At 39.6% G+C, this 71,365-nt stretch overlaps 6 protein-coding genes across 8 annotated transcripts; 3 read left to right on the top strand and 3 right to left on the bottom strand.

Moving 5' to 3' along the window:
- The first annotated feature begins 5,101 nt into the window (after positions 1 to 5,101).
- On the top strand, positions 5,102 to 12,855 carry LOC149379134 (ARF guanine-nucleotide exchange factor GNOM-like). The gene is made up of 4 exons (XM_089602479.1): positions 5,102 to 5,269; positions 5,822 to 6,112; positions 7,390 to 8,179; positions 8,742 to 12,855. Exons 3-4 carry the CDS (start codon positions 7,460 to 7,462, stop codon positions 12,357 to 12,359), a joined length of 4,338 nt encoding a protein of 1,445 aa, XP_089458605.1. The 5' UTR covers positions 5,102 to 5,269; positions 5,822 to 6,112; positions 7,390 to 7,459; the 3' UTR covers positions 12,360 to 12,855.
- A 10,905-nt stretch (positions 12,856 to 23,760) lies between these two features.
- LOC149379135 (AT-hook motif nuclear-localized protein 15-like) lies at positions 23,761 to 25,991 on the top strand. 2 transcript variants are annotated; one of them, XR_016294303.1, is made up of 2 exons: positions 23,761 to 25,471; positions 25,738 to 25,991. XR_016294303.1 is itself a non-coding variant. In XM_089604533.1 (2 exons), the coding sequence occupies exon 2, from the start codon at positions 24,567 to 24,569 to the stop codon at positions 25,383 to 25,385; it is 819 nt and encodes a 272-aa protein (XP_089460659.1). In that variant the 5' UTR covers positions 23,761 to 24,123; positions 24,211 to 24,566; the 3' UTR covers positions 25,386 to 25,599. The 2 variants fall into 2 exon arrangements, 1 of the variants encoding a protein (XP_089460659.1); XM_089604533.1 differs by lacking the exon at positions 25,738 to 25,991 and having other exon boundaries at positions 23,761 to 24,123; positions 24,211 to 25,599.
- Positions 25,992 to 48,210: 22,219 nt separating this feature from the next.
- On the bottom strand, positions 48,211 to 49,910 carry LOC149379136 (UDP-Glycosyltransferase superfamily protein). The gene has a single exon (XM_089603811.1). The coding sequence runs from the start codon at positions 49,756 to 49,758 to the stop codon at positions 48,349 to 48,351; it is 1,410 nt and encodes a 469-aa protein (XP_089459937.1). The 5' UTR covers positions 49,759 to 49,910; the 3' UTR covers positions 48,211 to 48,348.
- A 2,135-nt stretch (positions 49,911 to 52,045) lies between these two features.
- On the bottom strand, positions 52,046 to 53,171 carry LOC149379137 (LOB domain-containing protein 16-like). Its single transcript, XM_089603812.1, has 2 exons — positions 52,781 to 53,171; positions 52,046 to 52,640 (listed from the first exon to the last, which is right to left on the bottom strand). The coding sequence occupies exons 1-2, from the start codon at positions 53,057 to 53,059 to the stop codon at positions 52,200 to 52,202; spliced, it is 720 nt and encodes a 239-aa protein (XP_089459938.1). The 5' UTR covers positions 53,060 to 53,171; the 3' UTR covers positions 52,046 to 52,199.
- A 10,527-nt stretch (positions 53,172 to 63,698) lies between these two features.
- LOC149379138 (ribulose bisphosphate carboxylase/oxygenase activase, chloroplastic) lies at positions 63,699 to 66,813 on the top strand. The gene is made up of 7 exons (XM_089603583.1): positions 63,699 to 63,905; positions 64,434 to 64,747; positions 64,841 to 64,946; positions 65,020 to 65,105; positions 65,412 to 65,884; positions 66,063 to 66,386; positions 66,517 to 66,813. The coding sequence occupies exons 1-6, from the start codon at positions 63,861 to 63,863 to the stop codon at positions 66,347 to 66,349; spliced, it is 1,311 nt and encodes a 436-aa protein (XP_089459709.1). The 5' UTR covers positions 63,699 to 63,860; the 3' UTR covers positions 66,350 to 66,386; positions 66,517 to 66,813.
- A 410-nt stretch (positions 66,814 to 67,223) lies between these two features.
- On the bottom strand, positions 67,224 to 70,688 carry LOC149379139 (uncharacterized). Of its 2 annotated transcripts, XM_089603580.1 has the most exons (5): positions 70,558 to 70,688; positions 68,492 to 70,394; positions 68,209 to 68,413; positions 67,974 to 68,131; positions 67,224 to 67,878 (listed from the first exon to the last, which is right to left on the bottom strand). In XM_089603580.1, exons 2-5 carry the CDS (start codon positions 70,278 to 70,280, stop codon positions 67,799 to 67,801), a joined length of 2,232 nt encoding a protein of 743 aa, XP_089459706.1. In that variant the 5' UTR covers positions 70,281 to 70,394; positions 70,558 to 70,688; the 3' UTR covers positions 67,224 to 67,798. The 2 variants fall into 2 exon arrangements, with proteins under 2 accessions (XP_089459706.1, XP_089459707.1); XM_089603581.1 differs by having other exon boundaries at positions 68,492 to 70,688.
- Between the last annotated feature and the right edge of the window lie 677 nt (positions 70,689 to 71,365).

Below are 71,365 nucleotides of genomic sequence, written 5' to 3' on the forward strand. Positions count from 1 at the left end.
TACATCAGAATGTACTAGTTCCTATTGCAGAGGCTTCGAGTGGAACGTCCCTCACAAGTCTCTTAATCCTATCTAGACTGATATAACCAAGTCTTAAGTGCCAGAGGTATGTTGATTTTGTTAGATCGGAGGATTCAGAAAGTTTGATCCTCTTTGGCTCCCTAATTAGATCGTTATCTATTTCGGTGTCTAAAAGAAAAGGTTGAGTGGGATAAATGTAAAAAAGACCATTCTTCATACATGCATCAGTGACAAAAGAATTTGAAAAAGAAATACGAATTCCATTCTTTATAAACTTTAAATAATAATCTTGCTCTAAAAGTTGAGCAACAAATATTAAGTTTTTCCCAAAGGAAGGAACATAATAAGCATTATTCAAATTTAAAGTGCGATCTTCAAAAGATAGCGTCACGGATCCCACAGCCTTCGCAGACACCACGCTCCCATCACCCCACTTGAAGCAAAAGTCGCCATCCTCTAAGTTTTTGCTTTTCCTAAAACCAGTTAAGGAGTAGCAAATATGGTTAGTAGCAGCGGAGTCAATAATCAATGATGATACATTATCAGCCACTAAACAAGCTTCAGTAATGAGTACAATACCTTTTACTTTTGTTTTGAGGTAGGCAGGACAGTTCCTACGCCAGTGACCAGGCTCATTGCAGTGGTGGCACTTGTCGTTAGATTTGTCCACCTTCGGAGCCTTTGGCGCCTTCTTCTTCATTTGAACCTTAGGTTGGTTCTTCTTCTCGGCCTTGCGAGGTCTCTTCTTAGATCCAGAGGTGGAGGCAGTAGCATGTGCCTCTCCTTGAGCCTTCTTTTTCATAGTGAGTCCCTCAGCGGTTTGAAGTTCCTTCATAAGCTCGGTAACAGTGTACACTAGCTTGTTCATGGAGTAATTCAGCTTGAAGGTATCAAAAGACTTGGAGAGAGTTTCCAAGATCATGTCTATTTTAGTCTCCCCATCAATCTCAGATCCAAGGATCTCCATTTCGTTTAGATAGCTAATGATCAGCATCATATGATCTCTAACGGGAGTCCCAGCCTTCATGCGACAGTTCATAAACTGTCGGACCGCTTGTTACCTAGCTTGACGTCCTTGCCCTCCAAACATCTCATGGAGATTGTAGAGCATATCGGTGGCAGTCTCGTAGTCACGACATTGTTGTTGCAACACATTGTTCATAGATGCCAAAATATAGCACCTTGCAATCTCATCGGATCGGAGCCAGGCCGCTAGGGCGTCTTTTTCCTCTTGTGTCGAATCTTCATTCGTTTGAGGACAGGGGGTGGTGAGAACCCATTTCACTACTACAAATTAACATATTGGGTGCGGAAGGGTATTAGGTGCGACATGTCGCACCTAATAGTCGCACCTAAGCCCATATTAGGTGCGACATGTCGCACCGGATACTCATCCGGATGAATACAAACTTCGCTAATGTTTAGTGTTATTCGGTGAATCCCGCCGAATTTTTTTTTTGGATCTGGGATTTCATATTGGGTGCGACATTGTCGCACCCAATATGATTATTAGGGTTTTAAACCCGACTTTTCTCCTTTTTTCACACATTCACTCACTCTCTCTCTCTCTCTCTCACCGTCTCACAAGGTCTCTCTCTCTCTCAGCCAGCCCCTGCCGCCGTCCTTCCCCGCTCCGCCGCTGCCGGCCCATCCTGGTACGTCCCCATCTCTCTCTCTCTCTGTCTCACCGGCCGTCTCTCACCATCTCACTCTGTCTCTCTCTCTCTCAGCCAGTCCCCGCCGCCGTCCCTCTCCGCTCCGCCACTGCCGGCCCTCCCTGGTACGTCCCCTTCTACTTCTCTCTCTCTCTCTCTGTCTCACCGGCCATCTCTCACTCTGTCTCTCTCTCCCAGCCTGCCCCGCCGCCGCCTGGACCAGCCCCCTGCCCGCCCGCCCCACCGCCGCCTGGACCAGCCCCCTGCCCGCCCGCCCCACCGCCGCCTGGACCAGCCCCCCGGCCCGCCGCCTGGATCGATCAGCATCCCCCCAAGATACCTAGAAGAACTATAGAGTCTCCAACTCTCAATGCCCCATAACCAGACATCATAGATTCTCCTAACAATCGTACTGAGGTCAATAGTCCTTTGACCATTAGATTGCGAATATATCGTTTTAAGCAAACTACGAAGAGTTTGTTCATGCAAATCTAAATTTGTCTCTTCGTAAGTTGTTAAGTTTGTTTATGGACTAAAGACTAATGTTTTATCATGAAGCTTCAAAAGGACGAGGAAGAATGAATGAATCCATCAAGATCATGAGTAGTGGTTCTGGTTGTGGAAAACACTTGCGAGGTCCAGAGGTAAAAGTTGTTTTGATCGAGCTTTAGGCTTAGGGGATTGAGATGTGTAGAGAAAGATTGGTACATTTGGAGTTGCGAAGAGTTAGTAGAGGATTCAAATGATTGTTGAGACGAGAACGCCATTGAAAAGAATTAGGTCAAGAAAATAACCGAGCTCTGATACCATGAGAGAGTTCAGAGAATCAGAGAGAGAGAGAGAGCGAATTTGAGAAGAAGAGTTTGTTATGAGCAACTGAATCTTGTTAGTTCTCATTGACTTGGTGATTGAATATATGTACACTATTTACTCTAGTCTTAGCCCTTAGATTCTAACTAATCGTAATCTAATGGCTATAATTAGGGGACGTTATAGAGCCGTCCACGACATGTGTACACTAGTCTATCACATGAATATGACGAAGGTAATGATGACAAAGATAATGATGAATTCATAAAAAATGATAAACCGTAGCAAAAGTACTACTAATCTAACATCAACTTAATAGGAACTAAAAGAAATTGTTTTTGTTAATATATATAAGCAGGGACGAAGCCAAGAATCTAGATTAGGGTGGCTAATTTGCAAAAACAAATTCAGGGATGGCTAATTTGTAAATTTTGAGGATAAAAAAATGTAAAAATAAAATGAAAATGGACAAACATTGCAATTTTTTTTGCTATACCCCACCCTGAACTGGTAAATTTTTCATTTTGAATAAAACTTAGAGTTTTATAGCAACTTCTAAACAAATACGTTCTGGAACGCTTTAACAAATAAAACTAATCCCCGAACTTTTTTTGTACCATTAAAGTAATATCTTGCTTCGCTATTTATACCTTCCTAATTCAATTGATTTTATAATTTACAAAGTTAGGAAGAAAAAAAAGATAAGAAGTTCAATAGAGAAGAAAAAAAAAAGACAAAGATTTATATATAATAAAAAAAGTTCTAATTGTTATTATTATATTTCCCCTTTTTTTAAGAGAGAGAAAACTATTTTCATCAACTTAGAATATACTTGATAAAGATCTATTTTTTGAATTTGCATCTCAAAAAATAAGAAAAAAAGTTTTTGTTTAATTTTCCTCCTTTCTATTTTGTAATATGAGTTTTTTTTTTTATAATTAATTTGAGTTATATTGTAAGTAGATATTTATAATTTTTTTAATAATTATTTTATTAATGTGTTATGTAATTTGTTTTAATTTAATTATAATTGTAAAAAGCCTCTTTTTGACTTCCGTCCAAGAACCCCGAATTCCTTGAATCGGCTCTGACTGGTTTCGGCCTGTATACAAGTATTGTAGATGATTTCGGTTTAAGTTATACACAATATTTTATCTTCATCAAAAAAATTCACTATCATATTAGTTAATAGTTATTTGAACGTTTGATACGAATGATTTTATTTCATTAAACTACTAGAAAAAGTATAAGAATTTTATTTCCCAAAAAATCTATTGTGCTACAATTTTTGAGATATTAATTTATGTTTATTCAAAAAACAAATAAATTATGCAAAGATATTTCAAATATTTTTTTATAAAGAATCATAGATCAATTTATGCTAGAATATATATAAATATATATATATATATATATATATATATATATATAATATAATGTTATATTTTAAATTTATGTAAGGTAATAATCTATAAAATTTAAAAACAATTTTGTGCTTTCAAATTACCACAAACTGCACTTCGCTTTCAAATATTGGTTTGTGCTTATTTATGCTTCATAAAATTTGATAAGTTTAACCATAAATAAATGTGTCGACCCCAAAATTTATAGAAAGCTAATCAAATAATTTACATAGACTGTGCATTATTTTATGAATAATGAATTATTTCATATGATTGTTTATTGGGCGTTCTAGAAATATGGTCAAAAGCAAACTTCTTTTTTGGTTTTAGTCAATGTTTACCAAACTTTAGGAATATAGCCAAACGGATTGATAAGCAAAAAAAAAGTCTGATTGATATGAACTCGAAATTGAGTGATTCTAAATCCTACAGATTCGTGACGCCGAGATCTTCAAAAATAGATCCATTGTGTTTTGTGAAAAATCATGTTTAATGCCATAGATGTAGAAAAATCACGTTACTGCCTTAGACATGGAAATAACTACAAATTTTCGGAAATCATTTGGAAATAAATGAAAACGTAAACATGATCCATTAAACATGATTTTTCATCAAACACAATTAGTCTATTTTTGAAGATCTCGGTGCCACGAATTTATAGGATTTGGAATCACTCAATTTCGAGTTCGTATGAGATAAATATAGATTTTTGAAGTTTTGATGCAAAAAAAATGTTTGAAAAAAAAAAAGAGGCAAAATGATGAATTAAAAAACAAGAAAGAGAAAGTGATGAATTTAGAAGAAAAAAAACGTTATATATATTTATGAATAGATATGAAATTTTAACTCATTACATCTAGTGTCACTTAATATAATTGACTATTTTTTTAAAACCATCCGAACCCGAGTTAAATTTCAAACCTTTATTTTAAATTGAGCTAGTTAGCTACAAAGTTCTTGTTTATTTTTGCAGCAAAGCGCGCCAGTATATATATATATATATATATATATATATATATATATATATATATATATATATATATATCCAACTTTTGTTTTTACATGTCAAACTAAATTAAAAATGCTCTAAAATACGCAAATGTGTACGATGATGATTATTGATTGGCCACACGACTAAATATTTTGTTTATTTTATTTTGCTCTGTAAAATTATTTTTAATTCACTTTACTAAGAATTGTCATTGACATTTGAGACATTTTTGTTTTCGGTAATTTCCACAAATTTTATTCTTCTTCTTCTTCTTCTTCTTCTTCTTCTTCTTCGTCTCTCTCTCTCTCTCTCTCTCTCTCTCTCTCCTCTGAGATCGCTGATCTCTCGCGTTTCAACGCATCTCTGCCATTTGCATTTTCCAATCCAAGGTTCGTACTTTGACTCCCAGATTTCCGTTTCTCGTTTTCTTTCTGTATCTCCCGCTATCGTAATTCAGTGTATCCGAAATCAGCCAATATCTAGCTCAATAACACACTCTTTAATTAGTCCAAAAAAAGTTTGTTTCTGAGTTATATCAATTTCGATTCACTTTCTCTTCTTCTCTTTTGCCTTTGAAGCCTTTTTCAAATATTTTATTTTATGTTTTAGATATAGCTGTACGTTTTGTTTCTGTTACATTTCGTTTTGAACCGAAAGATCTGAGCTGTGAGGGGTCTGTAATTGTTAGCTCTCCTATTCTCTGATGAGATCTTGTTTTCATCGATGCTTCGATTAATTGTAATTGAATTGTTGGCTCGGGTCTTATGCTTAGACCATATTCTTATGCATTGAGTTTTGCATTTCTTATTCGCAATAAATTTCAGTTCTGTTGTTGATTTATCAGAAATGAGAACATAGAACGATGCCCAAGAGAAAATAAATTGTACCTTTCGTGTCTAATTCAACCATATAATCCCTGATTTGCACAAATGTATATGCAGATGATCTCGTGAGATTTGTAGTCTGAAGAAAATCTGAAAGATACATGGAATGGTCGTCGATTATCCGAATTGGGTTTAGCATGTTCAGATGTGCCTAAATTACGGTTTTTAAATGATATGAATGAAATTTCGTATCATGACTCTTAAAATACACGGAGGAACAGAGTGGAGGGGAAGCTCGTGGCATTCGGATACAGAGACCTTCAGAGCGCCAGCAAGAATTTCTCCGACAAGCTCGGCGGTGGAGGCTTCGGCTCCGTCTTCAAAGGGACGCTTCCAGATTCCTCTCAGGTATATCTTCGCACACACTATAAATCTCCTATTCGTACTTACAGCTATCATGGTTTAAAAAATTGAGATCGCCAACTTTGTTTCCTTTCTTTAGTTTAGTTGTTGAAAATACTGAAATGCAACTATTTCTGATAATTTTAACTTTATGTCGACATTATCATCATGGTACATTTTTTTGTTGAAAGAATCATTATGGTACATTTTTTTTGTTGAAAGAATCATTATGGTACATTTGTGTAAAATATAATCAAACAGCATTTTAAATTTTGGTTGGAATGATAAATTACTAGTATAAATCGTAAAAAAAAGATTATGAGTGTCAAAAACATTGTTGATAAGAACTTTGATTAATTTTTGTCTAAAATTTGAAATTTTGACAATTTTGTTAATTAGTTAGTTTGAAATGATTATGTTGTATAATTTTTCCTATCTTAATTAACTTTAGATATAGCTGTACGTTTTGTTTCTGTTACATTTCGTTTTGAATCGAAATATCTGAGCTGTGAGTAATCTGTAATTGTTGGCTCTCCTATTCTCCGAGATCTTGTTTTCATCGATGCTTCGATTAATTGTAATTGAATTGTTGGCTCGGGTCTTATGCTTAGACCATATTTTTATGCATTGAGGTTTACATTTCTTATGCTTTTCTATTGGAAATAAATTTCAGTTCTGTTGTTGATTTATCAGAAATGAGAACATAGAATGATGCCCAAGAGAAAATAAATTGTAACTTTCATGTCTAATTCAACCATATAATCCCTTATTTGCACAAATGTATCTGCAGATGATATCATGAGATTTGTAGTCTGAAAAAAATCTGAAAGATACATGGAATGGTCGTCGATTATCCGAGTCGGGTTAAGCATGTTCAGATGTGCCTAAATTACAGTTTTTAAATGATATGAATGAAATTTTCTATCATGACTCTTAAAATAAATTCTATCATGAATAACAATTATTATTATATTTTTTTTTACCAGAAATAGCATTTTTTTATGGGCTTGTTTGTATGACGGTAAGAAAGTGATTGGCATTAAGATCAGGTTGAATTGCTGTTCTCCTGCTTCTGGGGTTTCATAATTTTTCTTAGCTGCTTTATAAAAGTTCAACCTCGAATGTAATTTACAAATCATGGAAAATCATTTGTCAATTTTGTGCCTTTACTTTATAAACTATACTATGCTAATGGAAAGATATGAACAAAGCTTTGATGTCATGAGATTATTTGGTGTGTGAGAATTCTCTGAACTTACGCTTTACTTTCGGAATTGTTAAAGGTGGACCATAGGAGTCGGTATTAACTACAGATAGAACTTGAAGTTCAAGTTCTATCTAAAAATCTTTAAGATGGGGCGTGCAAAGCTAAAGGCCATGGAAGGGGAACGTGAGGACTGTGATGCGTACCCAAACAAAGCAACTATTGTATGCATGGTCAATTCAGAAATAGGAACGGTTTTAGCGGTCATGCGAAGAAACGTAAGATGGGGTGGGCGTTATATGTCTGGCGATGATCAGCTCGAACACTCTCTGATTCAGTCGTTCAAAGCTTTGCGTAAAGAGATTTTTACATGGCAGCACCGCTGGCACACCATAAACCCATCCTTGTACCTTCAACCGTTTCTGGATGTCATCCAATCAGACGAAACTAGTGCTCCAATCACCGGTGTTGCTTTGTCGTCGGTTTATAAGGTATTGACACTCGATGTGATTGATCAAAATACGGCGAATGTCAATGAGGCAATGCACTTGTTGGTCGATGCTGTCACTAGCTGCCGCTTTGAGGTGACCGATCCTGCTTCAGAGGAGGTGGTTCTGATGAAGATACTTCAAGTTCTCTTGGCATGCATGAAGAGTAAAGCATCTCCGATGCTGAGTAATCAGCATGTGTGCACTATAGTGAATACATGTTTCCGTATAGTCCACCAAGCGGGAACAAAAGGCGAATTACTGCAACGCATGGCTCGTCACACCATGCATGAGCTTCTTAGGTGTATCTTCTTGCACCTCCCTGATGTTGGCAACTCAGAGGAAGCACCGGTTAATGGAACCAATACTATCGACCGAGAGGTAGGAATGCTTGTTCCTTTCCTGCATTCTTATTAAGTATTTTCTTTCTGGGCTTTTTAGCTGTTGGGATATAAATTATGACGGGCAAAATTAATTCATTGAAATATAAAACTGAGAAAAAAAATGGCACGGTTTTAGCAAAAATTAATGCAGGTGTAGTCAAATTATGGCTTGAATATACTTAATGATAGTTACTTCCTCGAGTTTGGAGTTGCCACTGAAAAGTTGTTGAGAATCAGGTCATACAAGAGTCACCATTCATGAAGACTTTTAGTTTCGGTATATTCAGTATTATATATTGGCTCTTAGGTAAAATAGTGATCCCAATTTCTCTGAAATGTGGCTCTCTGTTCGTTTCCGCCTTTCAGTAAAAATAAAGTTATTTTTTTTAAGTATAAAAAATACATAATATTTTACTTACAAACATGATATTTTTGGTGAGACTTTAGAATAGAGAAAAATAACTCATTTTCTATAGCCGATTGTCTCATTGTGATATTTATATATATGTGGGGTTTCTCTGTCCTTTGTTGTAACTTTTTGGTCATTATTTCCTGTACAGAGCTCTGTGCTGAACAGTGAGCATGCAGTGGAAACCAAACAATCGGAAAATGGCAATTCGGCTGCTGAAAATGGCGGGCTATCATTCTCAACGAATCTTGCTGCTACCGTTTCCGTAGGTTCAGCAATATCAGGAGTGGACGATGGCGTAATTGGGACTGTAAAGGATGGCGTTCTTCACGAGAACCATGACTCGCAGCTGATGAGTGAGCCGTATGGAATCCCTTGCATGGTGGAAATATTTCACTTCCTGTGCTCTTTGCTAAATGTTGCTGAGCAACCAGGACTGGATTCCAGATCGAATACCATAGCATTTGACGAAGACGTGCCTCTTTTCGCCTTGGGTTTGATCAATTCTGCTATAGAGTTGGCTGGTCCCTCGATCCGTGAGCACCCTAGACTGCTGGCTATAATTCGGGATGAGTTGTTTCGCAATCTGATGCAATTTGGCCTGTCCATGAGCCCGCTTATCCTTTCCATGGTGTGTAGCATTGTGCTTTGCCTGTACCATCACATGCGCTCGGAACTCAAACTCCAGATCGAGGCTTTCTTTTCTTGCGTGCTTTTGAGGCTTGCGCAGAGCAGACACGGAGCGTCTTATCAACAGCAAGAGGTTGCTATGGAGGCTCTCGTTGATTTCTGCCGGCAGACAACTTTTGTGGTGGAGATGTTTGCTAACTACGATTGTGACATAACTTGCAGCAATGTCTTTGAAGAGCTTGCTAATCTGTTCTCCAGGAGCGCTTTCCCGGTTAATAGCCCATTATCGTCAACCCACGTACTTGCTTTGGATGGCCTTATCGCAGTTATCCAGGGAATGGCTGAGAGGTTAGGCAATGTGTCTGCTGGTCCGGAGCAGAATCAAGCAAGTCTGGAAGAGTACAGTCCGTTCTGGCTGGTTAAGTGTGACGATTATAGCAATCCGGATCACTGGGTTCCGTTTGTTCGCTGGAGGAAGTTCATCAAGAAGAAGTTAATGATCGGGGCTGATCACTTTAATCAAGATCCGAAGAAGGGGTTAGAATTCCTACAAGGAACACATCTCTTACCCGAAGAACTTGATCCTAAAAGTGTAGCTTGCTTTTTAAGGTACACTTGTGGGTTGGATAAGAACATTATTGGTGAATTGCTGGGGAACCATGATCCATTTTATATTCAGGTGCTTCATGAATTCGCTCAAACTTTTGACTTCCAAGATATGAATCTGGATAATGCCTTGCGGCTGTTTCTGGAGACATTTCGACTTCCTGGAGAGTCGCAAAAGATACAGAGAGTGCTTGAGGCATTTTCGGAGAGATACTATGAGCAATCGCCACAGATTCTGGCGAACAAGGACGCTGCTCTTTTATTGTCTTATTCAATGATACTGCTCAATACAGATCTGCATAATGCACAAGTAAAGAAAAAGATGACAGAAGAGGACTTCATAAGGAATAATCGGCTCATAAATGGTGGCAGCGACCTCCCAAGAGAATTCTTGACAGAGCTCTACTATTCGATAGGCAAAAACGAGATTCGCATGATTCCAGATCAAGGGGCTGGTTTGCCTCAAATGAACTCGAGTCGGTGGCTTGACCTGATACACAAATCAAACAACACTGAACCGTTTATTATGCCAGATTCCAGATCTTACCTTGATCATGATATGTTTGCCATTATTGCTGGCCCAACAATTGCTGCTATTTCTGTGGTACTCGATCACGCGGAACAGGAGGATATTTATGAAACGTGCATTGATGGGTTCTTGGCAGTGGCAAAGATAGCTGCGTGCCATCATCTTGACGATGTGCTTGACGATCTTGTCGTTTCGCTCTGCAAGTTCACAACACTCCTGAACCCCACGACTTTTGATGAACCGGTGCTAGCCTTCTCCGACGACGCAAAAGCTAGAATGGCAACAGTGGCAGTTTTTACTATCGCCAATACGTACGGTGATTACATACGCTCGGGTTGGAGAAATATTCTGGACTGCGTCTTGAGGCTGAACAAGCTCAGCCTTCTTCCAGCCAATGTGGCAGGTGACTCGGCCGAGGAGTCTCAACTCTCTGCTGACAATGGAAATGGAAAAGCGGTCACAAAGGCTCTTTCTTCGAGTCAAACGACTGCCCCCAAGAGATCCTATGGACTGATGGGCCGATTTAGTCAGTTCCTGTCCCTAGACACAGAGGAGCCAATATCACAACCTACGGAAGAGGAGCTCGCGGCCCGTCAAGTTTGCCTCAAGACGGTTCAGGAGTGTCGCATCGACAACATATTCAAAGAGAGTAAGTTTCTGCAAGCTGAGTCTCTACTGCAGCTATCGCGAGCCCTCATCTCAGCCTCGGAGCTCGCCCAGAAAGAGGGAAGCCCACTCGAGGACGAAGACACCGCAGTTTTCTGCCTCGGGTTGCTGATCGAAACAACCCTGAACAACCGGGACAGGATTGTGCTCGTGTGGCAGGGTGTGTATGAGCACATATACGCGGTCGTTCAGTCGACTTTCATGCCGTGTGCCTTGGTCGAGAAGGCCATTTTCGGGCTTCTCCGCATCTGCCAGAGGCTTCTCCCTTACAAGGAGAATCTCGTGGACGAGCTTCTGAGGTCTCTCCAGCTCGTGTTGAAGCTCGACGCACGGGTCGCAGACGCCTACTGCGAGCAGATCACGCAGGAAGTCGGGCGGCTCGTGAAAGCCAACGCGACTCACATCAGATCACAGGTCGGGTGGCGGAGCATCACGTCCCTGCTCTCCACCACCGCTCGCCACCCCGAAGCCGCGGAAGCAGGCTTCGACACTTTGCTCTTCATAATGTCTGACGGGGCCCACTTATTGCCCGCCAACTACGCACTCTGCGTGGACGCGGCAAGGCAGTTCGCCGAGTCTCGGGTCGGACTGGTCGAGCGCTCCGTCCTTTCGTTGGATCTCATGGCTGGCTCTGCTGACTGTCTTTCGAGGTGGGCCTGCGAGGCTAAGGAAGCTGCGAGAGAGGAAGAGGAAGCCGCCAGGATGTGTCAGGATATCGGGGAGATGTGGTTACGGCTTGTTCAGGGGCTGAGAAAAGTCTGCTTGGATCAGAGAGAGGAGGTTAGAGTCCACGCTTTGTTGTCTCTGCAGAAGTGCTTAAGAGGTGTCGAAGGGATCGATATTCCTCACGGGCTCTGGGTCCAGTGCTTTGACTTGGTGATCTTTACCTTGCTCGATGACTTGCTCGAGATCGTGCAAGGAAAATCCCTAAAGGACTATCGAAACATGGAAGGAACGCTCGTGATTGCCCTTAAGATCTTGCCGAAGGTGTTTCTGCAGTTGCTTCCGGGCTTGTCTCAGTCGACGGAGTTCAGCAAGTTATGGACTGGTGTGCTCAGCAGGACAGAGAACTATTTCAAGGTTAAATTAAGAGGCAAGAAAAGCAAGACTCTCGAAGAACTAATACCCGAGATGCTAAAGAACACGTTGCTTGTCATGAAGACCAGTGGAGTTCTTGGGCCGAGAGGCTCCACTGGCGGAGAAAGTCTATGGGAGCTGACCTGGTTACACGTGAACAAAATTTCCCCCTCATTACAATCCGAAGTGTTTCCCGATCAGAGTTCAGAGCAGTCAAATAGCGGAGAAGCTCTCCCAGAAGGATCTTCCGGAGGAACTTAGAATGTCGAAGAGTGTATCAGAGATTGAAGCTGGCCATGTTGATTGAGCCTCTCAATGTCCGAGTATTTCCCTAAATGGTCCCAATGATATTGGAAATTTTTCTTCATACAAAACCGGAATAGGCTGGTAAGAATTTTTAGAAGGGTTGCTTTTATAGGATCGGATGGGCCCTTTTGTCTTCCTTTATTTTTCTTTATCACCATGAAAACTTAAAGTTATTTTTTTTTTCCCAACACTTCATTTCTCTAGCCTAATGGTAGAGAGTACTTTATTAGGCTGAGAATTTTGACCAATTTTTTCATAGTCTATATTTGATCTGATACAAATATGTAAGAAATCCTCTCTTTTATAGTCTCATGTTGTCTTGCTCATTATCCTCTCTTACATAATCAAGCTTCTCTTTTTTTACTGCAATATAAGATATTTTGTGTCAATAAATTACTGTACTAGTTTGACAGGCTGCCACGATACATTTAGTCTGGCCCTGATACGCACATTCTTTTCTGCAAATTAGTTATGCTTTGTTGTTTTGATTATTCAAATAGAATAATTAAATTAGTCACCGAATCCACATATACCCTGACAATGCTTTTCAGTGATCTCCATATAGAGGCATCAAAGGGAGAAGGTATCAATTTCGCTTTTCCATAAAATGGGGTCTCGTCATGGATATGATTGGATTAGGACGACTTTTTTTTTTTTTAGTAGTTTTATTGCAGTTTTTATTTTCGGGCATTTTCAAACTCCAATAATCAAAGTATCAAACCCAATAATCAAACTACTGTTATTTTCAACTCGGAAAAACTGGATAGGATTTGGGTTTGATTATTGGAGTTAGATTTTGTTCAATCAATAGTCTAATTAAATGTCATAAACGGTAGTCCAAATTTTTAATACCAGACACACTTATTGCTCCTGTTTACCCTGTTACGACCTCGTTGTATAGATCATTTCCACATATCGAGGAGAGAGTAATGAACCTCTTCTGAATTTGGTATGTGGTCTTTGAAAAACATCATTTACTATGGGAAGAGTGAGATATATAAATATAAATATATTTTTATCTCAGAAGTACAAATGGCAGAGCATCAAATAACTGGTCCAAGATACTCATTTTAAATGAGGCTCGTAAGCCAATCTTTGGATGCAATGGCGTCGTTGAGTTGGTTGTTTGTTGTGCATTATGGCAATGTCTTGGATTTATTCGAATCAACTTCGGGACCAGAATTGTTTGTCGCAGGGACTGAAAATAAGTATTATTAATTGTGTATCATTCACTTGGAATCAAGGATGGAGGCATAGCTCATGACTATAGCTCTGTAACTAAAAAAGTTATAGGTATACTTTATATTGAAGACAGAGGCGGCTCAAGAAAATTGGGGCCCTTGGGCGTGAGAAAAAAAAGGGCATTTTATAATTAATTTTTATTAATTTAAAAATATAATATATTATAAATTTATCACTAAATAAAACATTAAATATGAAATTAGAAGACAACTCAATATAACTAATAAAAAAGTCGTAATACAAAATAGAAAACAAAAAAATTACACAAAATCCAGCAACTCAGTGGCTCTTCGACCCTTATCGGAGAAAGGTCGCTTAGTCATTTTTCCTTTTATACAGGATTCACAAGTAGGTAGTGAACCTATTGCAGCAGAGGCTTGGAGTGGACCGTCCCTCACAAGTCTCTTAATCCTATCTAGACTGATATGACCAAGTCTTAAGTGCCATATGATTTTGTTAGATCGGAGGATTCAAAAAGTTTGATCATCTTTGGCTCCCTAATTAGATCATTATCTATTTCGGTGTCTAAAAGGGAAGGTTGAGTGGGATAAATGTAAAAAAGAGCATTCTTCATACATGCATTAGTGACAAAAGAATTATCAGGAAACGAAATACGAATTCCATTCTTTATGAACTTTAAACAATAATCTTGCTCAAGAAGACGAGCAACGGATATTAAGTTCTTCCCAAAGGTAGGAACAAAATAAACATTATTCAAGTTTAAAGTGCGGTCTTCTAAAGACAGCGTCACGGATCCCACAGCCTTCGCAGACACCAGGCTCCCATCACCCCATTTGAAACAGAAGTCGCCTTCCTCTTAGCTTTTGGTTTTCTTGAAACTATTCAAGGAACAACAAATATGGTTAGTAGCAGCAGAGTCAAGAATCCACATTGATACATTATCAGTTACTAAGCATGCTTCGGTAACTAGTACAATACTATGTTTCTTTGCTTTGAGATAGGCAGGACAGTTCTTTTTATCGGCCTTGTGAGGTCTCTTCTTAGTTCCAGAGGCGGAGGCTTTTTGCTCAGTAGCATGTGCCTCTCCTTGATTCCTCTTTCTCTTAGTGAGACCTTCAGCGGTGTGGAGCTCCTTCATAAGCTCGGTAACAATGTACTCTAGCTTGTTCATGGAGTAGTTCCACTTGAAGGTATTAAAAGATTCGGGGAGAGTTTCCAAGATCATATCTATTTTGATCTCCTCGTTAATTTTAGATCCTAGGATTTCCATCTCATTCAGGTAACTAACGATCAAAATCGTATGGTCCCTGACAGGAGTCCTAGCCTTCATGCGGTAGTTCATAAATTGTCGGACTGCTTGCCTTTGTTTGACGCCTTTGCCCTCCAAACATCTCATGGAGATTGTTGAGCATGTCGGCATCATTCTCGATGTCACGATGTTGTTGTTGCAACACATTGTTCATTGATGCTAAGATATAGCACCTCATAATCTCATCGGAGCAGAGCCAGGCCGCCAAGGCGTCTTTGTCCTCTTGATTCGAATCATCATTCGTCAGAGGAGGACACGGGGTGGTGAGTACCCATTTGTGCTTGTTAACGGTAACTATTATGTCGAGGTTATGTTTCGAATCTACGTAGTTTTTGTTTTTGAGTTTGTTCGAGGAAAGGATGATTGAGGGATGTTTGCGAGACATGTTGCTTAATAAAGTTGAAACAAGTTTATGTTTTAGTCTTTGGTTTAGGATTTAAGTTTTTAAACATTTGATAAAATCCAAAGGTGTTATAAACCAGACGATAATTTACTCCTTCGAGGGAAGGCCGCAAAAAATCACCATTTATAAGTAAATGACACATCATTAATGCTTAGCCAAGATGTCAATACACCAATTTTGACCAGCCACCTTTTAAATTGGTTTGATCACTCACATCCTTTCGCAAAGCATCGATAGAGAATTACTAGGGATTGAGTCTAAGTGTGTAACCAACCACTTAGTCCAAAAGATTGACTTTGAAAAACAATCCGCCGAGGGGAGGTCTTGTCTCATTGTCTCACTCTTGGACTTAGCTCATTGAGCAATGATCAGTGCAAAGCGCCCTTGAGTACTCTCATTTAAGAGAGGGCCACGAGGGTGACTCTTAGTCTGGTGACAATTGCACTTTTCATTAGTGTTCGGGATCGTGGGTTACAAACAACAAGTATAACCCTCCCACTTAGTTTTTGGAGTTGGTACATCGACTCTTATAAGTTCGGAAACGGTTTTCCTAGTTATAGAGCGATATAGCGGACAACTAGAAAAGAATCCTAAATATTCATGTTCAGAGCAGTGTTATTGCATAAAGGCACAAGGTACATACTCGGATCTTTTCCTATTTTCTATTCGGGAAAGTGCATGAGGGAAGTGTGAACTTCAACTCACTCGAACAGTTGAAAGTTTGAGATTACACATCTTTTTATTTTTCGGCTTGTCTACAAGGAGACCTCCCACTCAAATTTTCAAGAGCATATAGATTTTGAACATATGTGATATAGATATAGTTTTGAAAACATTTTGAAAACTTATTTGATTTGGATGACAAAATATTTTCAAGTTTGAAAATTAAAATGGTTTTTCAAAATTCAAACTAGTTTTGTAAAAATTCAATTTCAAGTTAAACTTTCAAAATTCAAAACATTTTAATCTTACACATCACGTTTATAATCTTATGAAAAACATTTTTGCTCAAGAAAATTTTCTCATTAGAGTTCTATAACTCATGGTAGTGGGGCTGAAAATCCGGAATTCTAAAAAACAGGACTTTCGGAACAGCCGCGCACCTCGGAGTAAAATCGCCATAACTGGCGGTTCTGATGTCCTTTTGACCCAAAACCGGTGGCATTGGAAAGAGGACAGACAAAAATTTAATTTGATTCAAGAATCATTAAATTTTGATTTCGGAGCAGAGAGTTATGCCACTTTTACTGCGGGTTTTACTCCAGCTCAAAGAAAAAGAAATAATTAAAGTTCGGTCTTTTTAGGTGCGAAAAAAAATCGAGTGTAACGGAACGTTTTAGGAGGTTGTTAAAGCTTTTATTTGTGTTTTATTAGAAAGGTAATAATATGGTATAAAAGAAATAACAACAAGCATAAAACGATTCAAGTAAATAAAATAAACTAGTAAGACAAGAAAACTAGTCACAAAATTTACTCGAAATTTTCTCAAACTTGAAACACGATTTTTAATATAAAAAATTAAAAACTTTTAGAACTGATTCTAATGTGTTTTAATAACATCCCAAACTCATAGAAAATCAACATGATTTTTAATTTAAAGGCAAGAGCAATAAATTAAAAAAAATCTAAGAAAACAATTCTAACTTGTCACAAAATTAGTAAACTTTCGAAAACGATTTTCAAGCTCATAATTTTAAATACATGTACATGCATATCTTTGACCATAGCTCTGATACCATTTGTTGGAATTGATCTAGAGTTTAAGAAAAAGTTTAACGCTTCGTTAAGCGGCGGAATTTTAAAAATTTTCTTTTTCGAGTAAAACAGTTTTTACTAACCTAGACAAAGAGCAAGCACATGTAAATAAAAACTAATATAAGCTTTAAAGATTGCAACGTTGAGAAGCTTTTGGAAAAGGTTGCAACGTTCGTCTCCCTCGCAGCACGTCTCTCTTCCTTTCCTCGTTAACTCGAGCAACCACGAAAGTTTCTATCACTAAATCACTCAAGATAAAAGGAATCAGTGTGTGGGCACTTTTAAACACTACGACTTAAGAACGAGTCTTGAAGTCGCAGAGCTAAACACTAGGTCAAATGTGGACCTAGGTGCCAAAACAAAAACCGAAAATTAACTAGAGAGAGAGAGAGAGAGAGAGGATCGGCCAAGTCTAGAGAGATAAGCTCTCAATCTCTAAAATTTTGGATGAATGAAATGTGTGGAATGATGCTCCTATTTATAGGAGAGGTTTCACCTTCAATAAGGTAGTTTCCTCTTCTATAGAATATCACATATTCATGAGCCAATTTCCCCTTTTCTTTCATGAGGCACACGGCCAAGAGGATCCAAGCAAGTCCTTGGATTTGTTTCCTCTTTTATTTGCTTCTCCCTTGACCCATGTGGCCGAAATTCCCTATGCATGTGTGGGAAATTTGTTTCCTCTTTTTCTTTTGGCAAGTATCATGATACATTTATGCACAAAATATTTTCTCTTTCTTTGGGTATGTTGGGCGCCCAAGGTCATCTAGAAAAGGCTTCTAGAAGCTTTTCCATTTGTTCATGACAACATGAAAAAACCCATTAAGAATTTTCAATAAAATTCTTATGAAATGAAATTAATCCACAAGGCCCAATAAATCTAATTTTGACCGAGTGTTACTTGTCATCAAATGACCATGTCAAAAAATTTATTGACATTCATTTCATCCGATGTCTCAAAAGACAAAAATACCTTTTTGACAATTTTCGTAAAACTTGTCTCGTTTTTGTTTTGACTTAGCTTCTAGTTTAACTATTCCTACTCGATGTGATTCATGACAGTGACCTCATGGATCCAAATGAACAAAGCTTGAGCTAAATACTTGGACTCAAAAGTTCACAAACCTTTTCCAAGTTTAGCTTAATGTCAACTTACTCCACTAAAGAGTTGACACTGAAAATCTCTCGACTCAAATGAATTTATTTTCTACTAAAAAATTCAACCTAATTGTAATGAGTGGATCCACAGAATATTATCAGTGTTTACCCTTCATGAATATCATCAGCTAGTCGGGATTTACAAAATTACCATTTTACCCTTCTAGCTGTTATTTCCTCAACTCCTTTGTCGCTTGTGAATAAGTTAGAAACAATGTATTGACGAGGAGCTAACAAGTCACATTGTTTCATCCAAAAGAGTCAAGACTCAATTTGGACACTGGCCAGTTCATTTATTCACATTCCAAGGAACAAAGCATGAGGTGATATACATTGCATTTCAGCAATCTTGTACATGAATTCCATATCTATGAGAACTTCATAAAGTTACTCATGACATTCTCACAACTTAGTACTTCACCAATAGGCCCTGTTCGGAATCACATAGTGAGTCCGAACTCTGACTTTCTCAAATGAGAATACGTAAGCTGTGAAATGACATGTCTCATTTCAGGATTAAGGTAAGCACGATGCAATTCATACGTAGTGACTTCGAGACATAAGAGGTTAAATGGTTTGTTCTTATTTTGTCTGTAGAAGTGCACTGGTCAATTCAGTACCTTCGGAAGATACTTAGAAGAACTATAGAGTCTCCAACTCTCAATGCCCCATAACCAGACATCATAGATTCTCCTAACAATCATACTGAGGTCAATAGTCCTTTGACCCTTAGATTGCGAATATATCGTTTTAAGCAAACTACGAAGAGTTTGTTCATGCAAATCTACATTTGTCTCTTCGTAAGTTGTTAAGTTTGTTTATGGACTAAAGACTAATGTTTTATCATAAAGCTTCAAACAGACAAGGAGAAACGAATGAACGTTTCAACTTTTTATTAATGAATAAGCAATTACAAGCAAGAGTCTTCGTGAGACTTTATTACATCAATATGTACAAAATAAAGACTACAACTTTTCTTGTGGGCACCATTGACAACAAATCTTTCTTCTTCCTTTCAGAGAAGGTCAGATTCTCTTTCTAACCATCCTCCATAGTCGGTCTTCCCTCTTCTTGAACACACATGGTTATAATTACATTAATTAACCATTTATCCTTATGTGTGTTATAAGAAATCTTAAAAGGGTCATATTGCTGGGGCAGAATGCACAAAATGAAGTGCACTAATAGGCCTCCGACATATCAACTTCCAAAGTCTTTTATTGAGCTGCAATATCCCCCATGCGCATGATATGATCACGCACATCTCCTATCCCAATAAGTTTCATAGATGAGAATTGCATGTAAGGGTACTTGCCAAAGTCTTGTCTAAAGTGAAAAATTGTTCGTCTATTGCTTTCATGAAGAGACAAACATTATCATATTTCTCAATAGAACCTCTAATTTCAGCAACTACTTTGGTCTTAATGAACATAACGCAGATGCGATTAGACAGCTCTCACTTTACATAAAGATCAACTTGATCTGGGGTACTCACCTCAGTGGTTGCAGGTGGTTCTACCTTCTTGATGGCATAGTCAATATCCATCAATCTCAATTGATGGAAAATTCTCTATTTTCCGACCTTAAAGTTGTCGCCTTTGAATTCCGAGACATCGTATTTTTCATCAGAGTAATTAACGAATTGACTAGTTGTAATTTACAGAAAATAAATGGGGTTATTGAATATTGTTTTGAATGTCCCTATTTTGCCAAAATTTTACACTTGGCAACACATTATGCACACAATTTGTGTAGACACCGAATCATAATAATTATATCATATTTTACCAATGTAAAAATACGTTTCTACTAAATGATGATGTCCAACGGTGAGCTTTTTGTCCACGATCTTCGCTTAATAAAGTATACCCACGGATATACATAAATATCAATATAACGACAAGGATCAGGTCAAAAGCCACCAAATATTAGAAGATTAAAATTTTCAACCATGTCCATACGGACTAACGAATTACGGGAGCTCAAATTTCCACAACGCCAATAATGTAAAATTAGTTGGTGAAAGTTGGCTGCCTAGGTCGTGATCACATTTTAGACTTATTAGGCGACTTCTCTAGTATAATTATTTTCAAATAAAGAAGTAAAATTACTATTTGTGATTTTGCGATGATCCTCTTAGAAAGGTGGTATAGCGAAAAACAATAGAAGAATATTGGTTTTCTATCACATACATTATATATTATATATATTTTATCATATAAATTATATATATTTTCAATTTTATAATATGAATCATGTCATTAAATATATTCAACATTTCAAGTTTTAAACACAAATTAAAAGTAGTAACTTTCAAACTTCAATAAGAAAGATTGTTTTTTCGATTCGTGAGAGGCCTATTACAGAATCGCTCACTTAACAAAAGATCTTGACAATTATTTTTTTAAATATTGATTTATTTTCTTTATATTGAAGGCTTAGTTTCTAAAATATAGCTGATATTAACTGGAGTTTTTTTTTTCACGGGGTTAGTCGGGATAACAAAATTGATATTATTCTCAAAAGTTAAATTAAAAAGGAAAAAAATGATTAAAGTTATGATTGACCACAATTAGTCGTAAGCTACTTTTTAGTAAAGTCATAGCTATATATTTATGTTTGTTATATAGAAAGAATAATGTACCCATCTTACTAAAGATTTTGAAAACTTTGGCCATTTTAAAATGAAGTTTTTTTGTGTGTGCGCGCGCGCGAAATAGCCAATTCAAATTAAGTGTTTAATAAAATAGCAAAACTTTAATAAGTTAGTGCATTCTATTCACTTATAGTGTAAAAATACTAATATACCATTAATGTTTGGGAGAACCCGTTTTTTCAAGATTTTAAAATAATTAATCCAATTGTCCAAAATTTTAATCCACTATTTTTTTTTAATTCACTTTTTATATATATCAAATAGTTTTAAAACTAATTCCATCGTCAAAACTAGAAAACAAATTTTCAAAACATTTAATCATGCCTTCAATTTTATTAATATAGTTTCAAAACACACAAACATGTTACATGATTTCAGTCAATGTACATGATTTCACACATTTTAATCGTGCCTTCGAAATATTTAATTCCCCATCTAAACATGCAACAAAATATTTGAAGTCTATCATCTGCAACGAGAAGCAACGAAGTGTCAAAATGTTTGATCATACTTTCAAAATATTAAATCCACTATTCTATGAATAATAATAATAATAATAATAATAATAATAATAATAATAATAATAATAATAATAATAATAATAATAATAATAATAATAATAATAATAATAATAAGACATTGATGGTGGTGGTGATGACGATCAACAACGATATATATGATGCGACGGTCTCTAGATCGCCGACCTTTGATCTCCGACGGCGATCTAGAGACCACCAAACCCACTCATCGCCAAAGCCTAGGCCACTCACAAAGATTTTAGTAATAAAAATTAGGGTTTTCGCGTCGGAGAAGATGAATTGGAAAACTAGTTAAAAACTCAAGCTTGGCTTCGCGGGAGAGCAGCGACGGCGAATTCACCGTCACGGAGGTGGTGCTCTCTTTGATGACAACAGTGACAGAGTGCTACGATTTAGCTCGTTGATGTGTCGGTTTTTCTTACTGCGGAAAGCTTATGATTTAGAGCGATTTGGACGTGATTGCAGCCAGATTCAACGACCATTCCAGAAATCTCACCGAGATCTTGGACGCTGAAGTTCTCACGTTTCTTTTTGTGTTTGGGTGTGAAAACGGAAAGTCGGTGAAAAGTAAATTTGGAGTTTTTTAATTTTTGAGCTACTTTCCTTCAACTTTGCAAAGTTTAGCTATTTTACCAAACTTAAACTTAAAAATGGCTATCTAATCGCATCACTATTTTAGAATCGGTTAAAGGAGTTACTTTATGAAATCATTCAAAACTGCACAAAAAGGTTAACAGTGGATTATGAGATTCATGACTAATTGGCGTTTGTGATGAATATCTCATGTCACATCCATATTACACCTGATTTCATGGGCTTAATATTATTGCTCATTTTAATTTGAACAGACTAGTATAATTTATATCTTGGAAGTACATGATATTTATATAGCCAATATTACGATCATATATTTATAATACAATAGCTAAGCTGATTGTGATTGAATTATATAAACCTTCAATTACTACACAAATAATATTAAACACATAGTTTTATGTTGGCGATTAGAATATCCAAAGAGAAACACGACCTGAACTATTAAGTAGATGTGCCAGTTAGTAAAATCGTCTATAAGCAAAAAACGACACTAACATTTGCTACTAAATTAATTCCCACCGCCATGGCTGACGCCCACACTCGGTATCCACCGAGGCTCGCACCTAAGCCCAATGTACGTTGAGGCTAGTGCCTAGTGGCACATCTCTCACATATGAACTTGTGTAATACTTGGTAATTTTCAGTTTAGATTAATTACATTTCACAAGACACTTGAGACAAAATTCACACACACGAAATTATAAATGAGATGATTCTATCATGTTATTGTTAGCCATATATATATATATATATATATATATACTTGAAATACTTCTTTTGAATAACCTTGGGATGGGATTAAAGTTTTTTATTTTCTTGGTTGAGGTATTCATCATTAATTCGAAATAAGACTTTCACCGTGATCATCATTCATTTTTAGTTTAACTTCGTATTTTTCTGTTTATGTTTTTTTTTTTTTTTTGCTGCTCGAAGAAAAATAGCATATTAAGTTTGAGTGTATTTGATAAATACGATTTATTGTGTATTTCTAAGTTTAACACGAAACGAATTCTGAAGAGTGTTAATTTTTTTAGCTTTCTTTGATTTGATGGGTTTTTAGTAAGATTAAAGCGGTTGAGCCGAAGGAGAATTCTCGTCCGTAATGCTTGTTATATTTAATGATTCTATGTCGTTTGAATTGCGTAATGCTTTCTTTGATAACCTTGACGTTTGTGTAGTCGTTTAAATTCTCGTCCGTAATGCTTGTTATATTTAATGATTTAATAATGAGACAAATTCGTTAGAGACTCGAGTAAAATTAGTGATTCAATAATTAAAATTACCACTTTCACAATTATCTTAAATTCAATTCGAAATTCTAATCAGAGCACTTCACTAATTCGACTACTACTTAAATTATATTAGTTAAACAATACCCACACTTTGTCCGGTAAAAATTATATTGTTATGCAAAGTGTGTGGTAGAAGTGTAAGTGTATGGTGATGGATGTCTTTACCGAACGCCCGGAGTTTGCGGCTCCACTTCCGCTATACCGCTTTCGTCTGAGGTCTCCGGCTCACAATCTTTAGCTACCAACTCCGTTAAATCACAGTTTTCGATTGGATCCGAGCGCGGGCAAGCGATTATAGGGCGGAGGGTAGCGTAGTAATTCACCTAATTTTCCAAGTTTCAATAGTATCGAGCGTAGAGAATGAGAGCTCCTTTCTACAACTTGTACGCTCGGAACTTGTAAAAGCAATAAAAACCATTTAGCCAAATGGGAGACAATATGGAACGGCACTCGCTACGAAAACCACTTTATCTCTCTCTCTCTCTCTCTCATTTTCATTTTCAATATTTCTAACAGAGACTCTCTCAGTTTCAGACAGTCTCACAGAGCTGAGTAAATACATTTATCTCATGCCATATGATGCGCCAGGAAAGTACTGGGTCCCCTTAAGGTACGCCTAAGGAACAAAGAAGAAGAAAGTTCAACAACTTCAAAGAAGAAAGGAAGAAAGAAAGGAGAAATGAAGTACATTTGTTGAAACCCTTGACGTTATTTAGGGTTCCAGAAAAGGCTGTACGTCTCAGCTTTGGCCGTACAAGCTGACCAAACAGCCGTTATATTGCGCAGTCACAGTCGTGTACATATTTGGTATAATAAATTTTCGTAGAAATGGGTAGGTTTAGATTTTGGATTTGAAAACTGGGTTTATTTTTCCTTTTTTTTTTCTTTCTTCAGGCAGAGATCTGAAGACTGAGTAAGTGAGTAGGGCTGAGTAGGGTTTTTCATGCAAAACAAGTGAAACCCATTTCCCACAATCTGAAAGGGAAAGGGAAGATAAGGTTTTGGATTGTATTTTCTTCGTGCAAGGGATATCCTATTTCTCTCATTCAAAACAAGGGAAGAAAAAAAAAAGAAAAAGAAAAAAAAGAAACAAAACCTTCCCCGTCTCTGTCTCTCTCTCTCTACTCTTATTAATTACCCTCTCTCTACATACGTAACATACACACACACCCCTCTTTTGTCCTCTTCCACACCCAGAATTTCAAAAGTGAAAAAGAGAAGATCCAATCTCTCTCTCTCTCTCTCTCTCTATGGCGAACCGTTGGTGGGCCGGGAATGTCGCGGCGAGAGGCGGATCGGCGGACTCGATGTCGTCCCCGCCGTCGCTGCAGCTGAGGAACCTCTCGGAGGAAGACGCCAACAACAGCGGAAGCAGCCCCACCGACGCCGACGCCGACAGCGCGGGCGCCCCGGCGGCGGCGAGGTCCGGGAGCACCGGCCGGCGGCCGAGGGGCCGCCCCCCGGGGTCCAAGAACCGCGAGAAGCCCCCGGTGGTCATCGCCAAGGAGAGCCCCAACGCCCTTCGCAGCCACGTCCTCGAGATCGCCTCCGGGAGCGACGTCGTCGACTGCATCGCCGCCTTCGCGCGCCGCCGCGGCCGCGGCGTGGCCGTCCTCAGCGGCAGCGGCGTCGTCGCCGACGTCACGGTCCGGCAGCCCGCCAACGTCTCCTCCTCCGGCGGAGCGGTGGTCCTTCGGGGGCGGTTCGAGATCCTGTCCCTCTCCGGGGCGTTTCTCCCGGCCCCGTCCCCGCCCGCCGCCAACGGGATCACGGTGTACCTCGCCGGCGGGCAGGGGCAGGTCGTGGGCGGGCTGGTGGCCGGTGCGCTGGTGGCGTCGGGGCCGGTGATCGTGATCGCCGCCACGTTCGCCAACGCCACCTTCGAGAGGCTTCCTCTCAATGACAGCCCCGAAGAGCGCGGAGACGCCGCCGCCCCCGAAGAGCGCCGAGAGGAGGCCGACGACGCCCAAGGAGGATCAGCCGTCCCCATGTTCAACATTCCTCCGCAGCTCCACCATCACAACGACATGTTCTGGACTCCGCCGCCGCGTCCTCCGCCAAGCTTCTGAGAGGAACCAAGAAGACAAATATCAACGTCAGGGATCTCTAATGTCTCATCTTAATAATATATATATCAGTTTATGATTAAGTTTAGGTAGGATGATATTCCAGCAGAGACTTTTTTTTTTAATATGATGTTATCAGTAATGATGTTCAAGCCTAATTTATTTGTTTTTGTGAAAAACGTACTTCTAATAAATTTTGCTTCTTTGTTCTCGTTTAGCTAGGTTGATTCATAATTTATACACGTTTTCACAATTGAACTATTTTTTTATGTTTCAGTTATATATTAATGGTATTATTTTCACATGCGCTGATAGTGAGCTCGTTGTAGAGGATTTCATTTGTTTGGTTTTGCAGGGGAAAGATGACACATATACATTGGAGGAAAAAATTGGAGAGGTTTCAAAGTCATTTGACTGGTTTTTTTTAATGGTAAGTATGATATAAAATATTATAATTTTTAGATGTGCGTATCTGATATCTTTTATTTTTTATTTTTTCTATTATTGTTTCTACTTTGACATTAAATCCTCAGTTTTATGAAGAACATGATCATTATTGGGATATGTTAGTTATATTCAATATTATTGATATATAATTAAAGTTTGGCATGTAATACGACAATACAGTGCAAATTCAGATGCTTTGAACTTACCAAGGATTTAGAGTTTTGTTGTTGCAGCTATTGCTTTATTTTTGGCCTAGTCATGAAATGACAATTTTCTAAGCAGCTGCTATAACATCCCATCTGAAACTATTATTAACATCCGATAAGACTTATAAATGTATATTTTTCTTGCAACTTTGTATGCTATTTCTTTCTAAGTAGCCGATTTCTTTGAGTTAGTTCGTTAGCCCAAATATGACTTATTCTACTTCTACTTTTTTCTTTTTTGAAATTCAAACGTCGTTTAACCGAAACTGACAGAAAAGTTGATAAACTTTAGGGCCTGATTTATATGTAGATCGTCCTAATCAATTACATATCGTAACTCATGAAAATAAGATGGGATGATTATACATATATCATCCACATTTTTGTTACTTAGCAGATTGATCTTTAATAGGAAAGTAAATACATATTTTCAGGTTTAGGATATATATATATATATATATATATATATATATATATATATATAAACTAATAAAGCATAACCAGTCAGATTCTGTACCAACTCTAAATCCTTCAAAGCAGCTGAATTTGCACAAAATAGTCATTACATGCCAAAATGTGTGGAACTATGTATAATTTCGGCATGTAATGACTATTTTGTGCAAATTCAGCTGCTTTGAAGGATTTAGAGTTAGTACAGAATCTGACTGGTTATGCTTTATTAGTTTTTATTTTATTTTATTTTGCCTGACAGTGGAATGACAATATTTTTTTGGAATAAACTATAGCTGCTACTTGATATTTCATCTGAAACTTTTAATATATCATTTAAGTCCTATGAATGTGTATAGTTTCTTGAAACTTTGTCCAAATATGGCTTGTCCTTTATTTTATTTTTTTCTCTTCCAATTAAAATTCGAATATTGTTTTTCCAAAATTGACAGAAAAAGTAATAAAAGTTAAGGTTCTAAAATGGACTGGCTTAGTTAATCATATATCGTTTATTCGTTACTGATGACTATGAGAATTGGTAGTTCCTCTATTTGAAAGTTAAGATGGGATGTGGTTATATATATAGTCTATGAATAGTAAATTATCATTCTGACTTATTATATTATATAGATATATAAATATGCTATCAATATCGTGGTAGGTTGATCTTTAGAAGAAAAGTATAGACTTTAGATTAGGTTTAGGATATGCTATATATGACGTGGTCGTATTCATATTGAACGCACTTTTACTTGAAAAACTGAATTACCTTTGTCGATTTGTTAGTATAAAATGATGAAGACTAGTGAGTGAATTATCCAGCCAAAAAAAAAAAACACTCTCTCTCTCTACATATAACTTAAGGGAAGGAAATAAAAAACTATATATGTAGTTCGAAATCTTTTTTTTTTCTATAACAAGTCACAAATTTATGTTCAAGTCTTGACCATATATATTTTTGCGAGTAACTTACCCTTTAGAACGTATAAACCTCACTCCACACCATAAAACTCCTTTTTTCTCATTCTTACCACTAAATTATAGTGTGCAAATAATTACACGACAGTTAAACACAAATTTGAAAGAAATATTTTACATTTTATATATTTTGCTAGTTAACACTTTAAGCTATATCCTCATATCACGCAGAGATTACAATTTACATCATGTATTTCAAACATGTTGCTAATTAGAGATGAGAAGGAATTTATTTATTTATTTTATATAGGTGTTGTATTTATACTATATGATAAAAAAATAGAAAAGGTTAACTCTTGAGATACATTAGTATGTAATGACATTGTGTTTTATTATCATGGAATATACTTTTCTTTCGAATACTTCTTGTGCATTGTGCCAAGCTTTACGCCTCAATATATAAGCTTTATATGAAATATTTACAGACCATAAAAGGTCAAATATACCAATATGTATATATATGTGTATGCATTTGAATTTTGACCTTTTATGGCCTGTCTGTGTTTATTGCCGATAACTATAAATTCGTGTTGACGATGAGAATGATGACATACCGCGTTCACATGTTTCTAATACAAGATTCTGATCTCCGTTTTGGTATGATATCTGGTTACGCAAAAGAGTGAGCTCATATTGACTTTAGTTTGGCGTTTTCGCAGTATGGGGATTTCATTTTTCTATTGCTTCCTCTCATGCCATTATTATAATTCTTATTATTGAACTGTGCTTTTCACCCAATGATGTGGCCTATGGTGAAATTTCGGTCATCATCATTCAGAGTATCTAAATTCTAATCTAGGTGATTTTATTTGATCTGTCAGCTACACAATATGCTTTCTTTTTAGTTTTCCTGGATATTTTTGTTTTTAGGTTTATTTAGTTCGGCTCCAGTTCACAATTTATTATATCTCATCGTGTCTATAATAAATTTATGATGTCCTTTAAAGATTTTGATCAAATCATATACGCATTATTGAAAATGTCATACGTGTACGTATTTTGGTGCAGTGATATATTGGCAAAGTAAAATGAGATTTTGCGTGTTGTCTTGTTTGTGTGTATCATAAAGACACGGTGTCGTTTTCAATAAGTGGATAATTTATGTCGCTCAACGTGTACAAGGGAATTTGATTCCATATTTGGAGAGAAACAAAATTGTCATAGAAACACCTATATATAGAAAGTAACAAAAGAATATATAGCTGATAAAAAAAACGCAACGAACAAACCTTGAATCATTGACAATTACGTATTAAAGAATGCTCTAGTCGTACTCGTAGCTGACGATTTGGAACGAGCTCAACAAAATTCAAATCAAGAGATTATTCTCAATTTGTTTAGTCTTGAGAACTTAAACAATACATATGTCGCTCAACGTGTACATGGGAATTTGATTCCATATTTGGAGACAGAAAAAAAATTGAAATAATTTCACCTATATATAGTCATATAGTCAAATATATTATATATATATATATATATATATATATATATATATCTATCTATTAACTATATCAAAATTCGCCAAATATTATATATAATGGCTAAGAAAAAGCAACGAACAAACCTTGATTCATTGACAATGCTCTAGTTTTAGCTGACAATTTGGAACGAGCTCAACCAAATTCAAGTCAAGAGATTATTCTCAATTTGATCAGTCTTTGAGAAAATAACATATAAATATATATAAAGTCCGTCAAAGGCTGCCATTGCATCTTAAGCTATACATATTAATCCACAAGTAGATAAGAAATTTTAAAAATAAGAATTAAGAATTAAGCACATACAAGTCATTTAGTCCAATTAAGTCATTTAAATTATCACATAAGAAAATTTTAACAACATAACATATGTTGCCTTTCTTTCCATAAACGAAAACAACTTGCCTCATAAGGAACACGGCCAAATGAATATCCTTGTGAAGTTCTCATCAACTAATCACAATTTCACATTCATTAATCATATTTAAGTAGTTCAAGACTAATAGAAAATTTTTGTGTAAACTTAAGGATTAAATTTTCCTTTACCCTTATTAATTCTCATAGCCATATTCTAAAATATAATCTATGGTATATATTTCATATACCATAAACCTCAAAATCATATTTTGACTATTTGGTAATTTTAGTGAAAAACTAACTTTTACACTTAGTGACTTTTCTAGTTACATTTCTTAAAAGGAACTATATTGAACATTTGAATTTTATTCCAATTTTGCTAGTTCAACATATCCTAATTTTTTGCAAGATGAAGAGTGCTTATGAACCCATATGAACAAAGATTGAACTATGTTAAGAAAATTTTTCCAATGTTAATTCATAATGTCAATCAACCCTACTAAATAATCGACATTGAAAATCCTCACGGTTCTTATGTTCTACTTTCCTACTTTGTTCACTACTACTTTAATACATCGATCCATTGAATATTTTTCAAGTTTAACCCGTCATGAGCATCGGGAATTATAAAATTATCATTTTACCTTTCTAGTTATTATTTATTTATGCCTTTGTTGTTTATGGATAAGGATTAGCATTCTCAATCACTACTACAAATTTAGTTTTCTGATGCGCATGACTATCAGGTGCGACTAGTCGCACCTAAAAGTCGCATCTAAATGACTTTCGGGTGCGACTAGTCGCATCAGATTGTCAACCAGAAGTCCAAAAATTTTCGCTAAAATTGTTTTTTCTTTTGAGTATCAGGTGCGACTTTTCGCACCAGATAGTTAAAAAAACTTTCAGGTGCGATAAAGTTGCACCTGATTGTTTAAAATTTTAAGCGGGCTAATTCTCCCCCTCATTTTTTCATTCAGTTTTAAAATGGGAAAGAATTTAAAAAAAAAGAAAGGACACATGAAAGAGAAATAGAAGAAAGAAAAGAAAAGGAAAGAAAGAGAAAAAAGGAAGAAGAAGAAGAAGAGGGTTGAACCGAGAGAGAGAGAGAGAGAGAGAGGGAAAGAACATGAGAGAGAGGAAGAAGCTGAGAGAGCGAGAGAGAGAAGGAGAGCGCGCCACTAGCCGAGAGGAGAGAAATGCCGGCCAGCAGCTCCTCCACCAAGCCACGCGCGCGCCACCAGCCGAGAGGAGAGAAACGCCACGTGTCTCAGGAGCTCTGGCGAGCATCTCCGACGAGGGAAAGAGAGAGTAGACGGTCTGGGTAGCTCAACTCTTCAAGCAAGGTAGGAATTTTTCTTGGCTGAATTGAAGAACTCGAAAATTAGGGTTCATATTCCAATTTTGGAGGTTTCGAGCTCTATGGTGATTTCTAAGGAATTGAGTGTTGTTGTTTGAGCTTGATAATTAATATTGATAACTTGAACTCGAATTTCTTGTCTTGGTTTGAATTTGGCCGAAAATGGGTTAAGGGTATGAACTTGTTTTGGGGTTCTGATTTTGAGCGTGAATTGATGTCTGTTTGGTTGTTTGAGAATGATTGATGAACGTTTGTTTGAGGCTATGATGATTTTGAGGTTTTGGAATTGTTTGGTTTGAGTTTTGTTGTGGCCGTGTGTGACTTTGCCGTGGTTTTGGTTTGGGTTGGTTGTGTGTTTTTGGCCGTGGGTTGGTTGTGTGTTTTTGGCCGAGTATTAGTTTTTTTTTTAAAAGATAAAGAGCATCAGATGCGACTTTTCGCACCTGATAATCAAGACTTTCAGGTGCGAATTTTCGCACCTGATAATCAAGACACTTTCAGGTGCGACTTTTCGCACCTAAGAGCATTAGGTGCGGACTTTCTGGTGCGACTTTGTCGCATCTAAAGTCGCACCTGAAAGTACTTTCTGGTGCGACTTGTGCACTTTCAGGTGCGAAAAAAGTCGCACCTGATGCTATGTTTTGTACTAGTGAATGAGATGCCGTTAATATTTCACAATGCTTGATTTAATGAATTCTCTCAATTAAATACTAGGCCTAGTTAATTTATTCACACTATCAAAGAACAAATCTTTATAGGGTGATATACATTGCCTTCCATCAATCTTGTTCATGAATTACATGTCTATAAGAACTCATAACTCTAAAATGACTAAATTATTTCACCAAATGCCTAATCGATCATTCCAAAAAAGGAGCTTTAATCATCGACTAATCAAATGAAGATTACTGATATGTGCATTAATCACGCGGAAAACTCCTATTTTCCCAACTAAATCCGAGCTTGTTCTCGAGTATTTGTATTTTTTTGTGTGTTTTTTTAGAGACTTATAGGTTTTAGAGGCCAATGAAGTATAAAGGAGGTTAATAGAGCATCACGTGAAGTAACGGAGAAATTTTGAGAAGATTTGAAGACTTTTCGCCAAGTTAGAGCAAAGAAGAAATACTGCGTACTCTTCTGAACAATTCTGAGAGTTTGAAGTACAGATTTTGGATTATCCAATTCCATGGTTAGATAGAGGTCTCTCTTAGCTTTCCAACGCATATTTATTTGCAAGAATCGGACATCGGAGCTAGGAGTTATGGCCGTTACAAAACCGGTGCGCGCAGGAAGAAAACGCGCGGCGCGACCCAAGGGGGTCGCGCCGCGAGGTTCCGAAAATCGCCGAAATCGATCTCCGAGCATGAAGCACGGAACGCGAGGTCCTCCGGGATGTCAACCTCGCGGCGCGACCCTCGAACTGCGCGCCGCAAGGTCCGCCGAGACAAAAAAATAGGAAACGCGGATTTGGAGTCGATCTGAGCTGTTGGATCACTTTTAAGTACTCAATTTGCTCCGAACATTAAGAGAAACCCAAAGATTTTGACCTAGGCCTATAAATACACCTCTCAATCTTGTTTAGGGATTTTAGCACTTTTTTATTGTTTTCACTTAGTGTTTGGGAGAGATAGAGAAAAAGAGGAGAGTCGTTCTTCATCAATTCGCGCCAATTACAGTTTTATTCTTCTCCTTTACTCTTGAACTCCCGTATTTTAATTTACAATTGAGTTTTTAATTATAGTTTCTTCTTCTTCCTATTCTTTTATTCTCTTTTTGTTTTCTCACTACGCCATGAACTAATTCCATTAAGGACTATGGTGTAGCGGGTTTAGGATTCGGTTATGGATATGATTTAATATAATGAAGTTCAATTTCCATTCTCTACTACTTTGCTTAATTCAAATCCGTTTTAATGCTTGATTGAGATTAGCTACCTTGTTCATGATTTTATACTTCAACTTGATGCTTGAGAAAGATTAGGTTGTTAGCGTTTTGGTTTGAATTACTATGTTGCATGCCTAGGCTAGAGATAGTTAGGTTGCCATAGAATCACGTGAATACTCTTGATATTAATGCATATTTTTGTTAGGGATTGAGATCAAGAGAAGATTTTCCTAATTTTGACATAGGTTGTTAGATGCTCGAGAGAGATTTAGCAATATTGTTCTGTGAGTATGATTAGCAAAGTGTAGTGAGTTGATCATTGATTGTGCGTCAAATTCGTGTATCCAAACCGTTGAATAAACCCGTGAAGCCTTGGTCCTTAGCCTCTCTTTCTGCTTACAACTTTTATTTGAGTATTTTGTTAATTATTTGCGTTAGAACTTGTCAATAATTTATGACATCTTTCAATCTCATCTTTAGTTCAATTCGTGCTAGTTGATTTGTTTGTTAATTAAGCTTGTTCCTCGTGGGATCGACACTCGTACTTAATTCACTATATTACTTGAGCGACACGTGCACTTGCGCGCGTAAAACTCACAACAATTACTCTAAAACAACCTCATACGAGATGTTCTGCAAATATCTATATAACTCTTCACATATTGTGAGTTGTCTCAGGACAAAGACTATTTAATCATAACACAAAATTATATAAACAAAAACGAATGTTTTATTTTATTCATTTAAATTCAAGACTTATTACACTTGAGTATATACATAATTTACATCTTCTTGTGTGCACTAAACCCAACCAGTAGAGAACTTATTAGAAGTTGCATGATCTGATCCAATAAACTTTTGCTTCTCCTCCCAAGACACTAGTGCAAACACTTTGTTGATGGCGGGTATTGGATCCATGACAAGAACTTGGCCTCATGTGTTGGTGAAAGACTCACTGAGCCTAATTAGAAATGCCATCACATATTTAATTTGGTAAGAAGAATTCAAATCTTTCTATCCAACGCAAGAGAATTTGCTATTGGTACAGTTAGACGTAAGGTTGTTGAGTTCTTCCCACATAACCTTTAGTTTGGTGAAATAAACACCTAGAGATATGTGTTCATGCGGAATATTGACATGTGGTTTGGAAATTTAAAGATTCTAGGACTATTACTTTGTTGAGACATGTTATAAAGATTAGTTTAAATTTCATTAGTAGAGTCTGAAAAAGATGTACACTTGAAGAAATTCTCCTTTTAACTGATTCAGGAATCACAATATCACAATGTTATTTTGAATCCAGGATCGTAGAGTTGAACATGAGTGGTCGAAAATTTGGAATAGATCCATCCAACCTTAACTTGTTATTAACAAATAAGGAAATCGACATTACACTGTTCCATGACGTGTATCTATCGCTAGTCAATTACTAATACACGAGCAAAAAACATGGAATGTCAGAGTGATTAAGAAAGTAGGGACTCGTATGATCTTTCATTCTTGATCGATGCAAAATTACATCTAAAGTCGAGTGATTTTCCATTACGAATAAGTAAACAAATGCATAATCGACGAAGTTGCAAAATCTGAGTGATCCAATATCCAATCCAAGTTTGAAGAAGAACAAAGATGACATAATCATAGTTTCTTTGATGCCATATTGAAGATCGAGCTATGAGAATTGGATCGACAGAAAAGAAGATAAATAAGCGGGATAATGGAGAATTTGAACTTTTCTTATTAAATTTAACAAATTGGTACAACTGATATATGTTGAAATCTAGATCATCAGTCCGCTTCCCCCTTTCACCTCGCCACCTCGTTACCTTGTCACCTCGGGAGCTCCTACCTCGCCAAAGCTTCACCTCGTCACTCCGTCACTTCCCCTTCCTCCTGGCAGGCGTCTCAGGAACCCACACTTCGTGGAACTCTCTCATCTTGGAAGTTACAATTTCTCTTTCCTATATTCTTTGTATATTTCCTAGATATTCTTTAGAGTTCCAATGCACAAATATAATTGTTCGATGCGTAATATTTATTATTCTCTATTTCCTAGAAGTAGTTATTACACATATTTATTACACTGATCATGTATCTAGTCTAGTCTAATGTATCTACCATATGTATAAATAGGTGATACAATTTCATATCAAAAGATAAGAAGAATATCATTCAAAAAGTCTCAGAACACTCTCTCTCTCTCTCTTCCGACTTTTTTCTCTCAAATTCTTCATGGTATCAGAGCTCTGAAATTCAATCATCATGAACTCCTTTGAAAACTCATCCGCCCTCAACACCACTTCGACCACCTCGCAGACCTCGCCCCCTCAGTCTCAGTCTGAATCCTTCTCTCAACATATCACGAGCCACAAACTCAATGGCCACAACTTCCTACAATGGTCTCAATCCGTGCTCATGTTCATATCGGGACGAGGTAAGGATGACTACCTCACAGGCGTGGCTACACCTCCGAAGATCAAAGATCCGGCGTTTAAGAGTTGGAAAGTAGAAAACAACATGGTAATGTCCTGGTCATAAACTCTATGTATCCCGGAATAAGGAAAACCTTCCTCCTTTACCCAACGGAATCGGAAATCTGACAAGCAGCTAGAGAAATCTTCTCCAACTCCAAAGATGTGTCCGAGCTATTTGAGATTGAGAACACTCTCCACGACCTACGTCAAGGACAGCTGTCTGTTACTCAGTTCTTCAGCTCGCTCACGCATCTATGGCAGAAGATCGACCTCTACGAACATCACCAGTGGACCTGCCCCGAAGACTCGAAACTCTACCGCAGGAAAGTAGAGACCAAATGTGTGTTTAAACTATTATCCGGACTCAACAAAGAGCTCGATGAGGTCAGAGGTCGGATACTAAGTACAAAACCACTACCATCCCTCCATGAAGCCTTCTCCGCGGTCAGACACGAGGAAAGTATGAGGAAACTCATGCTTGGATTTATCCAATCGAGCTCAATTCCGAGCTCATCCTCAGACTCGTCTGCCCTCACCACGCATGGAGACGAAGCATTTGCAGCTCACGTCTCAACAGAGAGACCTCACAAACCTCGCCTCTACTGCGATCATTGCAAACGACCTGGACACCTTCGAGAAACCTACTGGAAGCTTCATGGGAAACCACCAAGCTCGAAGTCAACTCGAGACACTAAGGATCTGAACCCAGCCAGAAACTTAGTATCCACCTCGTCCGCTGCCTCGACCTCGACCTCGGACTCTTCTCCCTTCAGCAACGACCAGCTCGCTATTCTCCAGAGGCTTATCCAACAAGTTCAACTCGGTGGAGAAAGCTCGGGCATTGGCCCTCTAGGTAACTTCCCTAGAGCCCTCCATGTAAGCTCAGAGAATCCATCATCATGGATTGTCGACTCCGGTGCCTCTGATCACATGATTGGTAATCGAAATCTATTCACAAATTACTCCGTTTGTAATGAAAGCAAAGCAGTCACCATCCCTAACAGAGCCAAAACTCAAGTCACTGATATTGGCACCGTGGTATTGACGAAGTCCATGAGACTAGAATCGGTGTTCTTTGTTCCTCAAATACAGTGCAATCTCCTCTATGTGCATAAGATCAACAAAGACTCTAAGTGCATAACTATTTTTGATGAAAGTTCATGTGTGTTTCAAGAACAGGTCACAATGAGACAGATTGGTAATGCCAAGATGAGTACCGGACTCTATGTCATCAAGCCAAATCAGCCCGCCATGTGTCAAGTAGCCCAATATTCACCCCAGTATAAAGAGATCATGCTCAATCACCTTAGACTAGGACATCCTAATTTCATGTATATCAAAAGACTGTTTCCTTATTTGTTTATCAATAAAAATATCAATTTCATTCAGTGTGACATGTGTGAGTTCGCTAAACATACTCGAAGTTCATATCACCCCACCTCGTACAAACCATTTCGCCCATTTCCCAATATCATTGGAGTTCGATGGTTTCTTCTCTTTGTTGACGACCACACTAGAGTCAGTTGGATATACATGATGAAACAAAAATCCGAAACATCCAGCCTATTCAAAACCGTTCACAAAATCGTCCAAACACAGTTCGACACCTCCATTCAAATTGTCCACACTGACAATGCTCGAGATTACTTTAACTCCGAGCTCGGCGATTTCTTCAAAACACATGGCATAATTAACTCCAGCTTGTGCGTTCACACCCCGCAACAAAATGGGGTAGCCGAGCGGAAAAATCGATACATTCTCGAGGTCGCCCGAGCTATCATGTTTTCCTCAAACGTTCCATCTCATTTTTGGGGAGAAGCAGTCCTCACAACCACCTACCTCATAAACAGAATGTCATCTCGTGTCCTTGGCTACAAAATCCCAGCCCGAGTCCTTCAAGAGACATATTCTCATTCTCGTCTCATCTCCACATTACCTGCGAAAGTATTCGGCTGTTCAATCTTCACCCATTCTTATAACCAAGGTAAACTAGAACCAAAATCACTTAAGTGCATCTTCCTTGGCTATTCAGCAACTCAGAAAGGCTACAAATGCTATGAACCCCGGTCACGAAAATTCATAGTCTCCATGGATGTGTCTTTTCATGAGTTAAGTCCTTACTTTGCCAATTCAGCTCGTCAGGGGGAGAATAATGACAATGACTTCCCAAATTGGCTCATCATAAACCTAGAATTCACCTCACCTCATAGTCCACCTAGTTCGCCACTTCTTACAAACACAGTTCTACCAAGTCCGATCTTGCCTCCCTCACCTGTCCAAAACACGATCACCTCGCACAGTCCGCCTCTAACTCCCAGCTCGCGCAATCCGCCTCTGACTCCCAGCTCGCAAAGCTCTGAACCTTCTCCATGCGAACTAAACATCACCCAGAGTCCGGTACAAGCTCGCGAACAGGATATCTCTCCGAACCTGAACCGCAACACTACTGAACAAGGTAACACCTCATCTCCGGACTTACCTATTGCATTGAGAAAATCTGCTCGGTCGTGTGGTCAAAACATGATGGAGGATTATGTGTACTATGAGAACCTATCTACGAGCTACCAAGCTTACGTGGCGAAGTTAGACGAAGGAAAAGTGCCACAATCCATCGACGAAGCTCTTCAGATTCCAGCGTGGCGAGATGCTAGTCATGTCGAGATCCAAGCCCTCGAACAGAATGATACGTGGGACATCATCGAGCTGCCACCAGGCAAGCGAACTGTTGGATGTAGATGGCTCTTCACCATCAAACACAATCCAGATGGCACAGTGGAGAGATTCAAAGCTCGTCTTGTCGCAAAAGGATACACTCATGCATATGGCATCAACTATCAAGAGACCTTCGCTCCATTCGCGAAGTTCAACACCATTAGGATCATTCTTTCACTAGCAGCCAACTTAGATTGGCCCCTAATTCAGCTTGATGTGAAGAATGCCTTCTGGAATAGCGAACTGGAATAGGAAGTCTACATGCAACTCCCACCAGGATTCCCAATGGTCAAGGTGCCAACAAAGTCTGCAAACTCAAAAAATCTCTATAAGGACTAAAACAGTCCCCTTGAGCGTGGTTCGAAAAATTCACCAACGTGCTCAAGCGTTGCGACTACAAGCAGTGTCAAGCAGATCCGACACTCTTCTCAAAGATCTCCGCACAAGGCAAGCACACCATCTTTAGTGTGTACGTGGACGACATAGTCATCACTGGAGACGATATAGAAGAGATCAAGAGACTGAAGCAAATTTTGTCATCCGAGTTCCAAGTTAAAGACCTCGACAACCTACGATACTTCCTCGGCATAGAGGTAGTTCGGTCTGAAAAGGGCATCTATGTATCCCAGCGCAAGTACACTTTGGATCTCCTCAAAGAAACTGGCATGCTCGGCTACAAACCAGTCGACACTCCGATGGATGCCAATGTGAAACTTCTAGCTCGCACCACCGAGACCGCCACCGACAAAGAAAGATTTCAGCAGCTCGTAGGAAAACTCATCTACCTCACTTACACGAGACCAGATATTGGATTCGCAGTAAGTATGGTAAGTCGATTCACGAGTAATCCTTCAAAAACTCACATGGACGCAGTTATGAGGATTCTCCAATATCTCAAAGCTACCCCGGGGACTGGTCTTTCCTTTAAGAAAAGATGAAGTCGTGGTATCGAAGTGTTCACAGATGAAAACTGGGCCGGATATGTTCCAGACCGACGATCAACATCAGACATGTGCACATATCTCTGGGGAAATCTTGTCACATGGCGAAACAAGAAACTGTCGGTTGTCTCACGAAGTGGTGCTGAAGCTGAGCTCAGGTCTTTAGCAAGCGGAGTATGTGAAGACATCTGACTGAAGAGAGTTCTCGATGACCTCAAGATCATCATCGAAGGACTAATCAAGCTCTTTTGTAATAATCAAGCCGCTCTCAGCATAGCTAAAAATCCAGTCCACCACGATAGAACAAAACATATCGAGATCGATCGATACTTCATCAGTGAAAAGATTGAAGCAAAAATTATCGACATGGAATACATTTCGACTGGTCATTAGCTCGCGCACATTCTCACCAAAGCCTTTCATCGAGCGACATTCTCCGAGCTATGTAGCAAGCTTGATCTCTTAAACATATACAGTCAAGCTTGAGGGGAAGTGTTGAAATCTAGCTCGTCAGTCCGCTTCCCCCTTTCACCTCGTCTCCTCGTCACCTTTTCACCTCGGGAGCTCCTACCTCGCCAAAGCTTCACCTCGTCACTTCGTCCCTTCTCCTTCCTCCTGACAGGCGTCTCAGGAACCCACACTTCGTGGAACTTTCTCATCTTGGAAGTTGCAATTTCTCTTTCCTATATTCTTTGAATATTCCCTAGATATTCTTTAGAGTTCCAATGTACAAATATAATTGTTCTCTGTGTAATATTTGTTATCGGCCCGTCTCGGACCGACGAGGACAAAGGAGTCACTTCGACCCGCACGACCGGCGCGAGACCTCGGACGGCGAAACCTTGCCTCGGCCATTGGCCGGCCCAACCAACCCATGGCCGGCCCAAGGCTCAGCCGGTCATGGCCGGCCCAAGGCCCAGCCAACCCATGGCCGGCCCAAGGGTCAGCCGGCCATGGCCGACCCAAGGGTCAGCCGGCCAACGGCCGGCTGGAAGGCTCAGCACCTTCACTCGGCCAATGGCCGAGTGAACCTTCAGCCGGCCAGGCAGGTTCACTCAGCCAATGGCCGAGTGAAACCTTCATCCGGCCAGGCTGTTCACTCGGCCAATGGCTGAGTGAAACTTTCAGCCGGCCAGGCTATTCACTCGGCCAATGGACGAGTGAAATCCTCAGTCGGCCAGGCTGTTCACTCGGCCATTGGCCGAGTCAGCTCCATATGTTCAGCCGGCCATTGGCCGGCCCAAGCTTTCAGCCGGCCAATGGCCGACCCAAAATGTTCACTCGGCCAAGGGGTTCCCCAAACACCCCTTGGCCGCCTATAAATACAAGGGTCCCTCCCTTGACCCATGTAATCCGAATTTGAGTACTGAAACGCTGTCAAACTCGTACCTCGCTTGTTTCTCTCAAGTCTCGGCCTCTAAACACCTAAACCCTCTACATTCTACCTCAACCCTACTAATGTTGAGCGTCGGAGAGGTAAATAGAGGCAACCCCCCTTTGTTTCCCCTTTGTAGTTCACGTGCTCTTTACTGCTTTTTAGGTGTCGAGACGAGGTGAGCTTCATCCAGAGCTAAGGGACGACTTGGGATACCAAGTCCGACACGCTCGAGCCGGAGTGAGACCACTTGGTCCGGCCTTGGGTCTAACAACTTTGGGCTCCTAAATAGTTGTCCAAAAACGAGCGACAACATTTTGGCGCTAGAAGGATGGGATCTCCCGAGCAACACTCTCCCTCCCATTCCTCTCACAACGCTTACGACTCTCGAAAGATGAGTCACATTCCCAATACCTCCGTTGGTACTCGAGCAACGAGCTCGAGGTACGGTCTCCGAAACCTCGCGCACTGTCTTGAAGGGAAACCTCGTGATAACGAGAGCCAGCCCCAAGACCCGGTGAATGACCCCGAGGCCGCGCTCCGAGAGGACACGGCTCGGCGGCTCGCGGAGCTCCTTGACTGTCCCGGCGTCGATGGCTCGCTCATCGCCAACCTCCTCGGCTACGACGTCAAGGATAGGTCCGCCCGAGACGACTCCGACCCCGACCATGTGGGGGAGTCGAGAACTGACGAGGCAACGCCAAGCCTCGCCCCATCACGGTCCGAGAGGACGAACGGCGACTTGGCCGGACCGGCGCGGTAGCAGGCACGGTCACACTCTCGAGGACTCGCCTCCTTGGTTTCAAGAGGCGGCCGAACACGGCCCATCGCCGGGGAGAGAACGACCTTGGGAGACGATGGGGCCGATAGCCGGAGCGCCCGCCGGATAATCCGGCAAAGAGTGACCTCGCCCCGCCAAGCGCCGAGCGTGGACCTTAGAGAATGCCTAACGGCGCAGAGAAACTCCCGAGGGGAGGATCTCCACCAAAGGCTCAACTCTCGGAGGGACGTTCTCCCCGCTGTGACTCTCGGCCGACCTCAGGCCAACGCCGGGGACCAAGCGTCCAACGAACGCCAATAGGTGACTCCCGCGGTCCCGGCTGTCAGCCCTGCTAACGGGCTCGACATGGTGACAATGATTCAGAGCCTCCATAATCAAATCATTGAGATGAGGGAATCGGGGAGGCAAAGGCCTTATGGAGGGATTGAGGAGTCATACTCTCCCTTCGCCGCTCAGATCCTCGCGCAGCCTTGCGTGGGGAACTTCAAACTGCCATCCATCCCTCCCTACGATGGACGGACGGACCCGAACTTCCACATCCAACACTATGAGACGTGGATGAAGATGCAGGGACAGTCAGACGCCACCCTGTGTCAAGCCTTCAGCCTGACCCTCACAGGGTCGGGATTTGAGTGGTTTCGAAGTCTGAGGCCGGGAAGCGTCTCGTCCTTCCGGGCCTTGCGAGAGGCCTTCCTTACCCGCTTCGCCACTCTCGTGGCGCAAAAGAAGTCGAACACCTACCTCCTGTCAATCCGACAGGGGAGAGACGAGACCTTGAGACAATACCTCGCTCGCTTCACCGAGGAGTCTCACAAGGTCGAAGGATTCGACGACAAGGACGCCATCACGGCGATCACCGAGGGAGCTCGCACGAGCGACTTCCTCAAGTCTATTGTTGGAAAGGTCCCGCGGGACATGGCGGAGCTAATGTCGAGAGCCCGCACCTACATGGGAATCGAGGACTACTTCGACGACCGAGACGGCCGAAAGTCGGGGGGGCAAGGCGGTCGCCGCCGCGACGATCAAGACGAAGATCGTCCTGACCCTCGAAAGAGGAGGAACAAGTGAGGCCAGACCCTTAACGGTCACTCCCTCCCTGGGCCTAGACCCCCGCACGTCGATAGCTTCCGAAAGTTTTCAGCATTTACCCCTCTGAACACTTCGCGAGAGCGGATCCTAGCTTTGCACCGTGACGAGCTAGGAAGCCCCGCTCCACTCACGAAAGATCCCGCGAAGCGGGACCGAAGCAAGTTCTGCGAATACCACCAAGACCATGGGCACCTGACGTCCGAGTGTTACCAGCTCAAGCGCCAGATCGAAGCCCTCATTCAGGATGGGAAGTTGAAAGAGTACGTCCTTAGAGCAATCGGGACGGCCGCGGCACACGCAGGGCGCCCGTGGCAAGAAAGAAAAGGTCCGACGACGGTAACCGTTACAGACCGGGTAACAATCGAAGAACCGGGGAGCTCATAGCTGCACGTCGTGGGCTCGATCATGGGCGGCCCGGAGTTCGGAGACTCGAGCACGCAAAGGAAGAAATACGTGCGAGAAGTCTCCCAAGGGAAGATAGCTCACTACATCAACCACACGTACGAGGCTCCTCCCCCGGCCCCGTTCGAATCCATGTTCTTCACCGGCCAAGAGGCGACACGAGTTCTCCACCCACACAATAACGCGATAGTCGTCTCAGCCCCGGTCGCCAACAATCTCGTTCGAAGAATCCTGATCGATAACGGCAGCTCTGCCGACATCATCTTCAAATTAGCGTTGGACAGGATGAAGCTGACCAGGCTGAGACCGACCCCAATCTCGACCCCACTCTTCGGCTTCTCCGGGGAGAGGCTCATGACGGAGGGCACTATCAACCTCCCGGTCACCTTCGGGACACCGGGGGGGTTCGAAGTCACTCGCATCGTATCATTCCTAGTCGTGGACCAACCCTCGGCGTACAACATCATCATCGGTCGCCCGACTCTCAATCGGTTGAAGGCCATAACATCCACCTACCACCTAATGATGAAATTCCCGACCGAGAAAGGGATTGCCATAATGTTGGGAGACCAGCCTATGGCAAGGATGTGCTACATCCAGGGGCTGGACGGGCAGGGAAATGGAAAGATGGTGAGCACCATCTTCCAGCTCGGAGACTAGGTCAAGCTGCAAAAGACGACACTACCAGTAGAAGCCCGCTCCCGTTTTCTTTACGCCTGATTGTTGTCATTTATTTCCGGTTTAAAGACAATTTCAAATTTCAAATAAGGCCAATGGCATGGGAATGTAAATTTTGACTATTCTGACGTGATAATCGAATTACATTTCGCATCGAAATCTTTATCTTGTTGCATTATAATTTCTAGTCTCCTTTACGAGTACGCAATAAACTCGGGGGGCTAATGGGGAACAACACTCAATGAAACTGAAATTCACTCTAAAAAACAAAACAAAAGTAATAGCGGAGTCTCAAGGGGCCGATGGCCAGGCTGGAGGTCCCGAAGAGAAACAATCTACACACGTCTCCTCGAGTTGAGGTCGCTCCTCGAGTCGAGTCTCGAGTCCAAGGGTCGACTTATGACTCCCCATGTTGACTCTACACATAACTCCTCGAGTTGAATCAATCCTCGAGTTGAGTTATGAGTCCACGAGTCAACTGATAGGTCCTCGTGCCGACTCAATACATAACTCCTCGAGTTGAATCAATCCTCGAGTTGAGTTACGAGTCCATGAGTCAACCGATAGGTCTTCGTGCCGACTTAATACATAACTCCTCGAGTTGAGTTCACTCCTCGAGTCGAGTACCGAATCCACGAGTCGACTAACTACTCCTCGTGCCGACTCTACATGACTCCTCGAGTTGAGTTCGCTCCTCAAGCTAAGTCCCAAGTCCACGAGTCGACTGATAAGTCCTCGTGCCGATTCTACACATGACCAACCCTCGAGTCGACCTCATGCGTAGCTCCTCAGGTTGGGTCTATTCCGCGAGTCTCGACTTGAAAGTCCTCATGTCAGAGCTCACCAATAACCGATAGACTCACAAGTCTCGATGACAAACCTGCGTGCTCTCGTGCAAGCAACACAAAAATCATCCCTAACGTGTTTAAGTCGCCCCTAACGGCGCATCAAAATTCGTTCCACGACGCTCTCGTGAGAGAATTAATGGCCCAATTGAGTCCCCAAACGTGACGCGCGTGCCATGGCATCGCGTTCACAAGGGCACAAGACTCGACCCAGGAGACTCAACCCGAAAACGCGACCAGTGCACTAAGGTGCCACACTCGCCGGGGGATCAAGTCTAAACTTAACCCCGCCTATCATATGACACGCATACCCAAGAGTGCCACGTTCATGAGGTGGTATGATCACGTTCGCCGCCCAACTCGTGCGCCGATAGGCAACGAGTCACAAATGGGTTTCAAAGGCCTGCGTCCGTCGGACAAAACTAGTCTAGCCAGCGTCCACGGGAAACCTAGTCACACAAATGTGGCATCACGCTCGCCGCCCAGCTCGTGCGCCAATAGGCAACGAGTCACAAATGGGTTTCAAAGGCCTGCGTCCGCCGGACGAAACTGGTCTAGCCAGCGTCCACGAGAAACCTGGTCACACAAATGTGGCATCACGCTCGCCGCCCAGCTCGTGCGCCAATAGGCAACGAGTCGCAAATGAGTTTCAAAGGCATGCGTCTGCCGAACGAAACTGGTCTAGCCAACGTCCACGGGAAACTTGGTCACACAAATGTGGCATCACGCTCGCCGCTGAGACGTGCGCCAATAGGCAACGAGTCGCAAATGGGTTTCTAAGGTCTGCATCCGCCGGACGAAACTGGTCTAGCCAGCGTCCACGGGAAACCTGGTCACACAAATGTGGCATCACGCTTGCCGCCCAACTCGTGCACCAATAGGCAGCGAGTCACAAATGAGTTTCAAAGGCTTGCGTCCGCCGGACGAAACTGGTCTAGCCAGCGTCCACGGGAAACTTGATCACACAAATGTGGCATCATGCTCGCCGCCCAGCTCGTGCGCCAATAGGCAGCGAGTCACAAATGGGTTTCAAAGGCCTGCGTCCGCCGGACGAAACTGGTCTAGCCAGCGTCAACGGGAAACCTGGTCACACAAATGTGGCATCACGCTCGCCGCCCAACTCGTGCGCCAATGGGCAACGAGTCATAAACGGGTTTCAAAGACCTGCGCCCGCCGGACGAAACTGGTCTAGCCAGCGTCCACGGAAAACCTGGTCACACAAATGTGGCACCACGCTCGCCGCCCAACAAAGTCGTGCAAATCGATTATGCCTTCGTTGGTAAGTCGAGAAAATAAGCCACGCACTGCCAAGCCGCGCAAATCGATTACGCCCATGTCGGCAAATCGAGAAAATAAGACGTTCACCGACAAAACTGTGCGAGTCGACTACGATAGTATGTCGAGAACATAAGACACGCGAAACGAAAGACATCGAAAGCCGTCCCTCGTGACGCGCGAGAGCCGTCCCTCGTGACGCGCCAAAGCCGTCCCTCGCGACGCATTAAAAGCCCGTTTGCGGCACGCTCGCAAACCCGAGAGCGTTCATCCCACGTCCGCGCGTCAGCGTAAGTATTGAGTTTCCACTCGACCTACGCTCGACCGAAAACTCGGGGGGCTAATGTTATCGGCCCGTCTCGAACCGACGAGGACAAATGAGTCACTTCGACCCGCACGACCGACGCGAGGCCTCGGACGGCGAAACCTTGCCTCGGCCATTGGCCGGCCCAACCAACCCATGGCTGGCCCAAGGCTCAGCCGGCCAATGGCCGGCCCAAGGGTCAGGCTCAGCCGGCCATGGCCGACCCAAGGGTCAACCGGCCAACAGCCGACCGAAGGTTCAGCACCTTCAGTCGGCCAATGGCCGAGTGAACCTTCAGCTGGCCAGCAGGTTCATTCGGCCAATGGCCGAGTGAAACCTTCAGCCGGCCAGGCTGTTCACTCGTCCAATGGCCGAGTAAAGCTTTCAGCCGGCTAGGCTGTTCACTCGGCCAATGGCGGAGTGAAATCCTCAGCCGGCCAGGCTGTTCACTCGGCCATTGGCCGAGTCAGCTCCATATGTTCAGCCGGCCATTGGTCGGCCCAAGCTTTCAACCGGCCAATGGCCAACCCAAAATGTTCACTCGGCCAAGGGGTTCCCCAAACACCCCTTGGCCGCCTATAAATACAAGGGTCCCTCCCTTGACCCAGGTAATCCGAATTTGAGTACTGAAACGCTGTCGAACTCGTATCTCGCTCGTTTCTCTCAAGTCTCGGCCTCTAAGCACCTAAACCCTCTACATTCTACCTCAACCCTACTAATGTTGAGCGTCGGAGAGGTAAACAGAGGAAACCCCTCTGTTTCCCCTTTGTAGTTCACGTGCTCTCTACTGCTTTTCAGGTGTCGAGGCGAGGTGAGCTTCATCCACAGCTAAGGGACGACTTGGGATACCAAGTCCGACACGCTCGAGCCAGAGTGAGACCACTTGGTCCGGCCTTGGGTCTAACCACTTTGGGCTCCTAAATAGTTGTCCGAAAACGAGCGACAACAATATTTATTATTCTCTATTTCCTAGAAGTAGTTATTGCACATATTTATTACACTGATCATGTATCTAGTCTAGTCTAATGTATCCACCATATGTATAAATAGGTGATACAATTTCATATCAAAAGATAAGAAGAATATCATTCAAAAAGTCTCAGAACACACACTCTCTCTCTCTCTCTCTCTTCCGACTCTTTTCTCTCAAATTCTTCAATATAAATTACATTAAGTTGACCACTACCAACCCACACGTTGACAAAAGACGTACTCAAGTTTGTTACAAAAGCCTAACGGTATTTTGACCACTTGAATACGTGAAAAAAATTGAACAAAAACTAAAATTCAACTAATTTTTGCTAAAAATAGAACAAAAACTAAAAGTCTAATGGTATGTTGACCACTTCTATGTTTACTAGTTACGCTTGCGAGAGAGAGAGAGAGAGAGAGAGAGAGAGAGAGAGAGAGAGAGAGTAGGGAAATAGAGCATGTTATACATACATATATATACATATATATATATATATATGGTATATTTATAGATATATTAAAAACTACAAAATAAGATGATATATATTTCCATAGGAATACTTTATTTTAATATTTAATGAATGGTTTCATCATTCATTTGCATCTTCTTTTGTTTATAATTTTTTTCAATGTTGAATTATTTTTTTTTTTTTTAGAAAAAGCACGAAGCATTTTATTAGATAGTAGGAAATAATATCCCAAATACATATGTAGGGTATTTAAATACAAAGCGCAACGAAGACTTAACTTGAATCAAGTCTAACACTAAATACAGATAATCGACCATTTCCTGAATACTTTCATACTTTCGACCAGAGGAAGAAACATAGACACGCTAAAAATCGAGCACATATCCGGCTCTTTCAAAGTACCCTCAATGATTGATAGAGAGAACCAAACAATCGTGGTCCGTTGACCATGAAGAAATCATGTCTTTAGTCTGGACAGATAAAAATCTAACAGTGTTCTCATAACGGGACGGTGGACGACAGCTAATTTGTCTCCAATCCAAAACAGAAAACAAAGGAAAAATGCAAGACAAACAAACATTATTAAGTGAAAAGAATTAAAATAAAAATGGAGGACGATTACGGTACGACAATGAAATTCCGAAGAGTACGAGCAAAGAAGGAATCTTTATATACGAGGAAATGCGGTCAACGTCGGATCTACCGTCGAGACGCCATTCACGCTGATTGAGTCCACAACAAAGGCCGACAGGGGAGCCTTTTCTTCTCTGAAAGACCACGAGAGCCTCAACTGAGAAAGCACGCAACCACCGCCACCGAAGCACTGACACAGCCACCACCATCGACTCCCAGCCACCGCCATCGAAGCGCAGCCACCGGCATCGACGCGCCGCCACCGCCATCTACGCGGAGCCACCATCTTTGATGTCCCATCTCGCCGAACGGAGAAAGCACCATCACCACCATCTCCGCGCCGCGAGAGAAAGCCCAAGACCCGCTCAACCCTTCTTTTTCCAACGCCTAATCCATGTCGCCACATCCCTCCTCCTAGAGACGAAAGCACACAGCGAAACGGAGCCGCCGTTGCACATGACTCAAGTGGGAGGAAGAACCAGTGGCGACTGTTTTTTAGAAATTCTTTAGGGTTTTCAGTGATGTTTTTGTTTGTTAAGATATTGTTGGAAGTTGGAACTAATATAAAGAAATATCAAGTCACATCGAAAGAAATGGTTGAACATTTTAAAGGAGTTTAATTTGGCAATTAAGTAGCATAAAAAATGGATTAAAATACCATAATACGTTTTAAAATTATTTGAATTGCTTTTAGATTTTTTTTTCCTTACTTTGGCACGCGACTTACCATGGACAACCCCTTCAACATTGAAGATTAGTATTTGACCTCAGCACTCATATAATATAGGTCAAATAGTTAGGTGATTTACAAAATACAAATAATGTCACATGATTCATGACATGAATTGTAACCATCTATAAACAATTTCTTGGCTTCTTTTCAAGATAACGCATAAACTCTTGCAAGTACGTAAGATTATTGACCCTATCCCCAAACAACCTCTCCATTCCCTTTGCCTTGAGCCGCAATGACTCGCCGGAACCTTCCACCATGGCAAGCCTCACGGTGTCGGCCACGGAGGCGCTGGTGAAAGAGCCGTCAGCCTCGTCCCTCGGAATCTCCACCCCGACCCCTTTCTCGGCCAACACCCTCGCGTTGATCCCTTGGTCGTTGGCCACCGGAAACAGCACCAAAACCCGCCCCGACCCCAGCCCCTCCACCACCGAGTTCCAACCGCAGTGCGTCAAGAACCCGCCCACCGACGCGTGCCCCAGAATCCTCGCCTGTGGGGCCCACCCGGTAAAAACCCGCCCGCGGCCACTGACCCGACCCAAGAACCCGTCCGGCAACATCGTTAAACTCGATGGGTCCCTCAAAACCCAAAAGAAGCCCAACCCGGATTGCTCCAACCCGAGAGCCAACCCGGTTAGTTGGCCCCGAGTCAGACTCGCCTCTGTTCCGAACGCCACGTAGATAACCGACCCCGCTCTCTTCTCGTCCAACCATTCCGTCACGCCACGCTCGTCTTCCTCGTCGTTCTCGTCGTCCGAAACCGGAGGAAGAAATCCGATCGGGATTACCGGCCGTTTGTAAAGCTCTCGGAGCAGATCGAACCACTCCGGTTCGAACTCCGAACAGCTCCGGACAGCGACGACGTCGCTCTCCGCGATCGCGAGCCCGAATCGGACGGAGTCTGGAGTTCCCGGTGCCGGAGATTGTACCGAGTCGGACTCTCTGTCCATGTTGGCGGCGATCTCGTGGAGGCGATACACCGGCGATGAATCGAACGGGATCCACTGCGGCACAACCGTGAAGTGCTCCGGCGCAGATCGGCCTCCGCAGTCTGCGATCAGCTCCGACGGAGGTCCGATGAAGGAAAGCCACGTGGCGTTGAAGAGCGACAGAAACGCGCGGGATACGCCTAGCTCCTTGGCGCGTGGGAGGAGCCAGTGCGACGCGTAGTCGTACACGATCCAGTCCGGCGCGTGGGAGCGGAGGAATGACGTCACGCAGGGCTCGAGGAGGTCGAAGGATGTCTTGAGGAGGGGTTGGGAGCGGAAGGGCACGTCGGAAGCGCACTCCGCGCCGGGGGGCAAATCGGGAATTTCGGGAAGAGGGAAGGGCACGAAAGAGAGGCGGGACGAGAGTTTGGGGGGTATTTTGGGAAGTCTGAGGACGTTTCTTGGGGTAGAGAGGAATGATACAGTGTGGCCGCGCTCAGCTAGGCGCTTGGAGAGGTTGAAGAAGGGGATTAAATGTCCCATCGCCAGCCATGGAAATACAGCCACGTGTAGCGCTTCTTCTTTGTTCTGAGCTTTGTCCATTCAGGGATGTAGATTTGTTTCTGCTGTGTCCGAGATGGGTTAGAGTAGTCCTACAATTAGGCTTTGAGTTGAGAACCAGTGTTAGCTGAGTCTGAGAAGTCTACAGTATTTCAGCAAGTATATTTAATTGGATAGCATAATGAATCGTTAAATGACTGATTTCAAGAAAATAAAAATAATTAAAAAATAAGAAAAATCATTAAAACTTAGAAGACGTCAGGCTGCAAATAGGCGCACTTTTTTTTTTTATGTTCTAACGACCAGGTCAAGTTGCCAAAGAAGAAATTTGTGAAGAAAATAAAAAAAATTCAAGTTTTGAGGAAATTGAAATTTATACTAAAAAAACCACTTTCATTTCATCACATTTATATAATGTCTGAGTAAATTATTAAAATGCCTACACTGGTATTTCTGAGAAACTGATTATCATGAAAATCGATGGAAATTTAAGAGAAATTTTGGATTCCCATCACATTGATGAACGCCGGAAATGCTAATGGATGTATCTGTTTTTTTAATGCAAAATAATAATCTAAAAATAATGAATTTACTAGAAACCATATTTTTATGGGTCTCTTTTTATTAACCAAGTATTGGCCCAAAAATCATAATAGTAAATTAGAAGGCCCAATCTCAATTGTTTATATATTTAGTAAAAAACTGAATGGTAAAGTTAATCATGGAAATCATTTTATTACCTTGTTTAGTATATGTTTAAAGATTTCCAAGAAAGTGATTAACAAGGTGATGAGATTAGGTAATGAAATCACTATAAAATAGTATAATCGTAATACCACAAAAAAATGTCTTTTACATTTATCGCCCCGTGGTAATTTTTTTTTTAATGTAAAAAAAGTGGTTATTTTGATTTTTCACGTTTTAAAGTGGTAATCTTATCTCTTTATTTTGTTGTAAAATTAAGATACGGTGATATAAAACACGATTTATTTTGTATGGCTCCTTACAATTATTTTTTTTATTTTCTTTTCTTTTAGCTCTAATATTTTTTAAACTCAATAATATCATAAATTATATTATAGTTTTAGTTTCATTGTTTGAAAAAATAAATTATTGAAGCATATATTTTATATTATGAAACATTTGTGTCTACTTTTTTTTTTTGTATGAATGGTTCTAGTCACATCTCATGTGAAATTTACTCAGTTAAAAGAAAAATATTGATAAAATATATGCTCATAAAAAATTATAGATTATTATTGAGTTATCTTAATCTTTTAGTCTTATTAAACATTAAATTAGGTGGTCAAATATACTAGAATAAGTAATATTCCTGAGAATCTATTAAAGTTTTAGATTTTACAATCAAACATTGTAAATTCCAGATAATGTAATTATTTTAATGGGAATTCCTATGAACGTGATTACATCGCATTACCTCGAATCCAACACACCCAATATAAACTAACAAATTTCAACCTGTACGTTTTAATTTATGTTTTCAGATAAATTTTGAGGAAAATATAGTTATATTTAAAATATGTGCACTAAAAAGGCACAAATTTTATAATTGAAGATTACAATTCAAAACTACAACTTGACATAAACCTTTCGCCGAATTAATTAGAAATCCTAAAACGCCGGCTGGTAGGAATATGCACCCGTATAAGGAATAAGAAAGAGTACATTCATACTTAACAACTTGCAACTTATGAAATGAAAATTTTCTTATAATTTCAAAAAGTGACTTTTGCTCTAGTACTATGAGACATCAAAAATTTTTAGTTTTTCCTTCAATATCTACTATTTTTTTACGGTATATGAGCATCATTTTTTCTTTCATTTATCTTTGATTTGGCAAATAACTAAACAATCTTGTACCCCTCAGGACGATTAATAAGAATCGGGCTAAACCCGTCCAATTTATCATGTGTGTACAACTATAATTATCTCATAGATTGAGCCATAAAATTGCTCACTATATGTAATTTAATACCATGTTTCCAAGAAATAGTTAATAACAAATTTCTTCTTGTCTCCATAAATTCAAATTTAGCTATTAAATAACTATATAATCATAACAACTAGACGGTAACTTTGTAAATAAATAAATAAAAAGTCTAGTATCTATAAAATGTAAAAAAAACTAGACCAATAAAATCCTACCGATTTGCTTGACCTAGGTAGACTTTTTCTTTTTTGTTCTACCGTACCTTAAAAATAATTAAATATGCCGACAATTTAATTTTTTGAAATAAATAATAAAGAAATTAAGGTATACTTCTATCATTGATATTCAATCGACACAATGCGATGATATTGCACTTGGTTTCATTATCCACAAAAAAAGGGAAGAGATAAGTTTTTTAATTCCTTCAACGTACTAGCAAACAACAACGAAAAAATAAAATAAATAAGGGTTTAGATAAAGCACATATAAAAGGCAACTTATACAAACTACCTCAAAATCTCAAATTTGAGTACTAATCCCAGGTTGGTCCTACGGCAGGGTTATCGTCCAACCACTGATCGATCCCCTCAAACAGTCCCTCCAACTCCAGAGGCTCCGAAAGAGATTGACAAAACACACTCTCTTCTCCCAAACCACACATCGTTTGAAACTGGACTGGTCCCACATGCACGTCAAACAAGTCTGCTAGGCCACTGAATGCATTGGCTTCGCCACTTGTCCCGTTTGAGTTCTGTGGCTGCGCAACCAGAGTTTCTTGGGGATCGCTACGCTGGGACTGCGGGTTTATAACGCTCTGCTGCGGTAAAAGTAGATCACCCACGTAAATATTATTTGAGTTACTGTAGTTATTGTTTGTTGCTTCAGAGTTACTCCCACAGCTTTCAACACCAAATGCAAAACTGCTAGCAATTTGGTTCCCAAGAACCTCTATCTCCTCTTGCAAGTAAGCTACCTGAAAAATAAACTAGACTATCATCAGTATATAGTAAACCAGTCTATAGACTGTATAGTAAAATTTAGGGTTTTTTCCTTTTCTTTTATTTTTGTAACATTTTGAGAGGATATGTGTTTGGGTTCGTAGGTAAGGCTAACCTGTTGTTGGAGGGCAAAGATGTGAGCGACACAGCCATAAATAGGGTCTCTCATCCGAGCTAGGGCTTCGAAAGAGATGGTCGAAGCAGCGTCGTTTCGGTGGTGCAACGGCAAGTGAAGCAATAGCTTAGACACGTTGCTGGCCCCGAAAACCTTGTGCACTGCTGCAAAGTGGGCCGCGGCTTCATCGTAGCAGAAATGCGGAGCAAACACGCACTCGTTCGAGCATTTTCTCCTTAGGAACTTGCACGCCCCGCACGAAGCCCCTAATCCCGTCATTGCTAATTTAATCCCGCTTTTTCGTTTAACTTATCGGGTGTTTTATTTTTCTTTTTCTTTTTCTTTTTATACGAAGTGATGGAGTTTAGATTTTGCTCTTTATAGCCATCAATTGCTCAGGGGTTTTAGGATTCCTTTTTTTAAGATTTCTCCCAAGGACATTCTTCTTTTCACTAAAAGTAGTGCTCTTTAGGTCTCCTTTATGGCCTACATTGTCATTCTCAAATTGGGTAAGGGTTCCAAATTAGTGCCTCGAAAATGCTCTTTCCATAAAGATTCTTTACGAAATTAAACGAGTCTACTTGATGGAATGCCTAATCATTGTTATCATTAGTTGAGTTTTAATTAAAAGAAAAGGATAATATCGATTGAATTCTAATTTTTAATAGGCTTATTACAACTACTAATAAGAACATCTAGCATGATAACCGGGAAGAGGTCTTTTTAGTAATCGTTTTTGGCTAGGAAAACCTAAGTTCTCATCTTGCCTAGTTAGAGTTACTTTATTGCTTATATATAGTTCATTAATAGCAAAATTTGACTTCCAGATCAATCAAGAGAGTATTCCAATCTAAAGCAATCAAGTGATTAATGATCACGACCATAGATATACATCCTATTTTTTTTAGAAATATATATATATATATATATATATATATATATATATATATATAATATTTAAGGTAGCACAGCTTCAATAGTCAATGTCAAATACATAATTACAAGACAAAATAACCACTAATGGATATATATTTGTGAATTGTCACCGACGGTGTACTGTACCAACTAATTTATAGATATCTTGATTATATATTATTTTGGTTCAATATCATCCTCGCATTTTATATATGTCCCTTTTAAACTCTAGTATTTTGTCATCGATTACACATGGGTTATTCTTCGACGCTCTCGTATAAATTAATATAGCCGATATAATTAATGACCTCTAGTCAATATCAAGCCACTGTGTTTAGTGCACTTATGTAGTAAAAGAAAAGCTCTTTTAACAGATTAATTAAATAATTAATTCATGTTATTATCTTTACGAGCTGGGGTTCAATCCTAGCTTCGGGATTAAATATGACATAGAGCCCGTGACTCATGACTGCAATTTGTCTGAATGTAACTAAATTCCCAATAATTACTAATATTTTAATCTCTTTCACATTGCTAGTTTTCCATACATTCATTTCATCTTGCATTATAGTTTGGCTGTTGGCCACTTTATATTGAGTCGGTACAAAAAGAAGCCCCTCTTTGTCTTCCCAAGATAACAAAAAGAGTTTTATGGCACAGCAAAGAATTCAACTCTTATCTCTCAAGCCCCAACAAAATAGGCTCACGTAACTATCATTACAAGTGTAACGAAATTATTTATAATATTCCTTTTTTACTAGCTAGGGTTTGTCAGTCATTACTTTTATCCGGATGCGGATAATTATAAGAGAAATTGTCTAATTTAACACCAATTTCATAACATTTTCTCATTTTTCATCAAAATATTAATTTTTCCCAAAATGACATCATCTATGTCAACAATGTTGACATCTATGTTTGTCCTTCACTATAAGATGCCAACATTGTTGACATAGAGGGGGTATTTTGGGAAAAATTAGTCTTTTGGTGGAAAGTGTGAAAATGTTATGAAATTTGTGACAAATTAAGTAATTTCTCTAATTATAAATTTATCCTGTGTTTGATTGACACACGGCGTTCCTTTATACGTTCAATACATATATATATATATATATATATATATATATATATATATATATATATATATAACATTAGTTGTGCTAATTAACTAAATCTATTTGTTTTAATACTATATTGTTATATTAATATAGTAAAGTGGCTTGACTACTGAATCATTTAAGTGATGATCGATAAATATCACAACAAAATCATAGCGCGCGGTAAACCCTCACCAGGAAATATTTATACTTCCAGCCATTTAAACTATGCGCCATGTAAAAAATCTGTTCTGCAAAGTGTTTATTTTTTCCAGGGAAGGAAAACTTATTATTATTATTATTATTATTATTATTATTATTATTATTATTATTATTATGTTAGATAATATTTTTTTTATCCTAATTTTTTTCCTAACCTTATATAAACTTTAAGATCATTGTATATTGGTTAGATTTCTCATTATATTTGTAATAAAACTCTCTTAAATTCGTATGGTATATAGAGTCTCAAAGTCAATATTGCGTAGTTATTTATAACATGCAGATATATGTTCTGAACGGTGGAGATGTCGTTTTGAGATTTATAAGTCTTTTGGTTGTATGAAGAATATAATTGCGAATTTATAAACTTACATAACTCCGAGTCTTTGCCAAAATCAAGTTTGCCTATCCATCCACCGAGGGATTGACACAAAATTCTTACGAAATTTGTTACATACCCTTGTGCTCGGTACTTTTTGTAATCTCGGGACAATTGTTGTAATATGTTTTTTGTAGACGAATGAGAAAGACAAAAAAACTATAAAAAAAATAAAAAAACACATAACCAATACCCCGGAGCACACTAAATATAAAGAATAATAAATGAATTCGATAAAGTTTTATCAGTAAAATTTAGTAGATGAGACTATTGAATTCGGAAAAAAAATTAGTAGATGACTATATGCCTAAAAACCTCATTCAAGTAATATTTATATTATAAAATACTATCATTATTAAACAACAATCAACACAGACAAAGTTCTTCACTCGAAAACAACTAAAAAAAATGCACTGTCACGGAGAATAATTTTTTAATCGTACAAGATTTGAATTATGTATGCAAGTGAGAAGTTTAAAAGGAGAAGGAAAGCGAGGGAGACAAATGCGGAAATGCCATGTTCAGCTAAATGAAGTTCAACTTTGTGTCACTTCAACGAACTGTTGGAGACGTTTTGCTTTTGAGTGAAAGAAGTAATGCATTAGTTGGAAAAGGAATGTTTTATATTAGTTTTTTTTGCAAGATGAGAGGTTTTGGGGTTTCGAGCTTTACGACGATAGTGGTCTAATTTCTCTATCATGCCTCAATAATTATCGTCTCTGCAAGGTGTGCCTGAGTGCCTGCCTCTAGTGATTTTTTTTTTTTTTTTGGCTAATCTCTCGTATGGGGTCTATTCTTTTATTTTCTCTCTGTCTTTGTGCATGTATGCATGAACCTATCACCGTAGTTTCGGGTCTTGAGAGAGAGAGAGAGAGAGAGTTTTTCTTTGGTAGTAGCCATGGATGATCTGAGAATAGTAAGCTGATATATATAATATATACACATATAACCTTACATATATATATATATACACACACAATTACATGCGTAAATTTGCTGCTCATCGTCTTGTGCTCATTTCTTCTTGTTTTAAATAAAAAGAAAATCTACTTCAGCGTTATTTTGTCTGTAGTCGGTGGATAATTTTGTTTCAGACATGTTAATACTTACTATATTTAGGATATATATATATATATATATTAATTAACTATATGTATGATATATATATATATATATATATATATATATATATATATTTTTAAAATTAACCATATGTACGATATGTAATAATTCATATATTCCCGCATTCTCTTCTCTTTTATTATGAAAAGACATGTGGTCATTCACGAGGAAAGTAACTTTTCTTTTTGGAGCTACTATAACAAACTACAATCTTGCATGCTGTTCTTCCTTTAAGGTGAACACACTATAGGCAAAACTCAAAACTTTATTAGTTGTAATCATTAATTTATGATCATCAACTTATTCTATAGTTTATATCAAATCATTAAGTAATAATAGTGACCGAAGCGTGGTAGCTAGCTTGGTCTAGCGGTAATCTCACACTCACCTCGACGGAGAGGTCATGGGTTCAAACTCCCATGGGATGCAGAAATGCATGTCCCCTAAAATTTATTCTAATAAGTATGTAATCTTGGACAATAGTGCCACCTACTATGTAATTTTGGCCGATAGTGCCACCTGCGCTTTGCAATAATGCCCCTACTAAAAAAAAAAAAAAAAATAGTGACCGAAGCTACAGTGTTCTGTCATTAATTAGTAATTTCCAAGTTTGACAATCTGAACCGTCGTTTTTAAAAAAATAAATAAACGACATGGATGATCTTAATAGACTATTTAAGAAAAATAAGATTAGCTTGTCTTTCTCCGCCGCCACGTCAACAACGTTTCGCTTCCCTTCCTCATCTGTTTGATTTGAACAATCGAGCTTTGAATGTGAAATCCATAAGAAGTACATTTCATCACTGTCGAGTTTCCAATAAGAACTTGGATTCAGCATGGGGTTTTGGTTTACTCGGTTCAACGTCGTTGCATGTTGATCGACGCTGTCATATCAGTGTGGCCTCGTCGGAGATCAATCCACACGCCGTACGTGTCGCCGTCCGATTCGAGCGCCACCACAACAGGGCGGTAAATGGATCACTCTGGGCGAAGAGGTGGACCTGGCAGGTACAATTTCTGTTTACATTTTTTTTTTTTTTTGTAAATCAATTGAACAAACATCGTAGAATCCGCCACTAATAATGGTTCAAATAGTACACTGTCATGCATTGGTCGAAGACGTCAGATTTTTTCTATTTGTTAATGTTCTTATTATCTCAATTATAACCATGATTTTCAATTTTTATTTTTAATTGTTCTTCTATTTTTTATATTTAAAAAAAAAATTATCTCAATAATAAACATGATTTTCAATTTTTGTATCCTGTGACAATTTAGTATCATGATTAAACTGTTAGTAGGAGTTGATATATATATATATATATATATATATATATGTAATCTTGGCACTATTGGCCAAGATTACATGATATATTAGCAAGCAATGCAAAGCGCATGTGGCACTATGGACCAAAATTACATAATTTAGAATAAATCCTAAGGGCATGCATTTCTGCATCCCATGAGGGCTTGAACCCATGACCTCTCCGTCGATGTATGTGTGGGAATACCACTAGACCAAACTAGCTACCACACGGAGTTGATATTATCATAGTTGTCATGTGGGGAGGATACGCCAATATAAGTGCAACGTCAACGAGGATGAGGACACAGCAATGGAAGTCCTAGTTTTTGGTCGCGACCGAGGTTATAGGTGTGGAAACAACTTTGAATAAAAGGACTAGTCTTTCAAATAAAATCGACGCGGTCGATGACGTGACCACAATAGAGGTGGTTAGCCAAATCATTCAAATATCGAGCGTGTATAGTTGGGAATAGGGCTGTACAAAACCGAACCGAAAATCGGATAAAACCGATATCAAAACCGAACCGAAACCGAAATCTGGAGCCACGTCAGATAACCGAAATTCGGATTCGGATAACCGATCCGGTTTCAAAAACTGGACCGGATGATATCGGATTTGATTTTAGACAAATTTGGATATCGGTTATATAACCGAATTTTTTTTATTTAAAAAATTAAATTAAAAATAATTAAACATAGGTCTTTCACAACCAGCTAGACCATGATTTTGAAAAAGAAAAAAAAAATCACAACGTTTTTTTACCTAACTTTTATTTTATTTTTTATTTTTTAGACTATGAATTATTATTTTAGAGCTTTATATGACTTGTTTTGTACTCGTATTTAAATCATTGTAATAATTTTAGAACTAGATATGTATTTTAAAAACTGGATAACCGGTTTGTTTAAACCGGATATAAAACTGGATCCGAAATTTAAAGAATCGGATAACCGAATTTTGAAAAACGGATATTGGACCGGATATTGGATTTAAGAAACCGGATAACCGAATATTCGGATAACCGAATTTCGGTTTTAGACTAAACTGGATCGGATATTGGACCGAGTTTTTAAAAACCGAATATTCGGATTCAGATATAAAAAATGTAAGAAACGGAACCGAACCGATCCAGTTTCAGCCCTAGTTGGGAATAGCATAGGCACTATGCAAAAAATTGATATTCCGAGAACAAGTTAGAAGAAGATGCAAATCTACCTGCGGAAGAGAAAATAAAAAGATGACGGTATTATAATTATGACGTACAAAGATACCATTTCAAACAACGAAACAATGTAGTATCTCAATACCAACGCTTGCAATCACATGTGCGAGAACAAACACTTCTTTAGAGAGATTCAAGATTAGAGGATGTGCACATGTCATTTGAAGACGCATCGAAAGTTCAAGCTAAGGGTCGAGGAAAAATGTGTTTTTTTCCTCAAGACGATGGAAAAATAAAGTTCAACCAAAGATGTCTATTATGTCCTTGATATGAAGAGAAACATCATTAGCTTGCATAAGTGAAAATGGCCAAGAATTGAATGTTCAAACTCAACTTGAGAGACATTCGAGAACGGTGATTGCATTACAGTTCGGACACTTGCATTACAGAGGCTTACAAGAATTAGCAAGAAAGGATATCGTATACGAGCTACTAGACATGGATTACACACAAAAAAAATTTGCGAGGGGGTGTGTGCATAACAAACAAGCAATGAACTCTTTTCTCAAAAAGACATAATATGTATCGTGCAAAGCAGTCTCTCGAATTGATACACACTGACATGTTCGGCCCAATCACACCCAAGTAATTTACTGATAAGAGGTACTTTATCATTTTCATTGACGAATACAGAAGTAAGACTTTGATTTATTTTTAAAAGAATAACCAGAGGGATTCAAGAAATTAGTATTAGAGTCGAGATGAATTCTAAGAGTACATCGTTGGGGAATATACCACCATCATGACTAAACAAGTCAAACTACGATAATTGGAGTATTCATATGCGGGCGTTGCTCGGTGCTCAAGACGGATGATAAATATTCAAAGAGATGCAACAATCAATTGAAAGCGTTAAAAGAGATGCAGATTAAAGACAAGATCGCTCCATATATCTTATGTACTATGCAATGGGCGAGTCGGTTTTTTAAGAAAAGTTTTGGTGCAACGATTTTGAAGGAAGCGTGAGACAAATTGGAGAATGTTTTAAACGACATTGAGGGCGTTAAACAAGTATGGCTTCAAACTCTCTGAGGCAAGTTGGAAGCCATGAAATTTAAGGAGTCAAAAAGAGTGTTCGACTATATCACGCGTGCTTAAACCGTTGTGAATGTGCTTAACAGCAGCGGTGGAACTCTTACAATATGAGGCTAGTCATTGAAAGACTCTATAATCATTGATTGAGGATTTTGAGAATGGTTTGTGCTATTGAGGAATCGATGAATTTGAAAGAACTAACAATCGATGAACTAGCCGGCTCACTTGAAGCGCATGAACAATATAAGAAGAAGAAGAAGAAGAAGAAGAAGAAGAAGATGAAGAAGAAAAAGAAAGAAAGAAAAGGAAGAAGAGGCATATGCAAACGCCATTTTGCAGAATAATAAGAAGGATGAGTGCAAAACTCTCTAAGTTTGAGGGAGGAGAGAATGTGGATCTCAGAAAATATCAGAGTATTGCTGGGAGTCTATAGTTGCACAAGACCAAACATTGCATATAGTATCGGTATTGTGATTCGATTTATTATGGAGCCAACATACTTGCATTTAAAGGTGCTATTAAGAGAAGGCTCGAATATCCCCGATGAACGACGAGTTAATCAACTTAGAAAAAATGGATACAACTTAGTGGGTTACTCTAATAGTGATTGGTGCAGATATGGGAGATAAGAATTTCATATGGTTCTCGAAAAAGCAGCCAATAATGACAATATCAATTTTTGCAGCGTAGTACGTGGCAGTCTCTTGGTGTGTATGCAATGCAATATGACTAAGAAAGCTATTGAGCAAGCAACAACTTAAACAATCAGGAGCGACTCAAATAAGAGTACTCAACAACAAATCCAGGAAATGAATTGGCGAAGAATCCGGTGAGCATGCATATCGATGTTAAATTTCATTTTATTTGGTAACACGTGAAGGAATGTAATGTGCAATTGATTCATGTCGTAGATCGTGATCAATTACCAGATGTCTTTACAAAACCACTACAAACAATGCTTAAAGTCCCAAGTTACTAGCCACACATGGTGATTATCGTATAACCTTTCATACGAGTGTGCAATGACTTTGCTATTTAGCAATAAGTTTGAGGTGATTTAGTTATTTATAAATTTGTTTTGAATTACTGTTATTGGTTCAACTGCTACAATAATCAATTATTAACACTGCTTGATCCGAAATTGAGGAATTTTTAATTAAATCATGGTTATCTTGATTTACTATTTCTAACCGGTCAGAGCTAATTGAACCAAATATTTCTATAAATATTAAAAAATTATGGTTTTTATGATAGAAAAAGTGTATAAATTGATGATTGAAAAATTATCTAGCTAGTAATTATGAAATATATATATATATATTATATATATATATATATTATATATATTAAGTTACAACAATATATAGGTTCCATGCTGTTAACACACACACACACACACACACACACACACACACACACACACACACACACACACACACAAAATATTAAAAAAGGAAATACAATTGAATAACCGTTGGGTGGGGACATAACTAAATTAAGACTCTGGCAAATAGGATAGCTAACGTTTTTAATTTTCAGAATCAAAGAGAGTAACATATAGTTACTTTAGTTAAAAGTAAATCTTAATTAAAAAGGGAATTAAAAATCATGTAGGTTATATCAATTATATTTCTGTCACCATACGATCACTATCTTTCTCATGCATTCGGGTGTTAAATCAATGCCAAGGCAGATCAGGCTGTGGCCAACCATGACGAAATGTAGCATGATTATTCTACTTTTTTTGTTTTTTTGTTTTTTTTTTTTGAAGGAAAACACTTGTTTTGTTTCTTTTATAGCAATATTATTCTGTTTCGGTCCACCAAATATTGACATTAACTTTGTTTAATTATGGTTTCAAATTAAATTTTGTCCCGCTGTTTAATATTTCAAGAAATATGTACCATAAACGAGAGATAGACTTCTGGGACGTATTTGTAACCCTATCAAATAGTGATCCTCATCTCATTTATTTCCACAAACCTGAAAACAAAAAGATTTAAAAATAAATAAATAAAACTCCAGGATTATCTTCGATCACAAACATTTCTTTCACGTCATCTTCTATTGAATGAATTTAAGTTTCTTTTCCGGAAGAAACAAAATAAGGATAAACATAGCATGTCATTTTTATTTTCCCAAGAGAGGTGTGTATTTAATTATAATATATGTGGTACACAACCACCTAAGTTTTAGTGGCGAAGAGAAAAAGCTCAAATTCGTTAAAGGCTTGAGCGAGGCTTCATAAGATCAATAATGCAATGCCATGTCATAATACGTGATAGGGCGGCGCAAAAAAAACCGTAGAAACCGTAAACCGGACCGGACCGGTGATTTTTAGATCGCCGGTCCGGTTTAAAACGGTTTTTTGTTTTCCCGGTCCGGTTTACTCAATACAAACGGTCCGGTCTGGTTTTTTTAAAAAAAAAACCGTTAAATCGGACCAGACCGATTTATTTATAAAAAAAATAAAAAAAATAAAAAAATTAATATCCAATTAGCCAAATTAGACATTTGTGCATGTATTTAACTCCCATATATGACTATATGTTTGTGTTTTGGTGGAAAATTAATGGTTTTTATTTTTTTTAATTATGTAAAACGGTCCGGTCCGGTCTAAACGGTTTAAAACGGTCCAAACGGTTCAAAACGGTCCGGTCCGGTCCGGTCCGGTTTTTACAGTTTTTTGGTCCGGTCCGGTTTGGGTTTTTTTGAACCGTTTTCAACGGTCCGGTCCGGTTTTTTGGCCGGTTTTGGACCGGACCGGACCGTGCACAGACCTAATACGTGAATGTGAAGCTTGGCAGTTAATAAGGAAATTTATCTTTGATACACTATTAAATTTTTATAAACTTTAAATGCATAGTATAAAACATTGTTTTACTTTTATTTAAATACCAAACAGTATGTCCCACGCGTTACATCGAAATAATTAATATATTTTTTAAAAAATTATATATTTGGAGACATTACATAAATATTTAACATTGAAAATATAAATCTTAAATTTTTAAGAGACATTTTTTTGTTATTAAAAAAAACTTTATATATATAATAAAAATTAGAGGACAGCCAATGTAAAATGAACAGTGATCTGTGTGTGTGAGTGGCTGTCTTCTACTTTATTTATATCCGGCGCATTATTGTATAATAATTAATATATTTTAGTTTAGAGAAATAAATATATAGAGACATGTCCATAAATATTTAGGTTTAAAAAAAAATTGTATTTAAAGTTTTTTAAAGATATTTTTATCTTTTTGATAAAAAAAAAATGGTTACAAATGAACACTACTTGTGTTTATGGTCTAATCTCTTATTTTTCTTAAAAAAAAAAAATTAAAAAAAAAAAAACAAACCACCGTAAACATGTTTTATGAGTAGAAGAGATTCTTCTACTTTTATATTATATAATATAATATAATATAATATAATAATTTGTGATTCTTATTTAAAACTTTAATTTTCTATTTAAATTTTTAAGCTCAGGGTATTAATCATTTAAATTTATGTATGAAATATCATTAGCTATTTCAAAATGATATAAGCTCTCTGCGAATGACACGTGGCATTCATGCAATCTTGAGTTTGTGGACGTTAACCATTTTGAAACCAATCCTCAGGATATGAGCACAATGTTTGTGGTACACTCAAAACGGCCACTATTTAAGCTCTGTTATCGATCATACGGAGTTTCCCTCTTAGAAGAAAACTACTCTCTACCACGCTCTGCAATCTCTCCAACTCTTATTCACAACCGTCCGATCAAACCAGGAAACCGATGGCCACCGCCATCTCCACCGTCGGTGCTGTTAACCGAGTTCCGGTATCTTCAACCTCCTCTCACTGTCTCTCAAATGTTTTGTTATTGGGCTGTAATTCTACTTCATCTCATTCATCATTTCAAATTGTCACAACTTTGAAACTTCAAATACATATATAGTAGAAAAGAATAATTAAGTTACTAAATATAGTCCATTTATTTGAAATTCAATCAAACAGCTCGAATCAAAAGTAAAAACAATATAGAGAATTAGAACACGCTTTAATGATGAACAAAAATTTTCATCTTCAACCTCCTCTCACTATCTCTCAAATGTTTTGTTATTTGGCTGTAATTCTTACTTCATCTCATTCATCATATTAAATTTTAAAATTTCAACAGCAAAAAAAAAAAAAAAAAACCCTCTATGTATAGCTGTTCTTGAAATGGTCCATTTATTTGAAATTCAACACAAGCAGCTGGAATTAAAGAAGTCGGTTTAAGTGGAGTAGCATAACAAAAATTGGCATTAATTTGAAAAAGAATGGTCATGTTAATAATAGTTGTGTGATACTAATTAATAATATACAGTTGAGCCTGAATGGGGCAAGCAATGGAGCTTCAAGCTCGGCGTTCATGGGCAACAACTTGAAGAAAGTGATGTCAAGAGTAAGCAACAACAAGGCCGGTCAGGGAGTGAAGATCGTAGCGGCCGTGGAGCCGAGCGAAGAGAAGCAAACAGACAAGGACAGGTGGAGAGGCCTTGCTTTCGACATCTCCGATGACCAACAGGACATCGCTCGTGGCAAGGGCAAGGTCGACTCCCTCTTCCAGGCTCCCACGGGTGCCGGGACCCACGACGCCATCATGAGCTCCTACGAGTACCTCAGCACCGGCCTGCGCACGTGCGTATACACTACACTATATCTCATCACATAAAGGGATTGCTGGCTAGGCTCTATTGCTTCTGACTTTTTCTTTTTTCTTTTTCTGCTCAGCTACGATTTCGACAACACCAAGGATGGTCTCTACATCGCCCCCGCTTTCATGGACAAGCTTCTTGTTCACATCAGCAAGAACTTCATGACCTTGCCCAACATCAAGGTAAAATAAATAAATAAAATAATAAAAGGAATCAATTCATTAACAAAATGCGCTAATATATGACATGAAACAGGTTCCTCTTATCTTGGGTGTTTGGGGAGGCAAGGGTCAAGGAAAATCATTCCAGTGTGAGCTTGTGTTTTCCAAGATGGGAATCAAGTGAGTCTCGCATCACATCATCTCTTTTACATATGAAAAATCTCACGGACTAGGTCAGTTAATACGTCAGATTTGCAATCTAACCAACGTTTTAAGCATGTTTAAAAGGTAGCCATATTTGGTGACATGACCTCATTAATCATTTAGTATTTTACATGCATTTTTTCATACGTTAATTTTGGTCAATGGCTAATTAACCAAAATAAACAAAGCACTGGCTAGTTCTTTAAAATCAAGTTTGAAATTGGCTTAAACCCTTTATATATTAGTATTGATCACTAGAATATGGTATTAATATGATTGCAGCCCAATCATGATGAGCGCGGGAGAGTTGGAGAGCGGGAACGCGGGAGAGCCGGCGAAGCTGATTAGGCAGAGGTACCGGGAGGCGGCTGACATCATCAGGAAGGGGAAGATGTGCTGCCTGTTCATCAACGACCTGGACGCGGGTGCGGGAAGAATGGGCGGGACCACGCAGTACACGGTCAACAACCAGATGGTCAACGCGACTCTGATGAACATCGCCGACAACCCCACCAACGTGCAGCTCCCGGGGATGTACAACAAGGAGGACAACCCTCGTGTCCCCATCATCGTCACCGGAAATGACTTCTCAACTCTCTACGCTCCCCTCATCCGTGACGGCCGTATGGAGAAGTTCTACTGGGCCCCCACCAGGGACGACCGCATCGGGGTCTGCCTCGGAATCTTCCGCAGCGACAACGTCGCCAAGGACGACATCGTCAAGCTCGTCGACACCTTCCCCGGCCAATCCATCGGTAATTAATCGAGAGAGAATCACAAAACTAACTTTTTTTTTATTCCTTTACAAAATTACGGTGATTTTCAAATCATGTCGAAAACGATTAAATGAGGGTGAAATTGACACTTGACTACACACGAGTTATTTTCGATACAAAATGACGAGTTTATTTGTGTTTTTTTTTTTGTGCCTAGATTTCTTTGGTGCATTGAGGGCGAGAGTGTACGATGACGAAGTGAGGAAGTGGATCTCGGGTGTGGGAGTAGAGGGGATTGGAAAGAGGCTGGTGAACTCGAAGGAGGGACCGCCGACGTTCGAGCAGCCGAAGATGACCATCGAGAAGCTAATGGAGTACGGTGCCATGCTTGTCCAAGAGCAAGAGAATGTGAAGAGAGTCCAATTGGCCGACAAGTACTTGAGCGAGGCTGCTCTCGGAGATGCCAACCAAGACGCCATCAAAAGTGGATCTTTCTTCCAATAGACACCTTCTTCTGCGTACCTAGGCGCCTTAACGCGAGGTTTGCTTCCACCTCGTTCTCATAAATACTTGTACATTTAAGTGTTTACGAACACTTTTCTATGGGATTCATTGAGTGAATTTTTGTATAGGATTCTAATTTATGTGTATTTGGGATTGGCTTGATGCAGGATTTGAAAGCAGCAGCAGCTTGCACTGATCACAATGTTGAGTGTGTCTGCTCATGTATGTTTTATAAGGAGGACCTTTTTTTTTAGCATTAATGGGTTGGCAATCCTCTAATTTTGTGTCATGATTGTTGTAATATGTCTTGTTGAACCTAAACGAGTTTTTTTTTTCTTTATTTATTGCTTTCGATTTCAGTATGTATAATCTGCCTTGCTTTACTGTTGGTACACCCTTCAACGAAGATTGCTGTACAAAAAAAAAATTGAAGCAAAAAAGGCTCATATTTTTTTTGTTTCCTTTATGAATTCCTGCTGAATTCGCACAAATAAGATGAGATATTAATACGTTTTAATATCTCAATTTCCGTGTTATCTGATATATAGTATAAGATTTTGGTAAGTTATTGAAATATTCAATATATATATATAATAAGCATTAGTTAAAAATATATCACTAAGAAACAATACTTTGTTTTTATCTACTCTTAATTTCGATCTTTATTTGCATCAAGATACGAAATGGAAATCTACAATATTTAAAGTGATGAAAAATATTAATTTTCTGTAAAATTGGAATATACCAAGTGATCCCAGAACATAAAACTATATACGTCTGAATCTAAACTGAGAAGGTAAACTAATGTAGAAAGGCTTTTCCATTGAATTATATACTTCAGCCATTAGCCCAATATAATTCATAATTTGGCTTGTCTGTCAATTATCTTAGAACACATCCCAAATTATTAAAAACGTGTTCATTTAAATTGGGTATTGATATAACTATAGTTCAATAATTCCACAAATGTATGTTTAACGTATTGGCTCAATTTTCACTTGCAATTCATCCCTACACGAGGACAAGGTCGAATACTTGCGAAAAATAAATAAACAGAAACTCAGCATTTGCACTCAACGGTGAAAAAAACAATTGTAAGCAAAAAAATGAAAATAAAAGTAAAAAATAAAAATTGGAAGGCATGTCGTATAAAACACATTCAATTACTTTCTTTCACAAACGAAAAGAAGACGGTTTATCTCAGCAGTTACTTAACTATTAACTTTGTACGTATGAAGAAGAAGAAGAAGAAGAAAAAAAAGTAATTTGTTTCTAATATAAAATTAATAACTTTACATGTTGCCAATATGACATCTCTTATGTATACAGAGAATCTTGAAGCCCCTCAAAGTTGCTTGATCTTGGGGGCTTCAAAAGCTATCCATCTAGCTTAATAAAATCAACACATATAAAGCATTTTACTTCACAGCTCCCAAACACTCTTCCACGCTAATTCAAAAGTTCATTGTCTCGAACGGTCTCATCTTCGCCATCTTTCACTCTGCTAAATATCTCAAAATCGTCGAATCCTGCGCAGTTACGAAAAGCTCTTCAGAGAAACCGCCACTTCAAAACATAGAAGACGATGAAGAAGAAAAAAGGAGCTAATAAAAGATAAACTCACCGGCGCCCAAATCGTCGAGACCTTCATTTCCTTGCGGTACAAGCGTCATGGCGGTAGCCGAGGGAGGAGGATCAATGGCCGTCCAATCCGAATCCCCGTCGCCCTCTAACCGCCTCACCCACTCTTCCACGGAATCATCTCCGTGTCTCTTTCCGATCCTGCGAAGAAAAAGAACGGATTTCTGAGATGTGAGCTGAGTAGAGGTCAAGTGTTTGTCAGCTTTAAATAGACTTACATCTTTTTTAGTCTTAGATTTTTATGCACAAAGACGAGGTCGCTGAGACGCTGATGCTCTAATGAATTCCCTGTTTTGTGCAGTTTCAGGACTAAATCTTGGTCCCGTTTGTTACACCCAATCACGCTGCAAGTTTGGCTGAGGATTCGGACCGCTAAACGTGTCAAGTTCGGGCAACCTCCTCCATATGCTGACCACCATTCCGCTACACAAAATAAAATAAAATAAAAAATTTAAAACCTAAGTAATGATTTCCGAAGATCCTCAAGCAGAAGATCCTCACCGGGCAGAAGAGTTTCTTTTGTTCTGAGCGCCATCTTTCTTCCGAAATCACCGGCGGCGTTCTTGTACAAGCTGATCTCTTTGATGATTTTATCTTGGACTTTTGTATCGGGAACCAGTCTCTCTATGCAGTCAAACAGTCCTGAGCTTATGTCATTCGGTATGTCTCCTTCGATGCTGTAAAAGAATTTGGGGTTCAAAAAGAAACCCGCCGAAAGAAGAGGGAAGTTTCGAAGATATTCCCATCTCTGGTCTATGATGTCCCAAAATGCCGTGTATTCCTCTTTCTTGACGAGCTCTTTCTTGATCGTTTCCTTTGCCCGATACATAGCCGCGTAAATGTATCCCACCGCGGGCCTGCTCTCGTCACCGACTATCGTCAGAGCTCGCAAGAGAGGACTCGTTAGATTGACTACGAGGACGCACGAGGACCAAAACGACTCATTACTCACCAAATCCATCGCATCGAGACCCCCGGGCTTCTTCGAACACGGGCAATCCACCCATTCCTGTGAAGTGACCATCGTGTGTAAGTTGCGCTTGAGATCGACCAGCCGTTTCAACGTCGCGAAGTTCGCGGCAGATCTCGTGAGCCCCGGCTCCACGAGTTCATCGCAAAATGTGTACCTTCTCACAATGGTCAGAATCTCTCCGTGGTTGTACACGAATCTCGTGATGGACCGCGCTTGCTCGATCACTTCGCTTATCCACTCGATGTTCCCGAAATCTTCGAGTATCGCGTCTATCAGACGAAGCCCGCACGGAGCCCAATATAGGTTCGGGAAAGTCTCCCCTAACTTTACCCCGGCCAAAACATACTCCTCTCTGTTACCGCTCGTGACGACCTGCACGACGTTCGTGGGCCCCACCTCTTCCACGACTCCCCTGAGAAACTCGTAAAGCGCGTCGGGCGACCCAACGACGGCCGACGCGTCCACCGTTTTGAGAAAAACCGTTCCCTCGGGACAATTCACGTGAAAACACAAGAGACAACTGTCGGGTTCCGGGCTCAGCTCATCGACGAGCACAGAGCAACCCGTCTTTTCCCACGACCCTCTGTAGCTTTCGACGTCGCCTCTCACCTCCTCGAGCGAGTTCTTCAGAATCCAACCGCGGAGATCGCGACACGTGGGCGACGCGACCCCGGGCCCGCCCGAAGCGACGGCCTCGATCATCGGTTGAAAGAAAGGCGAGTCGACGGCGTCCAGAGGCGCCCCGATATCATACAAGAACCTACCGATCGCCATTTGTACCGAGCTATTATCCACCTTTGATCCCAAACCCGAATCAACGGCGTTGATCGCACCAACCAAGACTGCTCGGTCCCGTCCCACAGAGCTAGCCCTGCCTCTCCCTCTCTTCCTCCTATCCCCTCCTCCGCTCCTCTCATCCCTTCCCACCGAACCCAAACCCGAACCGTGCTCGACAACATCGCACTCGTGGAGTCCGACCAAGCTCATCTGTACGGGCTCGGCTCGAGCCACGGGGGTTGTGATATTAGTGATCTCTTCGTCGAGCTTTTGCCTGTTCCTCTTCTTCATCACGACCCCGTCGAGGCTGCGCTGCATCGAGCTCCGGACATCGGGCGGGACCTGCAGGCAGGTCGAGGCATTGCCCTTTTGACAGGCGAGGTGTTCCTTGATCCGGTGAATCCCACCGCCCTTGAACACCTTCCCGCAATACACGCATTTCAGCTGAACTTTATCTCCGTCCTTGAACATCTGGCAGTGCTTCCATGCCGGGTCGTGCTTTTGGGACGGTACTTGTATCGGTTCCAGCCCTGAGGCCATTCTCTTTACCTACAAAGCTCAACCAATCACTGTCCCATTAACACACAGAGATTTCTACAAAGTTCCCAATTTCGCAATCCAATCGAGTGACTCAATTTCACACGTCGCACACCCCTGATGAAAACAATCACAAGCCACATCGCGGCCAAAATGCAAATAAAATAATCAACGCAATGCAACGACATTGTCTATAAAAATTCCCATTTTTCTCATTCTGTGCCTTGAGTGAGCCTCTAAATTGCGACAGAAAATCATTACAAGAGAGTCGAGAGCTTACTTGTTTCAAATCAATGCCTCGACATTGAGAATGTTGCCGAGACCAGAACCGAGTTAAGGCCGTTTTTCTATATTTTGTTTTTATCGAGGATGGATAGAAAACCGAGCGCTTTGCATAACCGGATGGACCGGTTAGGGCAAATCGGGCCAATACAATAATAAAAATCGGCAGAGAAGAAAAGATTATTTATACGGGTTTATAGGGGGTCGAAACCGGACCATTCGGTTGCCAAACTGGAGGACCGTGACGTGTTAGCCGGCCCATGGAAAGCCCGCACTGGGTTCGTGGTCGTTATGGCCTTCTAGGCCAGGTCTCTTATTTTATTTTATTTTTATAGTTTCTATATGATCAGCTAATTTAACTTCTATTTAACAGTAAATGAAATTGCTCAAACTACCACCATATCAATAATTTTTTTCAAAAATCCACCAAAGGATAACTTTGGCAAAAAATAAAAGTTCATCAAAAGTGAAAAACCAAGGTTCTGTTTGGTAAGCATTTTGAAAACACTTTTTGACTTTTCAAACTATGAAAATAGAAAACAAAATAGAAAAAATGTGTTTGGTACCGGTTTTGAAATAATGTAATCTAAAAACTATTGAAGTTGTTTTCTAAATATACAAAGGAAATAGAAAACAAAAAAAAAGTTGTTTTCAAAATTTTTCACTCCTTTTTTTCCATTTCTCTCTGCTCAGTCCCGACACCTCTCCATAACCAGCAACAACAACATTTTTTTCAGTCGCCGCCGCGGAGAAGCCCTCGATCGCCAGGTCACCGCCGCCGGCCCATCTTCTTCAATCACCACCGA

The sequence above is a fragment of the Urtica dioica genome, chromosome 12, assembly GCF_054948205.1.
Source record: "Urtica dioica subsp. dioica isolate 48M chromosome 12, U.dioica_male_clone48M_v1_H2, whole genome shotgun sequence".
Classification (NCBI taxonomy): Eukaryota; Viridiplantae; Streptophyta; class Magnoliopsida; order Rosales; family Urticaceae; genus Urtica; species Urtica dioica.

Coding starts and splice junctions, on each gene's coding strand:
- LOC149379139 (XM_089603580.1), bottom strand. CDS start 70,280: ATGGCCTCAGGGCTGGAACCGATACAAGTACCGTCCCAAAAGCACGAC. Junction 68,414..68,491: donor AAAAGAAACTCTTCTGCCCG/GTGAGGATCTTC, acceptor TATTTTGTGTAG/CGGAATGGTGGTCAGCATAT. Junction 68,132..68,208: donor AATCTAAGACTAAAAAAGAT/GTAAGTCTATTT, acceptor TTTTCTTCGCAG/GATCGGAAAGAGACACGGAG.
- LOC149379136 (XM_089603811.1), bottom strand. CDS start 49,758: ATGGACAAAGCTCAGAACAAAGAAGAAGCGCTACACGTGGCTGTATTT.
- LOC149379134 (XM_089602479.1), top strand. CDS start 7,460: ATGGGGCGTGCAAAGCTAAAGGCCATGGAAGGGGAACGTGAGGACTGT. Junction 8,180..8,741: donor CCAATACTATCGACCGAGAG/GTAGGAATGCTT, acceptor TTTCCTGTACAG/AGCTCTGTGCTGAACAGTGA.
- LOC149379137 (XM_089603812.1), bottom strand. CDS start 53,059: ATGACGGGATTAGGGGCTTCGTGCGGGGCGTGCAAGTTCCTAAGGAGA. Junction 52,641..52,780: donor TCTTTGCCCTCCAACAACAG/GTTAGCCTTACC, acceptor TTTATTTTTCAG/GTAGCTTACTTGCAAGAGGA.
- LOC149379135 (XM_089604533.1), top strand. CDS start 24,567: ATGGCGAACCGTTGGTGGGCCGGGAATGTCGCGGCGAGAGGCGGATCG.
- LOC149379138 (XM_089603583.1), top strand. CDS start 63,861: ATGGCCACCGCCATCTCCACCGTCGGTGCTGTTAACCGAGTTCCG. Junction 64,748..64,840: donor CTCAGCACCGGCCTGCGCAC/GTGCGTATACAC, acceptor TTTTCTGCTCAG/CTACGATTTCGACAACACCA. Junction 65,885..66,062: donor CTTCCCCGGCCAATCCATCG/GTAATTAATCGA, acceptor TTTTGTGCCTAG/ATTTCTTTGGTGCATTGAGG.